This window comes from Pistacia vera, unplaced genomic scaffold, assembly GCF_008641045.1.
Source record: "Pistacia vera cultivar Batoury unplaced genomic scaffold, PisVer_v2 Contig846, whole genome shotgun sequence".
Lineage (NCBI taxonomy): Eukaryota > Viridiplantae > Streptophyta > Magnoliopsida > Sapindales > Anacardiaceae > Pistacia > Pistacia vera.
Genome location: NW_022196719.1, coordinates 233,593 through 304,769, shown reverse-complemented (window position 1 = coordinate 304,769; position 71,177 = coordinate 233,593). Strand labels below are relative to the sequence as shown.

General features: G+C 36.0%; 7 protein-coding genes and 1 pseudogene across 7 annotated transcripts; 4 read left to right on the top strand and 4 right to left on the bottom strand.

The window, feature by feature from the left end:
- The first annotated feature begins 10,325 nt into the window (after positions 1-10,325).
- LOC116118479 (calmodulin-like protein 1) lies at positions 10,326-11,270 on the top strand. The gene has a single exon (XM_031404462.1). The coding sequence runs from the start codon at positions 10,662-10,664 to the stop codon at positions 11,268-11,270; it is 609 nt and encodes a 202-aa protein (XP_031260322.1). The 5' UTR covers positions 10,326-10,661.
- A 7,378-nt stretch (positions 11,271-18,648) lies between these two features.
- LOC116118478 lies at positions 18,649-19,959 on the bottom strand (annotated as a pseudogene).
- An 8,787-nt stretch (positions 19,960-28,746) lies between these two features.
- Positions 28,747-31,849, bottom strand: LOC116118486 (protein CYPRO4). Its single transcript, XM_031404471.1, has 2 exons — positions 30,137-31,849; positions 28,747-29,157 (listed from the first exon to the last, which is right to left on the bottom strand). Exons 1-2 carry the CDS (start codon positions 31,757-31,759, stop codon positions 28,870-28,872), a joined length of 1,911 nt encoding a protein of 636 aa, XP_031260331.1. The 5' UTR covers positions 31,760-31,849; the 3' UTR covers positions 28,747-28,869.
- Positions 31,850-35,486: 3,637 nt separating this feature from the next.
- LOC116118492 lies at positions 35,487-36,219 on the bottom strand. Its single transcript, XM_031404476.1, has 2 exons — positions 35,818-36,219; positions 35,487-35,728 (listed from the first exon to the last, which is right to left on the bottom strand). Exons 1-2 carry the CDS (start codon positions 36,170-36,172, stop codon positions 35,568-35,570), a joined length of 516 nt encoding a protein of 171 aa, XP_031260336.1. The 5' UTR covers positions 36,173-36,219; the 3' UTR covers positions 35,487-35,567.
- A 1,710-nt stretch (positions 36,220-37,929) lies between these two features.
- On the bottom strand, positions 37,930-39,791 carry LOC116118491 (EKC/KEOPS complex subunit Tprkb-like). The gene is made up of 6 exons (XM_031404475.1): positions 39,602-39,791; positions 39,047-39,113; positions 38,816-38,938; positions 38,644-38,727; positions 38,469-38,555; positions 37,930-38,366 (listed from the first exon to the last, which is right to left on the bottom strand). Exons 1-6 carry the CDS (start codon positions 39,670-39,672, stop codon positions 38,280-38,282), a joined length of 519 nt encoding a protein of 172 aa, XP_031260335.1. The 5' UTR covers positions 39,673-39,791; the 3' UTR covers positions 37,930-38,279.
- Positions 39,792-40,791: 1,000 nt separating this feature from the next.
- LOC116118477 (putative leucine-rich repeat receptor-like serine/threonine-protein kinase At2g14440) lies at positions 40,792-43,095 on the top strand. Its single transcript, XM_031404461.1, has 9 exons — positions 40,792-40,870; positions 40,992-41,535; positions 41,651-42,111; positions 42,211-42,346; positions 42,442-42,513; positions 42,599-42,667; positions 42,758-42,829; positions 42,911-42,982; positions 43,062-43,095. The coding sequence occupies exons 1-9, from the start codon at positions 40,792-40,794 to the stop codon at positions 43,093-43,095; spliced, it is 1,539 nt and encodes a 512-aa protein (XP_031260321.1).
- A 1,035-nt stretch (positions 43,096-44,130) lies between these two features.
- On the top strand, positions 44,131-48,588 carry LOC116118487 (protein disulfide-isomerase SCO2). The gene is made up of 3 exons (XM_031404472.1): positions 44,131-44,618; positions 45,556-45,682; positions 48,461-48,588. The coding sequence occupies exons 1-3, from the start codon at positions 44,250-44,252 to the stop codon at positions 48,532-48,534; spliced, it is 570 nt and encodes a 189-aa protein (XP_031260332.1). The 5' UTR covers positions 44,131-44,249; the 3' UTR covers positions 48,535-48,588.
- Positions 48,589-48,970: 382 nt separating this feature from the next.
- On the top strand, positions 48,971-49,698 carry LOC116118488 (calmodulin-like protein 1). The gene has a single exon (XM_031404473.1). It carries the CDS (start codon positions 48,971-48,973, stop codon positions 49,523-49,525), a length of 555 nt encoding a protein of 184 aa, XP_031260333.1. The 3' UTR covers positions 49,526-49,698.
- Positions 49,699-71,177: the final 21,479 nt, after the last annotated feature.

The window sequence follows — 71,177 nt, the reverse complement described above, 5'->3', positions numbered from 1 at the left end:
GAAAGTTCCTTACCGATGTGGGACCTGGAGAGGATCATAAAAAGGTCACGCAGACACTGGACCGAGTAATACTATTTCTAAAAGTAGATGATGATTTCATTTTAAGAATGACACGTGTACAACCACTAAATCTTACTAGAGCTTGCATTACAACATGTGACCTTTCTTAAAGTAGTGTTGTAATAATTAAATATTTTCATCATATTTAACATGTGCTTCAATTCAACTCATTTCTCATGTGTGTACACAAATAAAGTGAAAAACAATTGGGCAAAGAAAATCAATTAAAGTTTAAAGCAATTATAATTATTTTAATTTAAAATCATAATTAATTGAAATTTATTTATTTTTTAAAAATAAAATTATAATGTCAACGCATATAAATGATTTATTTATTGATATTATTATTAAAATTTTAAATATGTTATAATTTTTAATTAATTAAGTTAATTAATAATTAGTAGTTAATCTTTATAAGCTTTTGAAGTAGGATCAAGAGAGACAACAGGACTTTTGGCTTTATTCGTCAACGAGAGAAGCGCGTGGGATTATAAAGTTGAATAATAATTAATGCAAGTGGCAATTAACACATGCTTAATACAAAACTAACTTTAATTATTTGATTTAAGTCAAGACATCCACCAATCTCATCTGGAAAACCCACACGTGACTATAAGACTTTTCTAGCGATGGATAAGGCTTTTTTTTTTGTTGATTAGAATGGAATAGGGAAGCATTTAGGTCCCCCATATTTTTTTTTTTTTTTTTTTTAATGTTCAACCGACGCAATGTGATTTGTTATAATTGATCATATTGATAGTACAAAGAATGGGTCTGTTATCTTGACAGAGATGGTTTTACCTTTTTCGGATATTTATTCTAATATCTGCAGCACGAAGTACATAAAATCATAGATTACGAAGTATTCGAACTATGATTCATACTTAATATTTAGGTCTCGCAGTCAGATTCCAAAGTTAGAAATTGAATGAAGAATAATCTTTCAAATTCTCATTTCTGCTTTCATTTGGGTATTTGTAAAAAATTTTAATGATATTAAAGATAATTCTTAAGGCTGTCACTGTATATATCACATGTAAAATCATATTTAATAAAAAAAATAGAATTTCATTTTTTTTTAATATATGGTAATTGTTTCTTTATAACTGAGATGTTTAGACTAGTTTATGTGTACTTTAACTGATCTCAAAATTCATTGAACACTTTACAAACCTAGTGAATTAGATAACACAAGACCTCTGAGTAATCTATCCAGATGACTAAAATTTTACTATCTGACTGTAAAACTAGTAGTTAATACATGATAATTTGGTAATAAATATATGAGATAATTGATCTTGAGCAAGAAAACAATAAAGCACTAGGGCATATCCGTAATCCTTGTACAATTACAAGCGTAACAAAGTAAAATAATTAGATAATTAAGATTAAAAAGTGACATTTAAGTATAAAAAAAAGGGGAACGTGAAACGCCGTTAAGAAGATAAATTTATTATTAAAAAAGAAATAGTAAACGAATGCTTGAAACATGACGTTGCACCATGACATCAAAATATTGACTTCATGAGGAGGTAATTATACACATACACTTTTTCATTTAATATATAAAGAATTTTGTACGCAAGACTTCTTGCTTGTGTTGGTGTCAAATCATAAAATATGATGACACCCATATGGGATTCTGTATTGGTTGGCTGACAGCTTCTATTTTCCTGCTAAAAAATCACTATTAAATAACTCTTTTACGTGTGTATATTGATATAACAGTTTGTAATTGGTTAAACGAAACATATTATTGGATAGGTGAAATTTATTGTAAACTGATCAATTGTGAGTTATTACATCACATTTGTGAGAGGTAGTTAATGAGAATAGTTTATCAGCATAATATTACTCCTGTTTGTATTGTGCTCCACCTTCAGGAGACAATACAATCCACAATTGAGAATCCTGTTTGCTCATTTCTTTGTGGGTGGAAGATGATCATATGTATCAAATTATTTATATGGTTTTGTTGAAATAATAATACAAAAATGTAAAGTTGGGATCCCAACTTAACTTTTTATTCTAGTTTATGTGAAAAATGATTTGATGGCATCTTCTCAATTATAGGATGATGAAGCAGATGTGTCGAAACACAAAATTATGATCCTAACCTTATACGTGTAACATTACCCTTTTGGGAGAAATATGCAGCTACAATATGATTACTTATGAACAGTGTTTTAAAACTCGGCTCGGCCCGATTTGTTGAACCGGTTCAACATGTACTTAGGGCTTTCAACGAGCCGGGTTACCCATTTTCCTATTCACCAAAAACCCTAGAAATTGGGATGATGATCAACGAACAATTAAAGGTCAGGATGTTGGGGCTTTTGAAGAGAAAGTATCGATGAGTGCAATGGTGGCGATAAAGGTGATTTTTGGTGAGTGATTCGACCAGAAATCCAAAAAAAACTGACGATGGCAACAATCGGTGATTAGTGAGGCGAACGGGGGTGGGGTAAGATGGGTTTTGGCCAAAAGGCTGAGGGGAGTTATTTTCGTGGTGATGGCCTAGAATGTCGACGCTGGTGGTGGTGAGATCTGGCCTAGAATGTTGACGCCGACGTCAATGATATCTGCCCAAAATTAAACCGATTTCGGCTAGATCTTGGATATATTTTCTGGGGAATGGGCTCAAGAATGATTGGGATTGCATTTGGTGTGTTGTAACTGCCAACCAGTCGATCACCGATTTGTATTTGGTATATATTTGCTAAATTTCAAACATTTAAGGACTTAACTATAGTTTTTAGGGATGTATTTGCTGAATTTTAAACTTTTTGTCACCCGGTTTGACCAGCCAATCAAATTGGTTAATCAGTCAACCCAAGACCTAACAACTTTGTTGGGTTTTACCCTAGGTTGGTTATTAAAACACTGCTTATGAAGTTTTATTGTGACTCAGCATAAAATTTCACGCCAAAACTAAACTATGCCTTCAATAAGAACTATTCGGCTTTTGTTGTGTTAATAATATTAGCCTACAGTATTTGCATGCTACTTCTTACAAATCTCATGGGACTAATTATATCATGATTTTGAACTGGAAACCTCTCTCTATTGATCTTGAGGCAAATGTTACAGCAATAAGATTCTTTCACTTTGGCAATGGTTCACAATATTCTGAATCTCCTTAAAGCTTAAAATACAACAAACCAAACTCATTTACCTAGGAAAGTGTTTCAATCGTGTTTACAACAAGATGAATGAAAAAAATTCATAGAATATACAAGCAGACGAGAGAGAAAGGAGTAATACTACACCATCAACTCTTTCTCATAAACTTTATCTCGTAATCTTGATGTGACAACTCGTAATTAATTAGTGCGATCTGTTATGAACTGACTAATTGTAAGTTGTTACGTCAGAGTTGTGACAGAAAGTTTGTAAGAGAAGTTATATGATGATGATGGTTCTTCACAGTCATCGCTTGCCCTGGCCAGCAAGGCCGATAGATAATACTCTCTCTGTTTCGAAATAAAAGTCGCTTTAGCCTTATAATTTTTTTCCAAAATAAGTGTCGTTTGGCCAAATGTAACCCTCTCTCTCTTTCTCGAAGTATGCCCCTATCTCCTCTCTCTTTTTCCCTCACCCCTCATCTCCTTTCTCTCTCTCTCTCTTTCAAGAGCCATTTAACACAACTTTTTCATCAATCATCATTGCTTTTTCTACGTTCTATTTTCCACGCACTTTTAGAGGAAAGAGCAAAGAGACAAAATTTTTACATTAAAAAATTAGTTTATTAAAAAACGTGTAATAACTTAAAACGATTTTTATTTCGAAACGGAAGGAGTATGAGCTTTTGAAGTGGGGTCAAGAAAGACAAGAGGACTTTTGGCTTTATGCGTCAACGAGAGAAGAAGCGCGTGGGATTAATACTTAATGTTAGTGACAATTAACACGTGCTTAATTTCTTAATAACAAAACTAACTTTAATTATTAATTAGATCAAGACATCCACTAATCTCATCTCTAGAAAACCCACATGTGACTATAAGCCTTTTCTCGTACTAGATAAGGTTTTTTTTTTGTTGATTAGAATGGAATAAGAAAGCACTTAGGTCCCCCATTTTTATATATATATATGTATAATTTTAGTTCGACTTGGTGGTTCGATCGCACAATTTTCTTGTTTTTGTATTTCCGAAATATGAGTGTGTGACTTGTTATAATTGATCCAATTGATAGTAAAGAGAATAGGTATGTCATCCTGATAGAGATGGTTTTACCATATTGAACATTTATTCTAGTATCTGGAGTACGAAATACATGAAATAGATCACGAAAGTACTCGAACTATGATTCATACTTCATACTTAATACTTAGATTTAGTTGTCGGATTCCAAAATTAGAAAAGTTAGAAATCGAAAGAAGAAAAATCTTTCAAATTCCCATTTCTACTTTGATTTTGCTCATTTGGGTATTTGTAAAAGTTTTTGATGATACTAAAGATATTCTTAGGGTTTGTCACTACATATATCATGTGTAAAATCATATTTAAGAGATATTTTAATAAAAAAATAGAATTTCATTTTTTTAATATATGACAATTTTTTTTTTGATAATCGGGGTATTCGGGTCAGTTTGTACGTACCTAAACTAATCCCGAGGTCTATTTAACACCTTACAAACCCAATGAGTCAAGTAACATAAGATCTTTGGAATCCATCTAGATAGTTAAAGTATTGTCGTCTGGTCACAAGACTAGTGGTTAATATATGATATATATTTTTTTTTTTTTTTATAATTGGGATGTCCGAGACAGCTTGCACCAATCTCAACTAATCCAAGAGTCCATTGAGCATCATACAAATCTACTGAATCAGATAATACAAACCTCTAGATAGTTAACCTATATGATTAAAGTCTTGTTATCTGACCATATATGATAATTTGGTAATAAATATATGAGAACAGTTTTTCTAGAACAAAAAATAGTAAAGCAAGGGGGGATATCCATAATCCTTATCCGATTACAAGTGTAACCAAGTAAAATAATTAGATAATTAAGATTGAAAAGTGACAGCTAATTAAAAAATAAAAAAGGGAACGTGAAACTTGGTGGTGATGGTGGAGGTTAACAGTTAATAGTTGAGATGATAAGATAATTTTATTATTAAAATCCTCAAAAGTAATAATAAAAAGAAAAAAAGGTAAAAGAATGCATGAAACATGACGTTGCACCAAAGACATCAAAATATTGACCAATAATGCCATGGACCCTGGACTTTTACACCAAAATTTTTGACTGAATTATGTGGCACCCAGTCAAACGTGGACACGTTAGATAGAAAACATATCTCCCGTGAATGGATGACTATCCAATAATCATGGATAACAATCCATACTTTATAGATGATCGTTTATCACGAATGGACGGACGCCCACAAAAATATTAATGGACCCCGTTCATATTATATGGGTGGGCGCCCATATAAGATGGACGTTTGTCTAGAAAATTTTTAAAACAAAATGATTGATGCCCGTCCATCTAATACGGATGGGCGTCCATATACAATGGACGACCATCCATTGTTATTCGGGTTTAATAAAAAGACTTTCAAAAGTTCAATTTTCGTAGGTATTGGGGTTCAATTTACCAAACTCTTTGTGAAGCCCCCTAAAGTTGATGTGAAACTTCCTCCAAATTACTGATTTTGGAATTTGGAAATAGCAAAAGTAATACTTTAAAGAATTATTAATTAATAGTTGCATGCAAGATAGTATTCCAAATACTCTTTTCAAAAGTCCATTTACTATCAGTAGAGGATCCAGAAATTTCTTTTAGGGTGGGCTAAAATAAAAATTTATTATACATTACTATTTTTATCTATTAATAATTTTGTTAGGGTGGGCCAAAATATATAAATTATACATATTAATATTAAAAAAAAAAAAAATTGAGGGTGGGCCAAAAAGTGGCTGGATCCGCCACTGTTTACAATGGACAATTGTCTATTGTATATGGATGTCTGTCTGTATTAGATGGACGAACGTCACTCATTTTGGTTTAAAAATCTTTTGGATGGACGTCCATCTTATTTGGACACTTGTCTATAGTAAATGGATAATATGGATGTAGTCCGTTGATATTTTTGTAGACGCTCGTCCGTTCGTATTGAACGGTCGTCTATAAAGTATGAACGGTTGTTTGTGATTGTTGGACAACCGTCTATTCATGGGAGATGTATTTTTTGTCCAATATGTTCGTATCTAACTAAGTGTCACATCATTCAATAAAAAAATTCGGGGTAAAAATTTAGGGTGCGTTTGGTTTATTATTTTGGAGAGGATTTTAGGAATAATATTGGATAGTTGGATAGGGGAGTATTACGAGGTAAAATGTAAAAATTTATGAAAAAGCCCATAGGTTTGCTAATTTAATTAAACGCCTAATGTATAAAATGATAAAAACACCCCCACCACCTACAGTGCCAGATTCCGGCCACCATCGTCGGAATCTGGCCGAAAAATCACGTTACGACACAGACCGGTCGGATCTCTGTCGTAACACGTCGTTATGGCTTTTTCCGGCCAGATCCACAGCCTGCCGTGGCCACGACGACCGGAAAAGGCCAAAACGACGGCCGTCAGCTACGGCCAAAGATATGGCCGTAGTTTTCGATCAACGATGGCCAAGATTTGGCCGTCGTTACGGCCAGATCTGGCCTTTTCCGGCTAAATCCGTGGTGGATCTGGCCAAAAAAGGTAGATCGATGAACTTTCGGCCATTTCTGGTCGGCAGGTAGGCCGTTGTATAGATTCCGGCTACCACCAATGATGGTTGCCGGAATCTGGCAAGTGGCAAGTATGGGTCATAGGGGTGATTTTGCTAATTTTTAAACTTTTTTTCAGGGGGCATTTAATGAAATTAATAACCTTATGGGGTCTAAAAGTAATTAAAAAAATAGGGTAATATTTCTGGAATAATGTGCCAAACATTATTTGAAGAATAGGATTGAGAATATGGGTAAAAATAATAAGTCAAACATACCCTTAGTGTCCCTAGCATTATTGAAATATTGACTGGATGATGAGGTAATAACCAGGGCAGTCTCTAGAATATTTGTGACCCTAGGCAGGAGTTACTTTGGGGCCCTCTAATAATATAAGCATATATTAAAAAAATTATTATTATTATTATTATTATTATTATTATTTTGCCTTTTGAGATGAAAAATCACTAGGAGATGTGGGCAGCAATCGGCAGGCTAACAAGGTTAGGTTGGTGGGGGGTTTTGGAGAGTAGATGTTGGAGAAGTGATGGGTGGTGAAATGGGTGATTTCCAATACCAAGATTGATAAGAAAAGGCTTGAAAAGTCACGGCCCAAAAGGTATCGATGGCCGGCAATTGGCAGAGTAAATGGATAAGATATAATAGGGGTTTTGGTGAGAGGACTGGGGGGAGGAAGATGGTGGTGTCGGGGAAGGCCAACAATGTCGGGTACATGCCAAAAAGGCTGGAAATGGCCGTCGTGTGGTGGAGTTGGGTTGCGAAATTCATAAAAAATTAGTCAAATCGAGGGCTAAAATTGATCGAAATCAACTCTAAACCACTGGCGGCAGAAGAGGGCTGGAGATGATTTATGTGAATGTCAAATTTTGGGATTAAATTGGGGGTGAGTAATTTGAGATATGTAAATGACTATTTTAGTCTTCTATTGTTAAAAGAGATTTAATGTGTTAATTTAGGGGTATAAACTAGAATATATAAAACTAGAGGTACAAACTTGCTATTTTGTTAAATTTTGGTGGGAATATTGTAAAAAGTTTATAATAAATTTGAGCTTTTTTGGCTTTTTTTGGGGGCCCTTTGGCTTGGATAAGAAATTATAAACCATTTTTATTTTTGTAAGATATTAAAAAAAAAAAATTATAAAAAATTTGGACCCCCATTTTTTTGGGGCCCTAGACAAGTGTCTCACCTGTCTACCCCTTAAGCCGACCCTGCCCATATGACTAAAGTCTTGTTGTCCGACCATATATGATAATTTGGTAACAAATATATGAGAACAGTTTTTCCAGAACAAAAAATAGTAAAGCACGAGGGGATATCCATAATCCTTATCCGATTACAAGTGTAACCAAGTAAAATAATTAGATAATTATTATTAATTAGATAATTAAGATCGAAAAGTGACAGCTAATTAAAAAAATAAAAAAGGGAACGTGAAACTTGGTGGTGATGATGGTGGTTAACAGTTAATAGTTGAGATGATAAGATAATTTTATTATTAAAATCCTCAAAAGTAATAATAAAAAGAAAAAAAAGTAAAAGAATGCATGAAACATGACGTTGCACCAAAGACATCAAAATATTGACCAATAATGCTATGCACATTGAACTTTTGCACCAAATTTTTTTAATCGAATGGCGTGACATTTAGTCAAACGTAAACACGTTAGATAGAAAATACATCTTTCATGAATAAACAGTCATCCAATAATTATGGACGATTATTCATTACGAATGGACGAGCGTCCACAAAAATATCAATGGACCCTCGTTCATATTACATGGACAGACGTTCATATAAGATAAACGCCTTTCTAGAAAATTTTAAAAACAAAATGATTGACGCCTGTCCATATACAATAGATTCGAGTTTAATAAAAAAGCTCTTTCAAAAGTTCAATTTTCGTAGTTATTGGGGTTCAATTTACCAAACTCTTTGTGAAGCCCCATAAAGTTGATGTGAAACTTCATCCAAATTACTGATTTTGGAATTTGCAAATTCCAGTCTCAGATAACAAAAGTAATACTTCAAAGAATTATTAATTAATAGTTGCATACATGGTAGTATTAAGATGATAGTATTCCAAATAAACTCTTTCAAAAGTATATTTACTATAGATGGTCGTTATGCATATCAACATATAGATAGTTATCCATTATATATGAACGCCCGTTCGTATTAAATGATCAGGCATCACTCATTTTAGTTTTAATTTTTTTTGGACGGAAGTCCAGTGCATGATGAGGTAATAACACACACAGAGCTTCATTTAATAAAAGAATTTTGTACACAAGACTCTTGTTTGTTGGTGTTAAAGTCATAAATTTTATGACAGCCGCTTAGGATTCTGTATTGGATGGCTGCCTGCCTGCGGCCTGCCTGTCTGCCAGCTTCTATAAATCACTGTTACAATGGTCCTTTACTCGTGTATCTGTTGTACTGTCCTCCACCTTAAGGAGACAACACATTCCACGATTCAGAATCCCATTATCTCGTGTCTTTGTCGGTGTTTTTGTTGGCAGAAATGTTGTTATCCAACTAAATCTCACAATTTTCTCTCATAACCCTGGATGTCATAGTTTATAATTGATCAACTTACAAATAAACAATGAGACATATACAAGCAGATGAGACCTATTTCAAGAACTGACTAATAATGAGCTATCACATCGAGGATTATGAGAAAAGGTTGTGAGATTAGATTGTGAATCTAACATTCCATTTTTAAGAATATGAGGTATTTGAACCCATACAAGCTCAATGGACCAAGATAATTATATAAATGTTGTAGGTATCTATCCTAATACTCGAATTCAAATGAAACTAGCCGTAACTAAGCCTAAACAAAGACGGGAAACGAAGGAATTGATGGGGTTAAGACTAAGGAAGCTAATGACTTTGGGGTAGAAATCAACATAAAGTGAAGTCGCCTCTATCGCTACATAAAGAAGAATAATTCACTCGTGTGCAAGTCTTTTGGAATGAGGGTAGGACTAGAAAGAATCTCTTCTCATGTTGCCACTGTTGTTTTCTCTTTAAACTATTCCCTTGAATGAATGGGCTTAGCTACATTACCTTAGCTAGGCTTTCTTTCACGATAAAAGACGGTTTCCTTTCATCAAATGCTTTCCTTCCAAGGTAATTGTACAAATGTGGTAGATATCTATCATGGTATTCGAATACAAGACTCTTGGATATAGCTAACCTAAGTGATTAAAAGGTTTGTCATCCGACCACAAGAGGAGAGGTGCAAAATATAAAGTCAAGATCCTAACTTTCTATTCTAGTTTATGTGAAAATTGATTGGACGACATCTTATAAATTATGGGATATGATGAGGCATATGAGTCGGAACACAAAATTATGATCCTAACCTTGTACGTGTAACATTATCTTTTTGGGAATAAATGTTGTTAAGATAGGACAAAATTACGATCTTGAATTTGTATGTGTAACATTACCTTTTTGAAGAAATATATAGTTACAATATGATTACTTACGAAGTTTTACAATNCGGAAGGACATTGAAGTAATGGAGGATTTAGATAATGGAAAGCCGCCTTGACCTGAAACTTTTTTTTAAACTTTAACTCGGGAATATGATTTGTTATAACGGAAGAGTTGTATTTTTTCACCACCTCACTTAATATTCCTGTTTTACATTTGTAGACTCTAAAAGCCAAACTCCTTAATTGGAGAAAATGAAAACACACACAGGTAGTAGGTTGTAACCTCAGCAAGGAATGTATTCTTTTCTTAAAGTTCTTTTCTACAACCATCTTTGTTCTTTATGTATTCTATTTGTTACTTCGGAATCCTTCCAGAATGGTTGCTTTTCAACTTTGAGGAATAAAAGATGACCTCCAATTTGCTTTCTCCTGACGCTATAAAGATTATAAATGCATGCATGCCATCTCTGTGGTTCTGCAATTCAGAAGACCTGGTACATCTTATTGTACTCTTGACACAGATTTTCGTGGTTGCGAAAACACAAGTAGACATGGCAAACGTAAGCTTTCTCGATTTCCATTACAAGATTTCGAAGAATAAGTTTCTGCGGAAGCCATCTCGGCTATTTTCTCGAGACAGGCAAAATTCTGGCTTGTTACCCACATTCATGCCAAACAGAAATGAGATGAAAAAAGTGTTTGATAAAATTGATTCCAACAAAGATGGGAAAATATCCCAGTCGGAGTACAAGGCAATTCTGAGAGCTCTAGGACAGGGAAACATAACTGCAGAAGTTCCGAAAATCTTCCAGGCGGTTGATCAGGATGGAGATGGTTATATTGACTTTAAAGAGTTTACGGAAATACACAAGAAGGGAGGAGGGGTTAGAACAATGGACATACAGAGTGCATTTCGGGCATTTGATATGAACCACGATGGGAAAGCGTTAACAAGAAAACTGTTATCCAATGCACCTAAAGTCAAACTCTGCACTCCTCCATTAGTAAACTCCTAAACTCCTCCAACGTATCTCGACTGCCCTTCACAGGTGTCACGTATTCAGGGTTTTCCCTGAACCATCATCAGCATCCTCCCACATCGAATCATCAGCAGCCTCAGGCATCACCCACCCAAGAAATTCCTTCCATAAATTTTCATCTTGTTCTCTCGGTGGCTTTAAGCCCATATACATTCTCAAACAAGCAGTCTTGAAACTCAGTCACAAACTTCCTATACTCGAACACCAAAAAACTTCAATGCCCAGACACTTTGTTAACAAAATAACTCCTTTGATCTCCAAACATTCAATTGAATTTCAGTCGAAACCTTAGCCCTAACTTTGGACCCAACTTTCAAAACCCAAAACCCATCTCCACCATCACCCTCATCATCATCATCATCAGAGGCGTTCCGCCGTCAACTTTTAGGGTCTTGATGAAACTATAAGAAGTAAGCTTATCAGAGACGATCCACTTGGCTTGGGGTTTGCCACCGATATGGAGATAAAGTTAACAGGGTTTTTAAGATTAGGGTTTAGGGGATTGCGCGTATTTCAGTTTAAGCGATTTGAGTCTGGAATCAACTTCGTCAGAGAATTTAGGGTTGTTTCATCTAGATGAAGAAGAGAGCTAGTTTCTTGAGGTCTCGTATTGAGATGATTCCCTGATTCTGATTCTTCTCATAATCAGAGTCTGATATGTAATCCTCGCGACTTTGAGAGGTACCCATGATTGATTGAATTTGAGAAAAACAAAGTACTATGTTGTTCCCAAAATTTCAAAATAAAAAAACTCTTTGCTTTTGCTTTGCTTTTGACGAAGAACATTTCAGAAAACGTTGGACATGCGGGTATTTATAGAAGGTTTTGTCACCGGATATTCCATGTGTTTAAGGTTATCACAAACCCCTGTTTTAGATGATACCATAACCCTCTGAGGTTTAGATAATAGCTCAACTGTTATTGAGCCGTTATATTTTCTCGTAAATTTTAACATAAAGAGATTAAAAATATAAATAATTTTAACATTTTAATATAGTAATATTAAATCAAAATGTTGAATAAAATTAAAATATTAACTAGAGTAAGAGAATTATAAGGGTCACTCATTAAGAGGAACATGTTTTCGTTAACTTCAAATAACAGACGGGTTATTAATATCAATAAAACCTTAGGGGGTTGTGTTAACCCTATTTTTTATTTTCTTTAATGAGAGATGATTTTTTTTTTTTAAAATATTTTATACTAAAAATAGGTCAAACTTCAATAAATTCTAATTTCTTCTACTCATTCATTAGGAATTTCGAACATAATTATATGTTAAAATAAATAAAGTATGAAGGATATATTTAATAATTCAAAACTTAAATATTTGAATAATAATTAATTAGAATTGAACTTATACGTAAACTTTTTTCATTGTATTTCTATTAGTACATCTCATGTCATCCTTAAAAGATAATAGGAAAAAAATATAGGTACTAAAGGATAAATTTTAGGCCACGGGCTATCACCAGTTAGGTTAATCTAACGCCCTGCTTTGCTTCACACCGAAGAAAGATCTCCGTGCAAGATATTCCGTGTGCTTTCATGTTTGGATCCGCGTCTATAAGGTTCCACCGTTAAACGCGGTTAAGTATCCAATCTCCTTCCATGTGTGAAACAGCATGTATCTCTGAATAGTTAAAGCGATCATAAAATTTGGAAAGTACTTTGAAACATTTTATAAGAAGCCGACAATTTAGCACTGTTAAAATTGATTAGACGGCCGGTTGAGCCGATCAACCAGACCTAGAACCTCTTCGATTGGTTTACCATTTTTCACTATTCATAAAATCCCTGATTTGATCGGTGAATGAGGGTACAACAGTGTGGGTTAAAGGCTTTTGTAGAGTGGAGACCAATGGTTCAAGAGATGGTGTCGAATTGAATTTTGGACTGGATAAACCAGAATTTGGCTAAAAGTTCAACAATTTGTGTCACAGTGGCGAATGGGGGGCTACAAGTGTCGGGTTAGAGGGGTTTTGTAATGGAAGTAGTGGGTTAGATTTAACGGATTTTGGCGAAAAAACAACCCAATCACACGGTATACACAGTTATGACCAACGAACGGGGCTACCAAGTTTCGAGTTAGAGGGGTTTTGTAGAGCGGAGGACGATGGTTTAGGTGGTAGTGTCGAGAAATTTGGCTTCGAATATGCGAATTGGATGGAAAATCAAAACCCAAATAGTGCAAGGGTGTATTTTGCTAGATTTCAAACTTGGAGAGACTAATTGTATTTTTCAAGGGCGTTTACAAGATTTAAACTTTTTGGATCACCATCAAACCACCCGGTTTAACCGGTCAGATGGTCAACCCGAGACCGATGGCCTTACCAGGTCCCTAATGGGCGGGTTTAAAACAATGCAATTTAGTTGCAAAATATTATATAGGACATAATATTTTTTACATTAAGCTCAAAGAATAGCTGACTCAAAATTACATACAAAGTGTTATAAATTTATGCAATAATAATCTGATTATAATTCAGGTGCTACTACACACATCTTCAATAGAGTTCTTCCTCAATACCTTACCGGCACTATGATAAAAAAGCCAAGACTACATCAGAACCCAAGATTATGACTTCAATTTGTAGAATGATTAATGATGGAGAAAGAGCTAAGCGATGATGGGCATAATAAGGAAAGAAAAAACGATGGAAAAAGGAGGACCTGTCATTTCTCACAAGTATAACGAATTCCACATCTGAAGCATATGGGGGAGGTCTTTGGACTTATAATAGGGGGAGTATTGCACCTAATAGGTTAGTTTTGTGGCGTGTGAAAACCTCCTAACCCGTGACAAGTGGTATCAGAGCAGATCTGATCTGTCTTTCGAGTCAGTCAAGCGCCCATACGAGGGGTCACAGTGATTGTGGGTCCACACGAGAGGTGAGGTAGACGGGTAGGCAGGGCCCCACTGTGCGAGGGAGTCATAGATGCGTGGGGGGAGAATATAACGAATCCATATCGGAAGGTATTGGGGAGGTCTTAGGGTAAATGAGGGGCAGTCCCTCATGTAATAGGTTAGCTTTTTGGTTATGAAATCTCAGCCCGTGACAAAGGCATGGAGCGTGAGCGTATAAACGTAATGGCATCTGCGAGTGAGGATATATCCAGTTTCGGCTGGATTTTTGTAGAAACTGAAACAGATTCAAATATTGTTATGAAACAAGATTAGATAATTACTAGTTAATGATTACTTAATTAATTAATTATAGTTTATAACATACATTATAAACATTAGTAATTTACTACATTAGTAGTTTTATATATTATTAATTAAACGATTAAAAATTTATAATTATAACATTATATTATAGATTTATAGTAGATACTTAATTAATTATAATATACATTACAAATAGTAATTTACTGCATTAGTGATTAGTACATTACTTAATTAAATGATTAAATATTAATTACAAAGTTGCCTAGACATTAGAGGATCTATGTCACATTGGACACAAATGAATAGTAATCAAAAGTTAAAAACTACTAAATGCTGGTTTCTTAATTTGTTCGAGGTTGCATTGTAAACTTTTAAGGTGTTTTTTCATTTTTTAAATAATAGGGGGTAATTATTTTTTAAGGGTACCAGGTAAGGAACTGAAACTACATTTCAGGTTCCGTTGCTCCAAAAATTATAGGGTACGCCGAAACCGCTCAACCCTACAATACTTTTCAATTTTATATTCCTTAATCCTAATGTCCTTTTTTTTCCCAGTTTCTCTTCTTCTCTTCTCTTTCTACCCCCTTTTTTCTTCTTCCCCACTTTAACTCCTTTTCCCTGGCAGACCTGCCATGAGAGGAGCTCACTTGGTCACCATGAGCTCCTCCTTTGGCCACCACAACTCTCCCTTTGCCACCAACCTAATCTTGTGGTGGTGAGTTGTGAAGATGGGTTTGTTTTGGTTATTGAATATGAGTTTTGTAATAGATTTAGGGTCATTATACATATTTAGTTGATCAATGAGTTTGTGGTGGTTGATGGTGATTTGGGTTGGCTTGTGGTGAGGGAATGGGTTTGTTTACGTAGTTATTGAAGATAGAGTTATTGTTGGGTTTTTAGTGGTGGTTTAAAAATTGGAAAGAACCCGGTCAACTTAGTGCATATCTGACTTAGGGGTGGATCCAGAGTATGTTGAGGGGGATGGCCATGAAATTTAAAAAAGAAAATATTAATATGTAAATTTTTTTTTTTTGTGACAATTTACTAAAAAAACAAAATAGATTATATGCAAATAGTTTTTATTTTGCCCATCAAAAGAAATTTTGGATGATACTTGTCTCGACTAGTCCCGACCCTGAAACAAGGCTTCGAAAAAGGTAAACCCTAAGTCCGGGCATAGTATTAACAACTGTCTTGTGATTCAATCAAACCACAGGGAAAACAAACCCGTTGGCCCCAAACTTTACCAACTCGGAACCCCATTATTAGTTAGTTACTATAGTTATTATTTACTAACAAACCTAATTGATCAAATTAAGTGTGGACGGGGTTAAATGTTAATTTCAAAATTATAAAAAATATTTAAAAGCATACATACTAGCTTATCGCAATCACATGAGTTTTAGTAATAGGATACAAGTTAGAGTCTGAAGATCACTAACTAAATCTATCTAGCTACAGCAAGAAATCCATGAATTTTGTCAAGGAAATGTGAGTTGATTGACATTTTTGCTTGCTCCGACCAAAATAATTTGACAGAGCTGGAATAAGGCTTTGAACACATAAAGAAATTTCTTGACCCCAAATTACTCAGCTTCTCATCTGCCTTTAAACTGGAAACACCATAAATCTCAGTTTATAGACACATGATTTCAAGAGAAAGTACACAAAACGAGAGTAAAGAACTTACTCTCCAAACAGAACTGGGAGTAAATGAAGGGCAGAAAAACTGAGGATGGGTGTGCTTCAACAGCGGCCTGCTCTTCTCCTTTAAGTAATATCAATGGCTGCCTTAATCAAATCGCTCACTGTTTCTCTGGCGAAGTCACCACGTGGACAGGCCCCAAACTTTTTCTATATAAACATTGAGCAATAGCTTTGTTAACTTCGGGTCACACCATTCTTCCACGGTGGAAGTTAACTCCCGGCGCTGAGATAAGCACCTCTCCTTCCAACCAGCTGGTCAGAGTATCTTTCTGTGGGAAAGATGTGTGGGTTCCAGAGTGCTGCTCGCCTAAGTTCGAATAGAATTCATTTGTTCAACTATGAACTGAAGAGAAAAGGTTGAGATGAAGAGGAGGAGATATAATTTGTAGTGGATTGGATCTGTTCAACGAATAAAGATTATAGACAGGACGTGCGAAGTTCGAGGAAAGAGCTTAAAGATATATCGCCCTTGGACATAGACTTTGCATAAAAAACAACATATCATTTCATTATATTATTGTTGTTGGTAGTAAGGTTTTAAAACTCGGTCCGGATGAGACCTGACAAAGTGGTTAGATACCGGTTGATATGGAACCTTGATTAGTGGGTCAAATCATGCGAGTAAGTATACTTATATCATCGTTATAAGTTAATTATGATGTGATATATGTCACAATACACAAATTTTATTATTTAAATTTTTAATATTATAATAAATTTTTGTGGTGTAGCAAGCTCATATGATGTTTACAATGGGTAAAAAAATGATGTAAGTGAACATTACTGAACCAGTGACATCAACATATCTAAAGGCTGAAATCAACAAAAACACCTCTAAAAATTACATATAAGTCTTACAGGTTTAAACCATGTAAAACACCTCAAACACTACGTGCGTTGACAAAACCACCAAACAGGCTGTTTCTGGGGATGACGACACTCGCATCACCACTAAAACAATCCTAGCCTTCAGACCAAAACCATCTCCCTCTCCCTCGTTCGCTCCGTCAATTGCGACAATAGCCCTATTTGGTTGACCGATTTTTGTCTTTTTTGGTGATTCACTCATAAAAATCACTCTTCATACCTTTGGACTCATTAGCACTCCCTCTCGAAAAAGCCAACATAATTGTTGCGATGCTCGCAATTGTCACCATAATTCTAGAGTTAGGGTGAATAGTGAAAGTGATAACCGGTTCGAAGAAAAGCCCCAGTCCTGGTTGATGGTTGAACCGACGGGCTGGGCCGGGTTTTAAAACCATGATTATAGTTTCCTAGTTATGGAATACAAAAGGGGTTACTATTCAAAACTATGTCTTCACAACATATTGAAAAATGGAGCATATCAGAACGATTACATGGGGAAAATTATTTGGAAAACTAGAATACTTTATGGGAATACATGTGAGGAAGATTCTTGATAAAAATCCAAAGAGCTTTAAATTAGTTTCACAGGAAACGGTCATTTAATAAGGTTTATCAAAAATCATATTATAAACAATAATTTTCAAATGGTAAGGTGAGTATATTTTGGATTCAAAAACATTATCTAAAATGAGTATGAGAATGTACTTCAAAACTATTCAAGAGATTCATTTACTTTACAAACCTATCTAAGGAAGTCAACACATTTGTATGGATTTTCAAGTTCAAAGAGTTTGTATAAAAAGGAGAGCAATATAAACGATCCATATACGTTAACAAGATCACACTCTAAAACTAATTAAAGTAATTTTCATATTTGCAATTCATTTTGGTGATGAAAAATCTACATCACCTAATATCAAGGCAAAATCCTATCAACTAAAGATACTTGGTTGACGTGGGGAACCGAGCAGTAGTGCGTGACTTGGGGTCAATGAGGATAGGCTCGAGTAGTTCGGACAGATCGAGTGTATTACGATATAACCAATGCAATAATGAAAGAGAGGTGAGATTTTAAAATTACGGCCAAATAATAGACAAAGCCTACATCCCCTGTTTATTGAGATGAGTGAATACAAGGAATCGTGAGAACAAGTGAGATTGATTACTCCCTTTCTCTCTTCCTCAGTTTTCCCCTCTCTTCTTTCTGAAAAGTGAGAATAATGAAGTGAAACACTTATATCTCTAACAGTAAAAGCAATATAAAATTTGGGAAAGTACTTTGAAACATTTTATAAGAAGCCACAATATATATTAATGTCATACATCATGTTCACATAAGCTCAAGGATAGGGACTCAAAATACATACAAATGTTTCAATTTTATGCTATGAATACTGATTATAATTCAGGTGCTACTACACACATCTTCACTAGAGTTTCTTCCCTGATAACCTTATTGGACTATGATAAAAATGCCAAGACTAAATCAGAACCCCAAGATTTGACTTCAATTTGTAGAATGATTAATGATGGAGAAAGCACGAAGCGATGATGGGCATAATAAGGAAAGCAAAAAAAAAAATGGAAATAGGAGGATGCCTGTCCTTTTCACAAGGCATCGCGAGCAGCAATCCGGCATGTAATAGCATCTGAGTGAGGATATCTCCAGTTCTGGGCAGATATTTGTAGTGCTGAAAACAGATTCAGATATAGTTTATGAATGGCTGAAGGCAACATTGAGAGAAGATAATAAATTGAATGAAGCTCAAGATCACCGCACTGACAAACTTTTTTATCTGGCTTGATCGCTTTCCTTCTAGCTCTTCCAAACCAATTTCCTTCCCAATTGCAGTTTCTCCACAGCTTTCATCTGAGGAATGTCAAGATTACATGACAGAACGTCGAATGTCTTAGAGATACTAATTAACCACATATTCATGATACAACCTTACTCATCAGGAGAAGCATTAAAACGAGCAGCAAGGACGTAAGTTGAGCTGTCAGAGATGCCACATCTTTTCAAGGATTCTGTAATCTAATAAGAATTGAAGCTTGCAGTAGTCAAAACAACAGAAAACTTAAATCAAAAGAAGGCAGTCATACAGCAGTGAAAGATAATACATGCTTAGATCCTGAGTAATTGTAAACAAGCTCGGAATGAAGAGTGCGTGTTGTCAAGGATTCCCGCGACTTGGCAATAAGTGTCTTATGTGCAGCTGGAAAGGGGGAAACATCTGGGATTGTCTCCAATTTTGAGAAAAAAAAAATTACAGAAACGTCAAAAAAGCCATTACGAAAGTTGAATGGCGGCAAAAGATAAGGTCCATTTCTATAGGAAACATACAAGCAAGCATTGAGAAATGCAACTTTGGTTCCAGTGTCCCAGCTTGCATAGATCTAAGAGTTCCCTGCAGGAAAATCGTTTTCTATAAAACTTTCAATCCAACATAAATTCAACCCAATTTTACTTAATGTCATTTATAAGCGAACACGAACTTGTTGCAGGCTTGCCTCCTTACAAAAGCAAAAAATCCAATAAACATTTCCAAGTCCACTAATTCCAAATTTCCTAATATGTCCCAATGAAACTCAGCAAACCCACAAGAAGCATACCAACTAAACAAAGAAAAATAATTAAAACCACAAATAAAACAACAAACCAAAGCACACAGAACTTTGCAGATAAATGTCAAAGAAAACTTTTTCGTACTATAAGCTTAAACACGTATAACCCACATAAACCCACTACTAAAACAAACAAAAAGAACATTGAGCTAGTGGGTAATTTTTCTCCTTGAAAAAGAGTTAAAGTAAAATGATCAAATTCCTTTCTTTTCTTTCCAACAATTTGAGTTAGAGAAAGAGACAGTACTTGGTGTTGGTGACTTCAGTGAAGAGTGAAACAGAGAGAGTGTTCATTACTAATGTTGAACACACTTCATGGCTGGCTGCAACCAAAGGTAACGAATGGCTTCTACTCAGCGAGGAAAAATGACAAAACTCTGAAGGGAAAGTTAGGGTTTTGAATAAAGCCCGCTTCAATTGAGTTGCAAATGGGAGCAAGTCGTTGACTTGTAAAAAACGCAGCGTTTACAACAAGAAATAAAATAGATAAAATATTACGAAAATAACAAAAGGGATTTATTCTGTTTTAATTTTAATTGAAATAATTACATTTATATGAAACAATTACAATTAATCCCTCACAAGAAATTTTATACTTTAAATCAGAGTAACGACATATTCCACATGAGGTTTTGTGAAAACTCAAGTTTTACCTTAGTTGCATTTATTTTAGATTAATACCCTAAACTAAACTGTTAGTGACTTGGAGGTGTTGGAAAAGGTGAATGAGATGGCAAGTGAACATATGGTTTTGTGAGGAGGTTGTGGGAGTACACGGTGGTTTCAGAATGATTTTGACTTGAAATAGTTGAAAAAAACAAAATCTGTCGACTTTGACGTTCTAATGTGAGCGCGTTTTTACTAACATGAGCCAACTTCGATCGAAAGAAGCTCGCAATCTTTAGCTATAACATGCACCGTGTACAGTGAAAAGTTGAAACCTATTAAAATAAAGAAAACGGCGTTACTTTAAGGGTTTGAATCTAGAATAAATGCAATCAAGATATAACTTGAGATTTTGCTAAACCTCGGGTGGGAATTCGTTGTTTCTCTTAGTCATTGATTAAAACTATGGTGTATTGAATTTTCAGTTTAATTTGGTGGAGACATTTGTTTGAAACATTTGAAGTTAACAGAAACAAATAGTGTTTGTTTTTTTGATGAGTTTGTGACCTGGTCAAGCTTGTTTCCATGGATCTCCTATGTTTCTACTTCAAGCTCTGCCTTCGACGTGTCAAATTCCAAAACTCTGAACCAGGCAATATCCATCTTGCCTTCTCTCTTTAAAAGAAAAACAAAAAGGAAAAAGAAACATCATACACACCAAACTCTAGAGAAAACTTCACATTTCCTTCCCTTGGGAAGGTTTTGTTTTCCTTAACAATGTCTTTCGCCATCTTCCTTTTATGCTGTTACCGTTTGTGTCCATTCTCACCAAACTGAACCGCCTAAAGGTAAAATGAACCGCCTCAAATTATGATATTTCTCAGATAGAATTGAAGATTCTTATCTATATCTTAGTTACACCAAAATCTGTTTTATATGCATTGCCACAAAATGAGGCTTCACCTTAAGCTGCGGCGATGCAGATGACCGTATGTTAGGGGTACGAAATTTGTCCCAGATACACGATTTCATCTCGTTGGTAATGCACACGGCTCTCAAAACACCAGATTTAGTCAATATTATCACATTGCGATTCTTTCCGGAAAAGTCAGCTAGGAAAATTGTTATACTTTTCCTGTGATTAAAGGGAGAAATATTTAGTAAAAAATATATACTATTATGGAGAGTTTGATGGAGGGGAGAAGCCACCTGTTTTGATCAGATTATTGTGGGACTAAATGGCACTGTTAATACCACTGAGGATTATGCAAGGGACTAAGCTCCTACTATGAGATTTTGGCAGCTGCACGGACACTGCCTTAGTGTTGCTTGCTAGGACTCAAAACACTATTTGCATCCGTTTATATCAGCGATTGAAGTGCAGCCCCTGATCATCTGTGTATAATGCCACTGACTTCACCAAGTATGCACTTAGTACTGTTGAAAGGAGTAACTTTGGAGATAAAACTGGAAACATGATTGGGTATGGAAACGTGCTTTATTGATTAAATGTTCAACTTACTTTCAGTTTCCTGTAATGTGATGTGAATTGTTTTTAATGCAAATTCTTGATTATGGAAACATCGAACCTAGCTTTCCGATGATAAATTGACCGACTGTGGCATCATTTGAGGACAACAATCATATGTAGATAGCCACCACAATGTGAGCTCAGAAGATTTTTGGAACATGCCACCATGAAAGCATTCATCATCAATTACAACAAGCCTGCCAAGAAAGTCACTTGAAATCATGTGGCCACCGGTGTCACTTCCCAGTAGAAATACTACATTGCCCATTTCCAGGACGACCGGAGCCCAGGCCTCCATAGCTGGAGAGTGTTTGATGTTGTTGTAAATGGGAGGCCTTTTACAAGGCCTTACCGTCACCACCAAAGGTGTGACTGTTTATGGATGCGAACAGCATGTTGGACAGACTAATATCACCTTGATTCCCAAAGGTGATTGTTGGACCGGAATCAGTGCTGGTGAAATCCTGCAGGTTCTGCCTCTAGGAGGATACTCTTCCTGCAGATGTATGCAATTTCTTTTCAATCATGCCAATTTCAACCTACTGAAGCTTTTATCAGAAAAAACATTCTGAACTCATTTATTTGTTCTGTAATACATAGTGGTGGCATTGGAAAATTTGGCAAAAGCGTTTAACAATACACCTTCTGATTGGAGGGAGATCCATGCTTGCCTTCCCAGAACCATGGACTGGGGTTGCATGTTCTAATGATAACCCAGCTAGAGTTGTTAACCTGTAAAGTTCCTTATATCATATTAAACATACATCTTTCTATAAGCTTTGAATGGTTTAATTTTGGGCGGTTTGTTGTTCTATTATGTGAAGGAATCTTACATGCATGGAGCTGTCAGGGACTCTATCCGAACAGCGTAGCCAATTTAAAGCACTTCAGAATCTGTAAGTAACTTCCCTTTGTAAAGTCTGCAGGTTGACATTAATGGCCATTTGTTAATCTTTGAAGAGAATACCCGCTTGCAGTTGGCTTGGAGGGAACAAAATCTACGGTGTCAATTCCAAATATGAGATCACTGAGAAGCTACAAACATTGTAGTTCTTTAAAAAATGACATTTCCTTCTCCTTCATAAGTTTAGAGTAATATGTGAAGAGTTTTTTGGTTTGTACTTCAATGAAGGCATTTGGAGAACAACCAGTTGACAGGAAAAATCCCACGATGGCTAAGCCAACTTGGGGAGCTTCGTGAGTGTAAGTTTCTCAAACATATTTTAGATATGCCGTTTTGCTCTAACAAAGCTAGATTGATGATGGACCTGACTTGATTAACAGATTCCTTCAAAACAACATCTGATGGACGAGTTCCTGACGCTTTAAAGAAAAAGAATGGATTATACATTCAGTAAGAACACCCCCGGCCCTTCTTTCTTTCGATTACTTAAATAAAAAGATTAACATAAGTTTCCTCTTTTTCAGGGTGTCCTGGAAATCGTTTGCAGAATCATATAATGCTAGAGCTGTTTCTGGACTGCACGATAGAATACAAGTTTGATGGTGGAATAGAAGGAATATTATTGAAGGGACTAACAGACAAGATGGGATTTGTGCCATTTCAGTACTTTGGTTCTGGAGTGGAATATCTGCTTTGTTTCTGTGGCTCAATGTCGGTAACTCCAACACGTGCAGCAAATGAAGAACTGAGTCATCGACACACACAACACAAGATGAACAGAAATAAAGCGGATACTTTAGTAAAGCTATCTTCAATAGTTAACAACGAATTGTATTTTTACTTCTATTTATTAATTTACATTCTTTTATTCAGTGACGGTGACTGTGTCTGTGTCCCCAAATGGTGGCTTGATGTGCCTTAAGAAGCATAGAGAAAGGGAATTTTTGGCAATTCTTTCATATCAAATAGAAAATAAAAACAAATTAGAATGATGGAATCCCATTTCTTCATCCATTTGTTTGAGCATAAATTCTGAGTAGAAAAACAAGGCTAAAAGAAAATAATGCTAGTCGTCCAATCTCACAACCTTCTTTATAACTTTCACGACATGCGTCAGTTTTGAAATGAGTAGACGGAGCCCATAAAACAGGGGAAGAAATTTTGCAAACTAACATTGACGAGCTGTCATGTCAGAGGTTGTGAGAAAGATTGTGAGATTGGGTTGTGAACTTATATACTTAGGATAGAAAAACCTACTTCTTGTTTATTGAGTTTTTACTGGGTTTGCTCTTTTTCTCTCTCATTGAATACTACTATCACATTTAGAATTATCTTAGAATATTGGATTTAGAGTATTCAATGAGTTTGAGAATAGTCGAGAATACAAAAATGACTCGAAACCAGAAAAAAAGTTCTCTACTTCAAAATTTACATATTATGCAATTTAATTCCCCCAAGTCCCCTGGAATATCAATGAAGTAACTAGGATTTGGGACAATACACAAGTGAAGACACGAACAACATGTGATTTGGGACAAAAGAAAAGAGAAAGGAGAAGGTGGGTCCCTACCAAATCCGGATAGTAAAAATCAGTCCAAACTTCAAAAGCTAAAACCTCAGACAGATAGAAGACTGTTCTGATTTAACAAGAAGAAGAAGAAGTTTTTCAATTTAATGTTCCCAATTACCACCACTTCCTCGCTCTTTCCCTTAACTCCCTCCTTTCGCTGCTACGCCGCCTCCGACCTACCCTCCAGCCAGGGCCCACTTTCTCAGGTGGCCTCACTTCCCCTTGGCTGCTGATATTAGCATCCGGGTCGGTCCGGAATATCCGATGGACCCGTTACTGGTGCTGCTGGAATTGAAACGGCGGCGTTAAAGTTAATGCGAAGGAGAAGAATTGGTCGAGAAATAGAGAGAGTACTTGACTGATGACAGTGATCCTCTTCCTTTCCCATGACTTATCCTGATTCTTCTCTGTTTCCCAGGAGATTGAGAAGCGCTTGCAATGTGACCCAGTATTTCAGGTTAATTAATTATTATTTTTTAAACTGTGACTACTTTGTTCTGTGTTGTGGATGAGCGCTTGTGTTCTTTAGCTTTATGGGAGTTATTTTTGGTGGGTAAATTGTGATGATGTTTTAGAAATTGTAGGAAATAAACCTTTTTGATTGGAGTAATGATAATAAGTTAGAGAGAAATCCAGGATTTAGATTTTTTCTGTGTTTGTTTCTAAGTTATGGATGAATATTAACTTAATATTGGCTGTTAGGAATTGAATTTAAGAGACGAATTACTTAAGGAAAGTATTCTTCTTCACTTATTTTGGGGGCTTTCTTCTATGTGTTGAAATTTGGGAACTTCGGCATGAAAACCTTTTATTGAACTGGTCTCCATCTAGAACCTAAGCGCTGAGTTGATGGAGTGTCAACCTATCCATCCAATGCAGGATTCTTATCCTTATAAGTGGAATCCAACAGCTCCGAGGAGAGAGAAATGATTGTAACAAATGACATTTTATTTACAGTACAACTTTCCTCCATCTGAGCAAAATTAGTTCAGGCATGCAGTGGCTGCAAACACTTCTTCCTGGGCAACTAATAGGTTCTATGTAAAAGTACAATAATATTCTCGGTAAAGCAAAAATTGGCTAAGAAATGTATTTATCTAGGTGACTGTTTGTATTAATGGTGGGGTTACACATCAATTGAAACAATTCAACTTCATCGACCAAGACAATTATTTAGTTTGTTAGGCCAGAGCTATGCTTAGTATCAGGCCAGAAGGTTCAGTTTAGACTGCTTGTAACATGTTGGGCCAGCATAATCTAAATACATGGGCATTTGGACTGTATATCGTTATAAAATTTTGTCACTATTGTGGAGTGTCTTGTTTGTTATGATGGAGTTTGGTTTTTGATTTATTTCTGCATATGTAGGATTGTAAGGAAGGTAGTTGTGTATGAATGGACTGGAAAGTGTCGAAGTTGTCAAGGGTCAGGATATGTCAGCTACTATAAAAAGAGGGAAAAGACGTCTGCAAATGCATCACTTGCCTTGGAATTGGTATTTTCTTCCTCTTCATCACTGGAACCACCTGCTATTTCGATTGAGTGTAATGGAATAAGAAATTGAGTAGTTTATTCTATGTGGGCTGAGTTTTAAAACATTAAGAGATTCCTGAGAGTATATAGTTTCTAATACATCTATTTTACTATTGAAATGGGAATAAAACATGAGGATTAATGTATCCTCATTAGATTTTCTTTCTAAACACCTTTATTATTATTTATATCTTTTAATCAATATTGATGTTATGGAGATAACTTTCATTGAGAAAAGTAGAATATAATGTTACATAGGAAGTAATCATGATTATCATATTCCATAGGAGAGCATTTGCCCTATGTTCTATGGGAAACTAGTAAGCATGACACCCACTATCTGTGTTTGCTAGGTATAGAAGCTAGCAGAAGATCCACCTTAGTACTTAGAAATGCAGAAGAATGTGTTTGTCCCTGCATGCATCTTATTAGAATTCAATTAAGACTTTTCTGCTTTGTTATGGTAATTTGTTTGATGATTGCTCTATAAATGTGTGTGATATTCAACTTGACTTGGTTTATCCTCATTCTGAATACAAATTAAAGTGGATAAGCAACTTGTCTTGGTCTATCTACATTTCGATTGACAAATTAAAATGGATGAGCAAGTATATCTTGGTAGAAAATCATCTCATTCTTGTCAGGAAGACTCTTTTCTGTCCTCTTCGTTGTAATTTTAGTATGTGATGTGGTTACTTGCTCCCAAAGATATGATCTAGTGCATATATGGACAGATAATCAATATATACACTTATCTTACTGAAGGTCATTTTAGTTTTTTCTAAAGGGACTTTGAGTAGATGGTTACTACAGCTAGTTTTGCCTTGAAGTGATTATATGTTTACTCACCATAATTTTTCATGATATTTAAATATGTTGAAGTACCGTGACAACTGGTTTTCCTCTCCAATAGTTAGCTTTCAACCTTGACAAGAGAAGGCGGTGATATGAGAGTTATTTGTAACCTTCTAGTGAATAAGGTTTTGAAAACTCCTGGTCCCTGCCCTTTCTTTGGTAGGAGCTCAGTATTGTCAGATAATCTTGGTTTGAAGATCTCCCATGCAGTGAGCTATTGGGCACTGTTCAATTCTAAGTGTTCCTTTTGCACCTTAAAATACTCATTTTGTGGCAATCTTGCTTATTTTAATGCTTCAAAATTCTCATTTAGGAATTTAGTTACTAATTATGGCAGCCGTGCAACTTGACCTGCTTGAAGCAGAATAACAATGATTGGTGATCAAATTTGTTCTATATGGAAGAGTTCCAAAAGTCTGAAGCTTGCAGTTTAAGAAACCTTCATCAAATTGGAATCCTTTAATCTTTGTGGAGAAATTAAGGAGGGTTATATTGTGTTTGCTTGTTAGCTTGTCATCTCCACAAATTGAAGCTTAGATATTTGTGGTAATTGTTAATTTTTATAGAACATGCTATAGTGGGATCCATATAGGAACTCGAATTAGATTGAGGTAAAAGAAAACTTGTGATTTGATTTTTACGTTGTATATGCATTTTGAAATAACTGGAGTGAAAAAATGGAAAACTAAAAGTAAACGTCTAGCTAAGATCATGGAAGTTTAATGGCCCATCATGACTGAGTTTGGGCTGCATCGAAGTTTGTAAGTTTAATATTCTGAGTAGTGCAATTGCTGGTTGTTACCCTATATCAAAGGAGAAGATAATCAGTACTGTATATGATTTCATTCTCATTGAACTTAGGTGAGAGTGCTTTTGAATTTGAGCCCTCTCAATATGATGATATTATCTTTTTCCATTAGCTGACTTTGAATTCTTGAAGTCTAGGATCAAAGTTGGTTCCTATTAGGATTCAGTCTAATAAATGAATTTAGGTAACAGAAATGTTGAGATATGTAATTGCTACATACTCAATTCATTTGACGGCGTCTGTACAAATTATTAAAGTTTAGTCGAGGGTAATAAATGTCTGTTTTTTCTGAAAATCTTTGTTTGTTTGGGGGGGCTCTGGTAAGTTTGATTTTCAGCATTGTTCTACTAATCGTTAGGAGGTTGAATTGGATCTTTTTGATGGTCTATTCGGAATCTTCTATGTGTTTCAAATTGTTGGATAGACCAGTATGGTTCATCTCCCTTTAGAGATAAGATCAATTGGAATTTAACTTTTACTGTGAATATTATCTCATAAATTTGCATCATGGGAGGTGTTGTAATGCACTTTCTTTTGCTGTATGGTGGAGAGAAATACGAGAATATTGATGATGTGGAGGTTCTTTACAAGTTGGATTTATCTATCTAGAACTTAATTTGTAGGGTCTCAGAATACTTAATTGGGTGATTATTGTCCAGTCTCAGGATTCCCTTAGAGTGTGCTGTTATTCTTTGTGCCTTTTTGGTAAATTCCGTGTGCATAACGCTATTGTTAATACCATCTACTCTTTCAATATGCCATGGTACTCCGTTGCACTTGTATAGGGACGATGCTTCGTTTTTATTGATAAACTATCAGATTCTATGCAAGCAATCTGTTAATTCTAGAATATGTAAATCTACATTCTTCCTGTTGCTTTTTTATGGTTCAAATACCTGAATTATACTCAATGTTGTACATCATGGCAGGTTTAGTGCAGAAGATAACAGCTCGAAAGGACTTGAAGTAAAGCCAATTCTTATTGTTACCGTTTTGGGAGAAATATGCAGTTACAATATGATTACTTACAAATCTCATGGGGCTAATTATCATGATTTTAAACTGGAAATCTCTCTGTATTGATCCTGAGGCAAATGTTACAGCAATCAGACTCTTTCACTTTGGCAATGGTTCACAACACTCTGAATCTCCGATAAAGCTCAAAATGCAACAAACCAAACTCATTTACCTAGAAAAGCGTTTTAATTGTGTTTACAAGAAGATGAATGAAAAAATTCACAGAATATACAAGCAGAAGAGAGAAAGCCAACAACTCTAAGGAAGGATGAACAAATTTAAATATACTTCATAAAGTAGGAGCAAATGAAACAGCAGAAGCAATCCTGCTTCCTACACAAACACAAATGCTCGGTTATAATGACAATGGTTCCTCAAAGTCATCGCTTGCCCTTGCCAGAAAGGCTTATAGAACTAACTTTCATAGGTGTTGCCACCACCAGTGGTGCTTCTGGGGACTCTGTAACAGCATACTTGTCATGCATGAACCGACTTTCTATGATTGATTCATCCTTCAAAAGAATCTTGTAGCAATAACAGCTCTTGAGACCTTGCTGATTCCTGTAGCATTCGTGAGCACTGTTCTTCACCTGCTGGAAATCCCATATCACACTGAATTTGCCCACTGTTGCAACTAAGTGGCGTTCTTGTTTACCATTCTCAGTGATCTGAAAGGCAAAATTATTCAATAATGGTGAGACAAGTATAGAGCCTACAGTTGTGTACTGTGACATGGATCATGGAGACAACAAACAAAACAAGTACAGCGCAGAAGAAAACCAAACAAAAAGTCCATTGACAACCTATAAGCAGATCAAGACTCTCAATGTTCTTCAACTGGTAACAAATTATACAAGAAGCATGCATGAGGATGATAACAGTTATCATATAAGAATGGTTGACAACAAAAATCCATTAAAGTGTCCATACAACATTGAAGCAATTTGATGGTTACCTGAGAGTTTCAGCAAACAAAATTTTAATGACATAGCGTTAGATACATAATCACAATGTTTGTTATATTAGCAAACCATGAGAATCACTACAAAATAAGAAACCTACTGATATGCAGGATTGCACTAATAGAAAAGAGAGGGATTATTTCAGCAAAAGAAAGTAACAGAAATTCATAAATATGCAACAAACATAACAATGTATTGGCTGCCCCAAATGCCAGGGACACATACATTTCAAACTTTGAAAAGGTGACCAAGTAATATATTAGTATTTTCCTATTCAGGCAATATAAAACAATTAACAATTTGGTCAGTTAATTATTACAGCCATACTTCTTAAGTTTATAACTGAATTGAACTTCCGCATTAAATTTTTCATATTAGAATGGTGAGGCATCATTCCATAACAATAAACAGGCACACAAAACAACCAGATAATTCAATTTATTTAATATATTATATAGATGCTACTTCTGTTTAAATCTAGAAGGTTTAAGTAAACTGAACAGCAATACAAGGGGCACTCAGAAGGCTCTGATTGCAGACCCTTAAAAGAGATGCAGACTGTTAATAGAAGCTAATATTTACCAAGCATGCCAAAAGTATAGTTAAAATAACAATAAACACGACACAACAACAAAAATACTAAGTATATAACAAGCACAGTGCAACCAAGAAATGAAGAAATTACCCAAGAGAAATGTCCACCATGAAACTTATTATCATTCCCAGCCAGATGTGAATCCAAAGGAGTCAACTTCAACAATCTTGGAGCTGGTATCTTGTTTCCCATACGCCCACCAAAACCAGTTTTCGTCCTTCCATCTTTATCCGTATACAGCGTGCAAATAAGAATCAGATATGTATCGGTGGTGCCCAAGACCCACTTCCCATCATAAGTAACATCCACATGGGTAATCGGCGAGCCAAGCCCTGGAAATGCAGTCTTAGCCTGCCTCATCGATGTTTTGGAGTACAACCTTATCTTCCCATCAAGTGAACCAACGACAATTGATCCATCACCCGTACTCGCAAAGCATTGAAAATTTGTGCCCCTCGAAAACTGATGCCCCTGAGTCCAATGCAACACTGGTGAATCACCCTTCACAATGTCCCGCACAATTCCGCCCCTGTCTCTCATATCCCATTGACACAATCTACTATCATCAAGCCCAAGAAACGTAGACTCTGATGGATCCAACTGTGAACTCTTTGTATCATTAGTAATATCTCTCATCGTAATGTCAGCCCCATCCTTCTCAAACTTCCATTCAGTCACAATCTTCCCCGTCTCTATATCAAGTTGTTTAATAGCTGAGGCATGAGGTTTCCCTTCTTTCAATGGACTCATTAACATCATATTTGTCTCCCCCCTCATTAACAGAGCCTTCTTAGTAGCCGAGTTTGAACCAGTTCTAGAACTTCCACTATCAAATCTCACACTAACACCTTTGTTATGAATTCCATGATTAAAATTTTTATAAACCTGCACACCCAAATCGTTAACCAAGAAACTGTTATCCAATGCACCTAAAGTCAAACTCTGCACTCCTCCATTAGCTAACTCCTCAAACTCCTCCAACGTATCTCGACTGCCCTTCACAGGTGTCACGTATTCAGGTGTTTTCCCTGAACCATCATCAGCATCCTCCCACATCGAATCATCAGCAGCCTCAGGCATCACCCACCCAAGAAATTCCTTCCCATAAATTTTCATCTTGTTCTCTTCGGTGGCTTTAAGCCCATATACATTCTCAAACAAGCAGTCTTGAAACTCAGTCACAAACTTCCTATACTCCGAATCACCAAAAAACTTCAATGCCCAGACACCTTTGTTAACAAAATCAACTCTCCTTTGATCTCCAAACATTTTCAATTGAATTTCAGTCGAAACCTTAGCCCTAACTTTGGACCCAACTTTCAAAACCCAAAACCCATCTCCACCATCACCCTCATCATCATCATCATCATCAGAGGCGTTGCCGCCGTCAACTTTTAGGGTCTTGATGAAACTATAAGAAGTAAGCTTATCAGAGACGATCCACTTGGCTTTAGGGGTGTTGCCACCGATATGGAGATAAAGCTTAACAGGGTTTTTAAGATTAGGGTTTAGGGGAGTCGGGTATTTCAGTTTAAGCGATTTGAGTCTGGAATCAACTTCGTCAAGAGAATTTAGGGTTGCTTTCGTACCTCTAGATGAAGAAGAAGAGCTAGTTTCTTGAGCGTCGTCGTATTGAGATGATTCTCCTGATTCTGATTCTTCTTCATAATCAGAGTCTGATATGTAATCCTCGCGACTTTGAGAGGTACCCATGATTGATTGAATTTGAGAAAAACAAAGTACTATGTTGTTCCCAAAATTTCAAAATAAAAATATCTTGCCTTTGCTTTTGCTTTTGCTTTAGACCGAAGAACATTTCAGAAACAGTTATGGACATGCGGGTTATTTATAGAAGGTTTTGTCACCGGTTATTTCCGGTTTATTGTGGTTTGCTCATCCGTGTTTTAAACCAATAACAACCCCTGAATTTTAGATGCTATCCATAAACCCTCTGAGGTTTAGATAATAGCTCAACTGTTATTGAGCCGTTAATATTTTCTCGTAAATTTTAACATAAAGAGATTAAAAATATAAATGAATTTTAACATTTTTAATTAATAGTAAATATTAAATCAAAATGTTGAATAAAATTAAAAATATTAACGTTGGAGTAAGTAGAATTATAAGGGTCACCTCATTAAGAGGGAACATGTTTTGTTAACTTCAAATAACAGTAACGGGTTTATTAATATCAATAAAACCTTAGGGGGTTGTGATTAACCCTATTTTTTATTTTCTTTAATGAGAGATGATTTTTTTTTTTATTTTAGAAATATTTGTATCTACTAATAAATAGGTCAAACTTCAATAAATTTGCAATTTTCTTTTCTACATTCATTAGGAATTTCCGAACATAATTATATGTTAAAATAAATTCAAATATGAGTATATATATTTAATAATTCAAAACTTAAGATATTTGAATTAATAATTAAGTTAGAATTGAACTTATACGTAAACTGTTTTTCATTGTATTTCTATTAGTATAATCTCATGTCATCCTTAAAAGATTAATAGTGTGTTGTAATAAGGCAAAATATAAGGTACTAAATGGATAATATTTTAGGCCACGGGCTATCACCAGTTAGCGTTAATCTAACGCCCTGCCTTTGCTTCACACCGAAGAAAACGATCTCGTGCAAGATATTCCGTGTGCTTTCCATGTTTGGATCCGCGTCTTAAAAGGTTCCACCGTTAAACGCGGTTAAGTATCCAAATCTCCTTCCAGTGTTGTGAAACAGCATTGTATCTCTGAATAGTTAAAGCGATCATAAAATTTGGATAAGTACTTTGAAACATTTTATAAGAAGCCGACAATTTAGCACTGTTTTAAAACTTTGATCAGACCGGCCGATTGGACGGATCCAACCGAGATCTGGTAGCCTCTTCGATTTGGTTTACCATTTTTCACTATTCATAAAATCCCTGATTTGATCGCCAGTGAATGAGGGGCTACCAAGTGTCGGAGTTAAAGGGCTTTTGTAGAGTGGAGACCAATGGTTCAAGAGATGGTATCGAATTGAATTTTGGACGCTGGAATAAACCAGAATTTGGCTGAAAAGTTCAACCCAATATGTGTGTCACAGTTGGCGAATGGGAGGCTACCAAGTGTCGAGGTTAGAGGAGTTTTGTAGAATGGAGGCCAGTGGTTTAGATTCAACCGGATTTTGGCCGAAAAAATCAACCCAATCACAACGGTATACACGAGTTATGACCAACGAACGAAGGGCTACAAAGTTTCGAGTTAGAGGGGTTTTGTAGAGCGGAGGACGATGGTTTAGTTGGTAGTGTCGGATTGAACTTTGGCTATCGGAATTAGCCGAAAAAGTCAAAACCCAAATAGCTCGCAAGGGTGTATTTGCTAGATTTTAAACTTGGAGAGACTAATTGTATTTTTCAAGGGCGTATTTACAAGATTCTAAACTTTTTGGATCACCGGTCAAACCGCCGGTTTAACCGGTCAGATCGGTCAACCCGAGACTCGGTGGCCTTACCAAGTCCCTTAATGGTCGGGTTTTAAAATTACTTACAAATTGTTTCTAATTTTATGCTATGAATAATCTGATTATAATTCAGGTGCTACTACACACATCTTCACTAGAGTTTCTTCCCTCAATAACCTTATCGGCACTATGATAAAAATGTCAAGACTAAACAGAACCCCAAGATTATGACTTCAATTTGTAGAATGATTAATGACGGAGAAAGAGTGAAGCGATGATGGGCATAATAAGGAAAGAAAAAAACATGGAAAAAGGAGGATTCCTATCATTTCTCACAAGGCATCGCGAGCGGCAATCCGGCATGTAATGGCATCTGCGAGTGAGGATATCTTCAGTTTTGAGCCGGATATTTTGTAGCGCTGAAAACAGATTCAAATATTGTTCATGAAACAAGATTTAGATACATTACTAGTTAAATGATTACTTAATTAATTATAATAGAATGTTTATAACATTACATTATAAACATTAGTAATTTATTACATTAGTAGTTTAATACATTATTTAATTAAATGATTATAAATTTAATTAATTATAATATTATATTATAGATTTATATTATGACTACTTAATTAATTATAACATTACATTATAAATATTAGTAATTTACCGCATTAGTTATTAGTACATTACTTAATTAAATGATTACAAATTTAATTTAATTCAAGTATTGCCTAGACATTAGAGGATCTATAAGTCACATTGGACACAAATGAATAAGTAATCAAAAGTTAAAAACTACTAAATGCTGGTTTTCTTAATTTGTTCGAGGTGTATTTGTAAACTTTTAAGGTGTTTTTATCATTTTTTAAATAATAGGGGGTAATTATTTTTTACAGGGTACCCAGGTAAGGAACTGAAACCTACATTTCAGGTTCCGGTTGCTCCAAAATTGCAGGGTACTTGGAACCACTCACCCCTGCAATAATCTTTTCAATTTTTATATTCCTTTAACCGTAATGTCCCTTTTTCCCAGTTTCTCTTCTTCTCTTCTCTTTCTACCCCCTTTCTTCTTCCCCACTTTAACTCCCTTTTCTCCCTCGGCATGTGACAACCCTGCCATGAGAGGAGCTCACTTGGTCACCATGAGCTCCTCCTTTGGCCACCACAAACTCCTCCCTTTGCCACCAACCTAATCTTGTGGTGGTGAGTTGTTGAAGATGGGTTTGTTTTGTGATTATTGAATATGAGTTTTCTAATGGATTTTAGGGTCATTATACATATTTAGTTGATAATGAGTTTTGTGGTGGTTGATGGTGATTTTGGGGTTGGCTTGTGGTGAGGGAATGGGTTTTGTTTACGTAGTTATTGAAGTTAGAGTTCTTGTTGGGTTTTTAGGTGGTTGTTAAAAAATTGGAACAATCACGGTCATCTTAAAGTTAATTTTTTTTTTTTTGTTACGGGGGCTGTTCGGGCCAGCTTATGCGTACCTCGACTCAGGGGTGGATCCAAAGTATGTTGAGGGTAGGCCATGAAATTTAAAAAAAGAAAATATTAATATGTAAATTTTTTCTTTTTGTGACAATTTCAACTAAAAAAACATAATATGAACGTTATATGCAATTAGTTTTTATTTTGGCCCAATCAAACAGAAATTTTTGGATCCGATACTGTCTCGACTAGTCCTCTGACCTTGAAACAAGGCTTCCGAAACAAGGTAAACCCTACAATCTGTGGCCAACAATATTAGCAACCGTTCTTGTGATTCGAATCTAAAACCACAGGGAAAACAAACCCGTTGGCCCCAAGCTTTTACCAATTGGCCAACCCATTGTTAGTTAGTTACTATAGTTCTATTTACTAATTGATCATCTTAAATTTGACTTTTTTCTTTTTCCAAAAATAGTTAAAACCTCTAAAATTGATCAAATTAAGTGTGGACTGGATTAAAATGTTAATTTCAAAATTATAAAAATAATTTAAAAGCCTATATGCATTAATTCACATTGAGTTTTAGTTAATGTAGGATATACAAGTTAAGAGTCTGAAGATGATCACTAACTGAAAAATCTATCTAGCTACAGCAAGAAATCCATGAATTTTGTCGATGGAAATGTTGAGTTGATTGACATTTTTGCTTGCTCCGACCAAAATAATTTGACAGAGCTGGAATAAGGCTTTGAACACATAAAGAAATTTCTTGACCCCAAATTACTCAGCTTCTCATCTGCCTTTAAACCTGGAACCACCATAAATCTCAGTTTATAGACACATGATTTCAAGAAAAAACAGAGTAAAGAACACCATGAACGAGAGTAAAGAACTTACTCTCCAAACAGAACTGGGAGTAATGAAGGGCAAAAAACTGAGGATGGGTGTGCTTCAACAGCGGCCTCCTCTTCTCCTTTAAGTAAATATCAATGGCTGCCTTAATCAAATCGCTCACTGTATTCTCTGGCGAAGTCACCACGTGGACAGGCCCCAAACTTCTTTCTATATGAACATTGAGCAATAGCTTTGTTAACTTCCGGGTCACACCATTCTTCCACGGTGAAGTTAACTTCCCGGCCGCTGAGATAAGCCCACCTCTCCTTCCAACCAGCTGGTCAGAGTATCTTTCTGTGGGAAAGATGTGTAGGTTTCCAGAGTGCTGCCTCCGCCTAAGTTGCGATATAGAATTCATTTGTATCAACTATGAACTGAAGAGACCAAAGGTTGAGATGATAGAGAGAGGAGATATTAATTTGTAGTGGATTTGAATTCTCTTTAACGAATAAAGATTATAGACAGTATTTGCGAAGGTTCGAGGAAAGAGCTTAAAGATATATCGCCCTTGGACATAGACTTTTGCATAAAAAACAAACATCATCGTCATTATTATTATTATTATTATTGTTGTTGATAGTAAGGTTTTAAAACTCGGTCCGGGGTGAGACCGGACAAAGTGGTCAGGTCTCGAGTTGATCGGTTGAATCGGTTTGACTGGCAGGTCAAACCAGTGACATCAGCATATCTAAAGGCTTGAAATCCAACAAAAACACTTCTAAAAATTACATATAAGTCTCTACAGGTTTTAAACCATGTAAAAACACCTCAAACATTACCGTCGACGTTGACAACCCAAACCAAACAGAGTCTGTTTCTGGGGATGACGACACTCGCTATCACCACTAAAACACTCCCTCAGCCTTCAGACCAAAACCCATCTCATCTCTCCCTCGTTCGCTCTGTCAATTGCCGACAATAGCCCCTATTTTGGTAGACCGATTTTTGTCTTTTTCGGTTGATTCACTCATCGGAAATCACTCCCTTCATACCTTTGGACTCATTAGCACTCCCTCTCGAAAAAGCCCAACATAATTGTTGCTGTATGCTCGTCAATCGTCATCCATAATTCTAGAGTTTAGGGTGAATAGTTGAAAGTGATAACCCGGTCCGAAGAAAGCCCCAAGTCCTGGTTCGATTGGTTGAACCGACCGGGCTGGGCCGGGTTTTAAAACCATGATTAGTAGTTTCCGTAGTTATGGAATACAAAAGGGGTTATAATTGTCATTCTCCCAAACTATGTCTTCACAACATATTGAAAAATGGAGCATATCATGAACGATCTTACATGGAGAAAATTCATTTTGAAAACTAGAATAACTTTATGGGAATACATGTGAGGAAGATTCTTGATAAAAATCCAAAGAGCTTTAAAATTAGTTTCACAGGAAACGGTCAATTTAATAAAGGTTTATCAAAAATCATTTATAAACAATAATTTTCAAATGGTAAGGTGAGTGTAATTTTTGGATTCAAAAACACTTATCTAAAATGAGTATGATGAATGTACTTCAAAACTATTCAAGAGATTCATTTACTTTACAAACCTACTCTAAGGAAGTCAACACATTTGATAATGGATTTTCAAGTTCAAAGAGTTTGTATTTAAAAAGGAGAGCATATAAAAACGATCCATATACGTTAACAAGATCACACCTTCTAAAACTAATTAAAAGTATATTTTCATATTTGCAATTCATTTTGTTGATGCAAAAATCTACATCTACCTTAATATCAAGGCAATAATCCATATCAACTATAGATACTTGGTTGACTGTTTGGGAACCGAGCAAGATTTGTGCGTGACTTTGGGTTGTCAATGAGGATAGTCTCGAGTAGTTCGGACTAGATCTGAGTGTATATCGATATTAACCAATGCAATAATTATAGAGAGGTGAGATTTTTAAAATTTTTCGGCCAAATAATAGACAAAGCCTACATCCCCTGATTTTGAGATGAGTGAATACAAGGAATCGTGAGAACAAGTGAGATTGATTACTCCCTTTCTCTCTTTCATCAGTTTCCTCCCTCTTCTTTCTGAACAAGTGAGATATAATGAAGTGAAACAACATTATATCTCTAACAGTAAAAGCAATGATAAAATTTGGGTAAGTACTTTGAAACATTTTATAAGAAGCCAACAATATTATATTAAATGTCATACATCATATTATGTTCACATTAAGCTCAAGGAATAGCTGACTCAAAATTACATACTAATTGTTTCTAATTTTATGCTATGAATAATCTGATTATAATTCAGGTGCTACTACACACATCTTCACTAGAGTTTCTTCCCTCGATAACCTTATTGGCACTATGATAAAAATGCCAAGACTAAATCAGAACCCCAAGATTATGACTTCAATTTGTAGAATGATTAATGATGGAGAAAGCACGAAGCGATGATGGGCATAATAAGGAAAGCAAAAAAAACATGGAAATAGGAGGATGCCTGTCCTTTATCACAAGGCATCGCGAGCGGCAATCCGGCATGTAATAGCATCTGTGAGTGAGGATATCTCCAGTTCTGGGCCAGATATTTTGTAGTGCTGAAAACAGATTCAGATATAGTTTATGAATGGCTGAAGGCAACATTGAGAGAAAGAGTAATATAATATTGAATGAAGCTCAAGATCACCGCACTGACAAACCTTTTTTATCTGGGCTTGATCTGCTTTCCCTTCTAGCTCTTCCAAACCAATTTCCTTCCCATTGACTAGTTTCTCCACAGCTTTCATCTGATGGAATGTCAAATGATTACTATGACAGAATGTCGAATGTCTTAGGAGATACTAATTAACCACAATATTCATGATACAACCTTACCTCATCAGGAGAAGCATTAAAACGAGCAGCAAGGACGTAAGTTGAGCTGTCAGAGATGCCACATCTTTTCAAGGATTCTGTAATCTACTAAGAATTGAAGCTTGCAGTAGTCAAAACAACAGAAAACTTAAATCAAATAGAAGGCAGTCATACAGCAGTGAAAGATAATTACATGCTTAGATCCTGAGTAATTGTAAACAAGCTCGGAATGAAGAGTGCGTGTTGTCAAGGATTCCCGCGACTTGGCAATAAGTGTCTTATGTGCAGCTGCCAGAAGGGGGAAAACATCTGGGATCTGTCTCCAATTTTGAGAAAAACAAAATTACAGAAACGTCAAAAAAGCGCATTACGGAAAGTTGAATGGCGGCAAAAGATAAGGTCCATTTCTTATAAGGAAACATACAAGCAATGCATTGAGAAATGCAACTTCTGGTTCCAGTGTCCCAGCTTGCATAGAATCTAAGAGTTCCCTGCAGGAAAATCGTCTTTCTATTAAAACTTTCAATCCACACATAAATTCAACTCCAATTTTACTTATAATGTTCATTATTAATGCGACAACAGAACTTGTTGCAGGCTTGTCTCCCTTACAAAAGCAAAAATATTCCAAATAAAACATTTCCAAGTCCACTAATTCCAAATTTCCCTAATATGTCCCAATGAAACTTCAGCAAACCCACAAGAAGCATACCAACATAACAAAGACAATAATTAAAACCACAAATACAATAACAAAACCAAAGCACACAGAATCCTTATGCAGATAAATTGTCAAAGTACAAACTTGTTCGTACTATAAGCTTAAACACGTATAACCCAATAACCCACTACTAAAACAAACACAAAAGAACAAATTGAGCTAGTGGGTAATTTTTTCTCCTTGAAAAAGAGTTAAAGTAAAATGATCAAATTCCTTTCTTTTCTTTCCAACAATTTGAGTTAGAGAAAGAGACAGTACTTGGTGTTGGTGACTTCAGTGAAGAGTGAAACAGAGAGAGTGTTTCCATTACTAATGTTGAACACCTTCATGGCTGGCTGCAACCCAAAGTTAACGAATGGCTTCTACTCAGCGAGGAAAAATGACAAAACTCTGAAGGGAAAGTTAGGGTTTTGAAATTAAAGCCCGCTTCAATTGAGTTGCAAATGGGAGCCAAGTCGTTGACTTGTATAAAAACGCAGCGTTTTACACAAGAAATAAAATAGATAAAATATTACGAAAATAACAAAAGGGATTTATTCTGTTTTAATTTTAGTTTGAAATAATTACAATTAATATGAAACAATTACAATTAATCCCCTGACAAGAAATTTTAGTTTACTTTTAAATCATGAGTAAACGACATATTCCCACCTGAGGTTTAGTGAAATCTCAAGTTATTATCCTTAGTTGCATTTATTTCAGATTAATACCCTTAAACTAACACTGTTAGTGACTATTAGAGGTGGTTGGAAACGGTGAATGAGATCGGCAAGTGAACATATGGGTTTTGTAGAGGAGGTTGTGGGGAGTCCGACGGTGGTTTCAGAAATGATTTTAGACTTTGAAATTAGTTGAAAAAACCAAAATCTGTCGACTTTGACGTTACTAATGTGAGCCGTTTTTTTACTAACATGAGCCAATCTTCGGTCGAAGAAAGCATCGGCATACTTTAGCATATTAACATGCACCGTGTTACAGTGAAAAGTTGAAAACCTATTAACATAAAGAAAACGGCGTTACTTTAAGGGTTGGAATCTAGAATAAATGCAATCAAGAATATCAGTTTGAGATTTTGCTAAACCTCGGGTGGGAATTCGTCGTTTTCTCTTAGATCATTGATTAAAACTATGGTGTTATTGAATTTTCAGTTTAATTTGGTGGAGACATTTGTTTGAAACATTTGAAGTTAACAGAAACATAATAGTGTTTGTTTTGATGAGTTTGTGACCTGGTCAAGCTTGTTTCCATGGATTCTCCTATGTTTTCTATCTTCAAGCTCTGCCTTCGACGTGTCAAATTCCAAAACTCTGAACCAGGCAATATCCATCTTTGCCTTCTCTCTTTAAAAAGAAAACAAAGAGGAAAAAGAAACATCATACACACACAAACTCTCAGAGAAAACTTTACATTTCCTTCCCTTCTGGGAAGGTTTTGTTTCTCCTTCAACAATGTCTTTCGCCATCTTCCTTTTATGCCTTGTTACCGTCCCTTTCTGTGTCCATTCTCACCAAACTGAACCGCCTAAAGGTAAAATCTGAACCGCCTCAAATTATATGACTTTATTTCTCAGATAGAATTGAATGATTCTTCTATATCATATTAGTTTACACCAAAATCTGTTCTTATATGCATTGCCACAAAAATGCAGGCTTCACCTTAAGCTGCGGCGATGCAGATGACCGTATGTTAGGTGTACAGAAATTTGTCCCAGATACAGATTTCATCTCTGTTGGTAATGCAACGGCTCTCAAAACACCAGATTTACTGTCAATATTATCCACATTGCGATTCTTTCCGGAAAAGTCAGCTAGGAAATATTGTTATACTTTTCCTGTGATTAAAGGGAAGAAATATTTAGTAAAAACTATATACTATTATGGAGAGTTTGATGGAGGGGAGAAGCCACCTGTTTTTGATCAGATTATTGATGGGACTAAATGGTGCACTGTTAATACCACTGAGGATTATGCCAAGGGACTAAGCTCCTACTATGAGATTTTTGTTGCAGCTGCAGGACACTGCCTTAGTGTTTGCTTTGCTAGGACTCAAAACACTATTTCGCATCCGTTTATATCAGCGATTGAAGTGCAGCCCCTTGATCATTCTGTGTATAATGCCACTGACTTCACCAAGTATGCACTTAGTACTGTTGAAAGGAGTAACTTTGGAGATAAAACTGGAAACATGATTGGGTATGGAAACTTGTTGCTTATTGATTAAATGTTCAACTTACTTTCAGTTTCCTGTAATGTGATGTGAATTGTATTTCTAATGCAAATTCTTGATTATGGAAACATCTGAACCTAGCTTTCCAGATGATAAATTTGACCGACTGTGGCATCCATTTGAGGACAACAATCATATTGTAGATAGCCACCACAATGTGAGCTCAGAAGATTTTTGGAACATGCCACCATTGAAAGCATTTACATCATCAATTACAACAAGCCTGCCAAGAAAGTCACTTGAAATCATGTGGCCACCGGTGTCACTTCCCAGTAGCAAATACTACATTGCACTCTATTTCCAGGACGACCGGAGCCCAGGCCCTCATAGCTGGAGAGTGTTTGATGTTGTTGTAAATGGGGAGGCTTTCTACAAGGGCCTTACCGTCACCACCAAAGGTGTGACTGTTTATGGATGCGAACAGTCATTGTTTGGACAGACTAATATCACCTTGATTCCCAAAGGTGATGTTGGACCGGTAATCAGTGCTGGTGAAATCCTGCAGGTTCTGCCTCTAGGAGGAATTACTCTTCCTGCAGATGGTATGCAATTTCTTTTCACTTCATTGCCAATTTTCAACCATACTGAAGCTTTTATCAGAAAAACATTCTGAACTCATTTATTTGTTCTGTAATACATAGTGGTGGCATTGGAAAATTTGGCAAAAGCGTTTAACAATACACCTTCTGATTGGAGGGGAGATCCATGCTTGCCTTCCCAGAACTCATGGACTGGGGTTGCATGTTCTAATGATAACCCAGCTAGAGTTGTTAACCTGTAAAGTTCCTTTATATTCATTACTTAAAACTACATCTTTCTATAAGCTTTGATATGGTTTAATTTTGGGCGGTTTTGTTTCTTATTATGTGAAGGAATCTTACATGCATGGAGCTGTCAGGGACTCTATCCGAAAGCGTAGCCAATTTAACTGCACTTCAGAATCTGTAAGTAACTTGCCCTTTGTAAAGTTCCTGCAGGTTGACATTAATGGCCATTTTGTTAATCTTTGAAGAGAATACCCGCTTGCAGTTGGCTTGGAGGGAACAAAATCTACGGTTCAATTCCAAATATGAGATCACTGAAGAAGCTACAAACATTGTATGTTCTTTAAAAAATGACATTTCCTTCTTCCTTCATAAGTTTAGAGTAATATGTGAAGAGTTTTTTGGTATTTGTACTTCAATGAAGGCATTTGGAGAACAACCAGTTGACAGGAAAAATCCCACGATGGCTAAGCCAACTTGGGGAGCTTCGTGAGCTGTAAGTTTCTCAAACATTGTTTAGATATTCCAGTTTTGCTCTAACAAGCTAGATTGATGATGACCTGACTTTGATTAACAGATTCCTTCAAAACAACAATCTTGATGGACGAGTTCCTGACGCTTTAAAGAAAAAGAATGGATTATACATTCAGTAAGAACCACCCTCGGCCCTTCTTTTCTTTCGATTACTTAAATAAACAGATTAACTATAAGTTTTCCTCTTCTTTCAGGGTGTCTCCTGGAAATCGTTTCGCAGAATCATAATAATGCTAGAGCTGTTTCTGGAGTTGCACGATAGAATACAAGTTTTGATGGTGGAATAGAAGGAATATTATTGAAGGGACAAACAAGACAGATGGGATTTGTGCCATTTCAGTACTTGGTTGGTTCTGGAGTGGAATATCTGCTTTGTTTCTGTGGCCTCAATGACGGTAACTCCAACCAAGTGCAGCAAATGAAGAACTGAGTCATCGACACACAACACAAGATGACAAGAACATAAAGCGGATACTTTTAGTAAAGCTATCTTCCAATAGTTGTAACAACCGAAGATTGTATTTTATACTTTCTATTTATTAATTTTACATTCTTTTATTCAGTGACGGTGACTGTGTCTGTGTCCCCTAAATTTGGTGCTTGATGTGCCTTTAAGAAGCCATTAGAGAAAGGGAATTTTGTTGGCAATCTTTTCATTATCCAAATAGAGCATAAACACAATTAGAATGATGGAATCCCATTTCTTCATCCATTTGTTTGAGCATAAATTCTGAGTAGAAAAACAAGGCTAAAAGAAATAGTAATGCTAGGTCCAATCTCACAACCTTCTTTTATAACTTTCACGTGACAGTTCGTCTTTGCAAATGAGTAGACGAGACCCATATAAATAGGCGGAAGACATTTTGCAAACTAACCATTGACGAGCTGTCATGTCGGAGGTTGTGAGAAAAGATTGTGAAATTGGGTTGTGAACTTAATATTACTTAGGATAGAAAATCTACTTCTTGTTTATTGAAGTTTTCACTGGGTTTGCTCTCTTTCTCCCTTCATTGAATACTACCTATCAAATTTATGAATTATCTTAGAATATTGGATTTATAGAGTATTCAATGAGTTTTGAGAATTAGTCGAGATATATACAAACTGACTCGAACACCGAAAAAAGTTCTCACTTCAAAATTTACATATTATGCAATTTAATTCCCTCCAAGTCCCCTGGAAATATCAATGAAGTTAACTAGTGATTTGGGACAATACAACAAGTGAAGAACAACATGTGATTTGGGACAAAAGAGAAAGGAGAAGGTGGGTCCCTACCAAATCCGGATAGTAAAAATCCACGTCCAAACTTCAAAAGCTAAAACCTCAGACAGATAGAAGACTGTTCTGATTTTAACAAGAAGAAGAAGTTTTTCAATTTAATGTTCCCAATTACCACCACTTCCTCGCTTTCTTTCCCTTCAACTCCCACTTCCTTTCGCTGCTACGCCGCCTCCGACCTACCCTCCAGCCAGGGTCCCACTTTCCTCAGGTGGCCTCACTTCCCCTTGGCTGCTGATATTAGCATCCGGGTCGGTCCGGAATCATCCGATGGACCCGTTACTGGTGCTGCTGGAATTGGAAACGGCGGCGTTAAAGTTAATGCGAAGGAGAAGAATTGGTCGAGAAATAGAGAGAGTTACTTGACTGATGACAGTGATCCTCTTCCTCTTCCCATGACTTATCCTGATTCTTCTCCTGTTTCTCCTCAGGAGATTGAGAAGCGCTTGCAATGTGACCCAGTATTTCAGGTCTTTAATTAATTTATTTATTTTTTAAACTCTGATTACTTTGTTCTGTTTGTGTATGAGCGCTTGTGTTCTTTAGCTTTATGTTGAGTTATTTTTGGTGGGTAACTTGTGACTGATGTTTTAGAAATTGATAGGAATAAACCTTTTTTATTGGAGTAATTGATAATAAGTAGAGGAAATTCTAGGATTTAGATTTTCTGTTGTTTAGTTTCTAAGTTATGGATGAATATTAACTTCAATATTGGCTGTTAGGAATTGAATTTAAGAGACGAATTACTTAAGGAAAGTTATTCTATCTTCATTATTTTGGGGGCTTTCTTCTATGTGTTGAAATTTGGGAACTTCGGCATGAAAACCTTATTTATTTGAACTGGTCTCCATCTAGAACCTAAGCGCTTGAGTTGATGGAGTGTCAACCTATCCATCCAATGCAGGATTCTTATCCTTCATAAGTGGAATCCAACAGCTCCGGAGGGAGAAATGATTGTAACAAATGACATTCTTATTTACAGTTACAACTTTCCTCCAGTTCCTGAGCAAAATTAGTGCAGGCATGCAGTGGCTGCAAACACTTCTTCCTGTGCAACTAATAGGTTCCTATGTAAAAGTCACATAATAAATTCTCGGTAAAGCAAAAATTGGCTAAGAAATGTATTTATCTAGGTGACTGTTTTGTATCTAATGGTTGGGGTTACACATCAATTGAAACAATTCAACTTCATCGACCTAAGACAATTATTTAGTCTGTTAGGCAGAGCTAATGCTTAGTATCAGGCCAGAAGTTCAGTTTAGACTGCTTGTAACATGTTGGACCAGCATAATCTAAAATACATGGGCATTTGGGACTGTATATCGCTTATAACTATTTTGTCACTATTGTGAGTGTCTTGTTTGTTATTGATGGAGTTTTGGTTTTGATTTATTTCTGCATATGTAGGATTGTAAGGAAGTTGTGTATGAATGGACTGGAAAGTGTCGAAGTTGTCAAGGGTCAGGATATGTCAGCTACTATAATAAAAGAGGGAAAGAGACTGTCTGCAAATGCATACCTTGCCTTGGAATTGGTATTTTCTTCCTCTTCATCACTGGAACCACCATGCTATTTCGATTGAGTGTAATGGAATAAGAAATTGAGTAGTTTTATTCTATGTGGGCTTGAGTTTTAAAACATTAAGAGATTCATGAAGAGTATAGTTTTCTAATACATCTTATTTTACTTTATTGAAATGGGAATAAAACATGAGGATTTAAATGTATCCTCATTAGGATTTTCTTTCAAACTACCTTTATTATTTATTTTATATCTTCTTAATCAATATTGAATGTTATGGAGATAACTTTGTCCATTGAGAAAAGTAGAATATAATGTTACATAGGAAGTTAATCATGATTATCATATTCCATAAGGAGAGCATTTGCCCTATTGTTCTATGGGAAACTAGTCAAGCATGACACCCTAGTCTATCTGTGTTTGCTAGGTATATGAATGCTAGCAGAAGATCCACCTTTATGTACTTAGAAATGCAGAAGAATGTGTTTTGTCCCTGTCATGCACTCTTATTATGAATTCAATTTAAGACTTCTTTCTGCTTTGTTATGGTAATTTTGTTTGATGATTGCTCATATAAATGTGTGTGATATTCTAACTTGACTTGGTTTATCCTCATTCTGAAATACAAATTAAAGTGGATAAGCAACTTGTCTTGGTCTATCTACATTTCGATTGACAAATTAAAATGGATGAGCAAGTATATATCTGGTAGAAAATCATCTCATTCTTGTCAGGAGACTCTTTTCTGTCCTCTTTCGTTGTATTTTTTAGTATGTGATGTGTTTACTTGCTCCCAAATGATATGATCTAGTGCATATATGGACAGATAATCAATATACTAACCTTTATCTTACTGAAAGGTCATTTTAGTTTTTTCTAAAGGCGACTTTGATGTAGCATGGTCCACTACAGCATAGTTTTGCCTTGAAGTGATTATATGTTTACTCACCATAATTTTTCATGATATTTAAATATGTTGAAGTACGTGGACAACTGGTTTTCCATCTCCAATAGTTAGCTTCTCAACCTTGACAAGAGAAGGCTGTGAGTATGAGTATGTTATTTTGTTAACCTTCTAGTGAATAAGGTTTTGAAAACTCCCTGGTCCCCTGCCCTTTCTTTTGGTATGGAGCTCAGTATTGTCAGATAATCTTGGTTTTGAAGATCTCCCATGCAATGAGCTATTGGGCACTGCTTCAAATCTAAGTGTTCCTTTTGCACCTTAAAATACTCATTTTGTTGGCAATCTTGCTTATTTTAATGCTTTCAAAATTCTCTCATTTAGAGAATTTAGTTACTAATCTATGGCAGCCGTGCAACTTGACCTGCTTGAAGCAGAATAACTAATGATTGGTTGATCAAATTTGTTCTACTTATTGGAAGAGTTCCAAAATGTCTGGAAGCTTGCAGTTTAAGAAATCCTTCATCAAATTGGAATCCTTTTTAATCTTTGTGGAGAAATTAAAGGAGGGTTAATATTGTGTTTGCTTGTTAGCTTGTCATCTCCACAAATTGAAGCTTAGACATTTTGTGGTAATCATTGTTAATTTTTTTATAGAACATGCTGTATAGTGGGATCCATATAGGACTCAGAATTAGATTGAGGTAAAAGAAAACTTGTGATTTGATTTTTACGTTGTCATATGCATTTTGAAATAACTGGATTGAAAAACATGGAAAACTAAAAGTAAACCGTCTAGCTAAGATCCATGGAAGTTTAATGGCCCATCATGACTGAGTTTGGTCTGCATCGAAGTTTTGTTAAGGTTTAATATTCTGAGTAGTGCAATTGCTTGGTTGTTGCCCTATATCAAAGGCAGAAGATAATCAGTACCCTATATATGATTTCATTCTCATTGAACTTAGGTGAGAGTGCTGTTTTGAATTTGAGCCCTCTCCAATATGACTGATCATTATCTTTTTCCATTTAGCTGAATCTTTGAATTCCTTGAAGTCTAGGATCAAAGTTGGTATCCTATTTAGGATTCAGTCTATATAATGAATTTAGTTAACAGAAATGCTTGAGATTATGGTAATTGCTACATACTCAATTCAATTTGACTGCTTCTAGTACAGACATTTATTAAAGTTATAGTCTGAGGGTAATAAATGTCTGTTTTTTTCTGAAAACTCTTTGTTTGTTTGGGGGGGCTCTTGGTAAGTTTGATTTCAGCATTGTTCACTAAATCGTTATGGAGGTTGAATTGGATCTTTTTGATGGTCTATTCAAGGAATCTTCTATGTGTTTCAACTTGTTGGATAGACCAGTATGGATTCCATCTCCCTTTAGAGATAAGATCAATTGGAATTTAACTTTTACTTGTGAATATTATCTCCATAAATTTTTGCATCATGGGAGGTGTTGTAATGCACTTTCTTTTATGCTGTATGGTGGAGAGAAATACGAGAATATTTGATGATGTGGAGGTTCTTTTACAAGTTGGATTTATCTTATCTAGAACTTTAATTTGTAGGGTCTTCAGATACTTAATTGGGTGATTATTGTCCAGTCTCAGGATTCCCTTAAGTTGTGCTGTTATTCTTTGTGCCTTTTTGTGTAAATTCCGTGTGCATAACGCTATTGTTAATACCATCTACTTCCTTTCAATATGCATGCGGACTCCGTACACTTGTTAAGGGATCGATGCTTCGTTTTTATTGATAACATATCAGATTCTATGCAAGCAAATCTGTAAATTCTAGAATATGTAAATCTCTACATTCTTCCTGTTGCTTTTTTATGGTTCAAATTACCTTGAATCTATACTCAATGTTGTCATCATCATGGCAGGTTATGTGCAGAAGATAACAGCTCGAAAGGACATTGAAGTAATGGAGGATTTAGATAATGGAAAGCCGCCTTGACCTGAAACTTTTTTTTAAACTTTAACTCGGGAATATGATTCGTTATAACGGAAGAGTTGTATTTTTTCAGCACCTCACTTAATATTCCTATTTTACATTTGTAGACTGTAAAAGGCAAACTCCTTAATTGGAGAAAATGAAAACACACACAAGTAGTAGGTTGTTACCTCAGCAAGGAATGTATTCTTTTCTTAAAGTTCTTTTCTGCAACCATCTTTTTTCTTTATGTATTCTATTTGTTACTTCGGAATCCTTCCAGAATGGTTGCTTTTCAACTTTGAGGAATAAAAGATGACCTCCAATTTGCTTTCTCCTGACGCTATAGAGATTATAAATGCATGCATGCCATCTCTGTCGTTCTGCAATTCAGAAGACCTGGTACATCTTATTGTACTCTTGACACAGATTTTTTGTCGTTGCGAAAACAAAAGTAGACATGGCAAAGGTAAGCTTTCTCGATTTCCAGTACAAGATTTCGAAGAATAAGTTTCTGCGGAAGCCATCTCGGCTACTTTCTCGAGACAGGCAAAATTCTGGCTTGTTACCCACATTCATGCCAAACAGAAATGAGATGAAAAAAGTGTTTGATAAATTTGATTCCAACAAAGATGGGAAAATATCCCAGTCGGAGTACAAGGTGATTCTGAGAGCTCTAGGACAGGGAAACATAATTGCAGAAGTTCCGAAAATCTTCCAGGCGGTTGATCAGGATGGAGATGGTTATATTGACTTTAAAGAGTTTATGGAAATACACAAGAAGGGAGGAGGGGTTAGAACAATGGACATACAGAGTGCATTTCGGGCATTTGATATGAACCACGATGGGAAGATAAGTGCAGAAGAAATCATGGAAATTTTAAGGAGACTTGGAGAGAGTTGCAGCCTGGAGGATTGCAGGAAAATGGTTAGAGCAGTAGACACTGATGGCGATGGTATGGTTAATATGGATGAGTTCATGACCATGATGACTCGCACCACGAACGATGGCTAGACAAGCTTTTCTTGTTTGTGATTCTTTACCAGAAAAGAAATTGCTGCCATGATTAAGAATACTTTTATTATATATTCCCCATTACAAAAAATATTGTAAAGCAATAGCAAAAAAAATGGTGGGCATTCTGTAAACTGATGCATATTCGTTTGGCACTCAATCTTCAACTTCCTGTCCTGTAATAAATAATAAAGTTGTTTAAATTTGACCTCTTTTCACTTGATGACGCACTTTCTCATTTTCCCATTTGTTGCTGAGAACTTGGGCACAACATAATGGGAATCAAATATACTAGAAGTATATTCACCGAAAAAGGTGGGATTAACTATCTTTAAGTAGTTTGACGGTTTATTTGAGACTGTTAGGTGTATTATTTAAAAAGTTATGAGTTTGAATCTATACGATTACTAATAAGAGATAGTCACTGGAGGCTTACCTAACCGTTAACTTCAGGGCTCCAGGGTAATTTTCTTTGAGTTACCCATGAGAAAATAAGCAATACGAGATCTGTGCCTGTTTCACCAAGCCAGTGTCTAACTGACCACAATTGGGTCTACGAGGTGAAAACATAACCTTCATTTACACTACTATGGTTTATGAAAATAGACAATACATAATTTAAATGAAGAATATTCGTCAACGGCAATTCACTTTTACAATTGAAGGCAGTTTAAATACGTTCAACCTGATACATAGATCTATGATTCTGAAAATTTGAACACAGAATGACAGAAATACAATTACAGGAAACACACAAAGTTGATCCTGTACTAAGTATCTAGCATAGAATCAGTAGTTATAGCAATGCGTAAATTCCTTTGAATATGCATGCGGACTCCATACACTTGTTAAAGGATCGATGCTTCGTTTTTACTGATAACATATCAGATTCTATGCAAGCAAATCTGTAAATTCTAGAATATGAAAATCTCTACTTTCTTCCTGTTGCGTTTTTATGGTTCAAATTACCTTGAATCTATACTCAATGTTGTCATCATCATCGCAGGTTATGTGCAGAAGATAACAGCTCGGAAGGACATTGAAGTAATGGAGGATTTAGATAGTGGAAAGCCGCCTTGACCTGAAACTTTTATTTTAACTTTAACTCGGGAATATGATCTATTATAACAAAAGAGTTGTATTTTTTCACCACCTCACTCAATATTCTTGTTTTACATTTATAGACTGTAAAAGGCAAAGTCCTTAATTGGAGAAAATGATAACACACACAAGTAATAGGTGTATGGGCAAAAAATCGTCTTGGCCTGACGAGACCCAATAACAAAATAAACATGTCACGGCCCAAGGTCTTAGCCTAATCTCAGTTGGGTCTACGCTTAAATTCACCTTGTGAACTGTTCACTCTATGAGTTGGGCTATCCTATAAATCAAGCTAAAACCGGGTTTCAGCCAATTAGGCTACAACAGTCCATAAATAGGAAATCAGAATCTCATTCTATTTCCTCTTCTGCTAAGATCCTGAATCTTATTGAAACTAGTAAACCCAATATGATAAGGACAAGAAATATCTTTCTTTCCTGGGGATTATCTCCTAAAGTAGGACTTAATGTCCCACTAGGATTCCAACCTCTTGGGTTTAATATATAAACAGAGGTCTGACCTCTCATAATTCATTCAATATCAATATTCAATACTCAAAACCACCTACTTGCACCTAAGTTTTTGCTCTCGATTAAGGTTTGATAAAAATGCAGCACACTCGTCAGTGTATACTTTGACTTTTCCAGTGGCGGAGTCTTTGATGTGCTGGTCATTTGAATGCTCTTTAAACTTGGGTTTTGCTTCTTCTACTTCGTTTTCTTCAGCTAAGTTCTGTGCTCGTCCCTTTTCTTTCCCATGCACTTTGTTTGGGTTTTGGAGTAATACCTTCTTTCTAGCTAATATACTTGGGAAATATAATACGATAAAAACACATAAGCATACAAGAAAAGTCTCATGTACATAAGCTCAAAAATAGTAGATAGTGGTGCCATTCCCCTCCGCTTCTCGACGTCCATCTGACCACTTCTCACCTATTTCTAGCAAAAACAAAGAAATCAACGGAGTGAGCACTAATTGCTCAGTAAGTAAATCCCCTACACTAATCTTCTATCTCTGTTGCTCATATTCTAAATTCTTTCCTTACTCAGCTCTTTTTCTTCTTCTTCATTCTCTCTTTGTTCATTCTCTTTTCTTTCACTATTTCTAGTTCTCACTGTTCTAACTTTCTTTGTTCTTTCTTTCTAGTTCTTTATGTTCTTTCTTTCTTCTATTTCTCACTATCCACGATAGGAATCATGGTATCATGCATGGATGAGATGCAAATGCCCAAATGCAAAGAGATGCATTCTCTATCTTCTTTTCTGTTTCTTATTCTGTTTTCTTTTTGTTTTCTATATTTCTATATTTCTTTCTATTCTTTTCTTTCTTCTTCTTCTTCTTCTTCTTCTTTTCTTTCTTGCTTGCTTATTCTTTCTTCTTCTTTCTTATTCTTATTCTTTGCTGATCGGACTCAGTTGATGCATGGATTCAGAATCCTGTCTGTGTGAGCGAGTACAGTCCTCATCTACATGCACTCTTACAGACTGTACAAATTATTTTCTTCTTAGGCCACTCATTTAAGGTGGCGTATATGTAGGTATTTCTTCTGGGTACAGCCCTCATCCACATGCGCTCTTACGGGCCGTACAAATTCTTTTTCTTATTCTTAGGCCGCTCACTAAAGGCGGCATGCATGTGGGAATCTTCTTCTTCTTGTCACTCACGGGTTCCCCATCGCAACAACCTGTTCTTTTCTTCTTTTAAAGCATTCTAGCTTTTTCTTTCTTTCTTTTTATCCTTTAAATTCTTTAGTCTTTAAATTCTCATACATATGCATATGTTTGCATGTAAATGATTCATGCTATATTTAATGCAAGAATGCCATGTAGCATAAAAATAAGTCTTCCTCTATCATCTACATGCTCATAACAAGTTCATGAATAAATACTCTCATGCATACACATCTCTTGGACATTTCATCAAACATAATGCATGCATACGCAAATTTTATTTTAGCTATATTTCTACTACTTTCTCAAGCCACCAATATTTGGAGTAAAACTCCTTTAAATCAACACTAAACCTGGCTAGAAAAAAAATACACTTCATAATTCTTCTCAAACTCTCTCTAACTTCAACCCAACTTCTATCAATCACCACATAACAACTTCCACTTCTCATGGCTAAATTCTACTCATCCACAACCATCAATCTCATCAACAATTCTCAAAAACATAAACACATACATACATATAAAAATTCTTTACTCACTTGATGCCTCAAATCATAACTTGAGTTGGATTTACTTACCTTGAACTTGAATAACTTCACTAGAATCTCTCCCTCCTTGGTAGACCTTCACTTTCTCCAAAATCCTAAGCATATAAACTATAAGAATTCAACACTCTAATAATTAATCTCACATCTATTTGCAAGAATTCTTACCTTTGGATGCTCAGGATTGAATCTCTACCAAAAATCTAACCAAAAGTCCCCTAAAATACCTTGAAAATGGATGAAGAAATTGAGAGAATTGAGAGTGAAGGTGGCGTGTGAGGGAGTAGAGAATGATAGGGTTTTTGTGCTTGAACCCTTAATATCTCATATTAATAGGCATACTTTCCCATTTTGCCCTTACACTTTCTTAAAAATTCCATCTTTGCCTTGTAGTCAATTACAAAATTGCCCTTACCATCATTACATTCTCCATAAAATTTCCTTATTTTTCACTCCCCACATTTACAACTAATTAGGGGTAGAATGGTCACTTTGCCCCTAAGGAAATTTCTCTAGAATTTTGTCAAGAATTCCAGCTAGCTCTTTGCCCCGATGAAGGTTTTTCTTTGCCTCGGCGAAAAATTCCAGAGCATACGTCGCCGCGGTGAACTTTCTTCTTTGCCGCAGCGAAGTCTGCAATTCCCAACTTCGCCAATCCTCCACCTTAAAACAAGCAATACCACGGGCAAACAGGCAACACTAAGAGCATAGAAGCTTAACTAAGGGCGAACAAGCATAAAATAGGTTACGTACCTCAATATGGGAGTTACAATGCTTCCCCCCCTTAAAAGAATTTCGTCCCCGAAATTCAAACGAACAATTTCGGGCAACAGTTCTGCATATCTTGCTCTTCCTCCCATGTAGCCTCTTCGACTTTATGGTTTCTCTATAGGACTTTCACTAAAGGGATACTTTTATTTCAGAGTTCTTTAACTTTTCTGTCCAATATCTGAACTGGATGCTCCTCATAAATGAGATTCTCTTCTAAGTACACTTCCTCTACTTTCAGTATATGGGAGGGATCGCTGACATACTTTCGAAGCATCGAGACATGGAACACATTATGAACCCTATCCATACTCGGTGGTAACACCAACTTATAAGCTACCTTTCCCACTCGTTGTAACACTTAAATGGACCAACGTATCTGTAATGACTTCTTTCTACTAGTATACTTTAGAACATATACAATAAAATATACATACTTAGCATATGAAAAATAGTTGGGCCCAAATTTTTCTTTACTTATAAATTGTAATTCTTTACATATACCAAAATAACAAGTACAAAAACTTTAGCAATGGTGGACAGTAATGCCAATTCTCTCCGCTAGACGACTCCTTTCCAACCGCTGCTCACCTATTTCCTGCAAAACATGGAAAAACAACGGGGTGAGCATAAAAATGCTCAGTAAGTAAATCCCTTAACTCTTCTCCTTCTTTGATTCTTTCTTTACTTAATTCTCTTCTTCTTTCTTTCTTTCTTAGTTCTTTTTCTTTTCTTTCTCTGTTTCTAATTCTTACTGTTCTTTCTTTCTTCCTAATTCTCGCTGTTCTTTCCTTCTCTTTGTTCTTTCTTTCTATTCTTTCTATTTTTCATATTCTTTATAACCATGATGGAATTCATGGTAATATGCATGAATGAAATGCATATGCAATAATGCATAAAAATGCATTTTCTTTCTTCTTTCTATTTCTTTTCATTTCTTTCTATTCTTTTCTTTTCTTTCTTGTCTTGCTTGCTCAAGCTTCTCTTTTCTTTCTTGTTTTTCTTTTCTTTCTTTTCTTTGCTTGTTCAAGTTTTCTCATTCTTTCTTATTCTTGTTCTTTCTTTTCTTATTCTTATTCTTTCTTTTTCTTTCTTTTCTTATTCTTTGCCGATCGAACTCGGTTGATGCATGGATTTGGAACCTTGGCCGTGTGAGTGAGTACAGTCCTCATCTACATGCACTCTTGCGAACCGTACAAATTCTTGCTTTCTTCTTAGGCCACTCAATTAAGGTGGCGTGCATGTAGGAATTCTTCTTGGTACAACCCTCATCCACATACACTCTTACGGGTCATACAATTCTTCTTCTTCTTATGCCACTCAATTAAGGTGGCGTGTATGTGGGAACTTCTTCTTAGCACTCACGGTTCCCCATCGCACAACCTATTCTTTTCCCTTCCTTAATACTTTTCTTTTTTTAATTCTTTAGTGCTTATTCTTTCTTTCTCTTTATTCTTAGAGTGTTTATTCTTAAAAGTCTTTATTCTTTCTTAAGTTATTACACATATACAAATATATGCATATGGATGGCTCATACTTAGAATTCTTACTTAAATGCACTCATGAAATGCAAATATACAATGTTGCATAAAATTAAGGTTTCTACTCATACTCATACTTCTCTTAGGCATTTCATCAAACAATAAATGTGCATATACAAACTCTACTTTAATTATAATTCTATTTGTTTCTTAAACCATCCAAAATGAGAGAAAACTCCCATGTATTATCACAATCCCTACATGGCAAAACACTCCCAAATTTTTTCTTAAACTCTTCCAATTTCAACCTAACTTCAACAATCAAAAACACTTCTCATACTCAAATATATCCAAAAACAAGCATAAATAATCATCAATCTCATCTCAATTTCTCAACAATCATAACATATACATGCTTAAAGAAATCTCTACTCAATTGATTTCTTAAACCTTAAATTGAGTTGGAGTTTGAGTAGACTTTACTTACCTTATACTTGAGTAGTCTCCACTAAAGCTCTCTACTCTTGTTGGATTCAAACCTTCTCTTAACCCTAAGCATAAACTTAATAAGAATTCAACTTCTACACAAATAAATCTTATATATAGAGCAAGAATTCTTACCTCTTGTTGCCTAGATTCAAAACCTTATTAAAATCCACTCAAAAGCCCTCAAAATCCTTGGAAAAATGAGTGAAAATTTGAGAGAAAATGGAGAAGGAAAGTGGCGGTGGAAGAAGAGAAATAAGGTTTACAAACCCTTAATATCTTATTTTATAAACATACTTTCCCATTTTGCCCTTACACTTTCTTAGAAATTCCATCTATGTCCCTTAGTCAATTACCATAATGCCCTCATTTTTATTGCATTTTACATAAAATTCTCTCTTTTTTCACTCCCTACTTTTTCAACTAATTTTGAGTGAAAAGACCATTTTACCCTTAATGCAAGTTGAAGGCATTTTCTTCATATTCTCTTAAAATAACTTTAACAAAAATTAACTAAGGGCTATAAAAACATAAATTAAATTACATACCTCCGTGTGGGCATTACAATTCTCCCCCCTTAAAAGAATTTTGTCCCCGAAATTCAAATGAACAACTCCGGGTAACGGTTCTGCATGTCTTGCTCTATCTCCCATGTAGCTTCTTCAACTTTATGATTTCTCCAGAGGACTTTCACTAAAGGGATACTCTTGTTCCGGAGCTCTTTAATTTTTCTGTCCAAAATCTGCACTGGATGCTCCTCATACACAAGATTCTCTTCCAAATCTACGTCCTCTATGCTCAGAATATGGGAGAGATCATTTATATACTTTCGAAGCATCAAGACATGAAATACATTGTGAACTTTGTCCATACTGGGTGGAAGTGCTAATCTGTAAGCCACTTTTCCTACTCGCTGTAGCAACTCAAATGGACCAATGAATCTCGGTGCTAACTTTCCTTTATTACCAAGACGCATCACCCGTTTGTAGGGGGAAACTTTCAGGAAAACTTTGTCACCCACTTCAAGCTCAACTTCTTTTCTTTTCAGATCAGCATAACTTTTCTGCCTATCTTGGGCTTGTTTCATTCTACTTCTGATCAGCTTTACATCTTCTATCATTTTCTGAGTCATTTCTGGTCCAAGAGCTATATTCAACTCATCTCTCTCGCCCATCTCATCCCAATGCAGTAGAGATCTACACCGTCTACCATACAAAGCCTCGTAAGGAGCCATCTTAATTGTAGACTGGTAGCTATTATTATAAGCAAACTCTACCAAGGGTAATATCTCATGCTAGGATACTTTATAAGCCATATAGCATACTCTCAACATGTCCTCAAGCACTTGATTTGTTCTCTCTGTCTGGCCATCTGTCTGAGGATGATAGGCAGTACTAAAAGCCAACCTGGTACCCAAGTTCCTTTGTAAACTCATCCAGAAAACTGAGACAAATCTGGAATCTCTGTCTGATACTATTGCCTTGGGTACACCATGACGTCTCACTATCTCTTTAATATACATCTGGGCCAATTGATCCAAAGTGGTAATCTCCTTTACTGGAAGAAAATGGGCTGATTTAGTCAATCTGTCTACAATCACCCATATAGCATTGTATCCTTTCTGCACTCTAGGGAGACCTATAATAAAATCCATCAAGATACTCTCCCATTTCCATTCAGGAATACTAAGTGGCTGAAGCAACCCTGATGGCCTTTGGTGTTCTGCTTTCACTTGCTGACAAACCAGGCATTTAGCTACAAACTATGCAATAGCATTCTTCATACCTGGCCACCAATAACCTTTCTTTAAATCTTGATACATCTTGGTTGCTCTAGGATGAGCAGTGTATGGTGTGTCATGAGCCTCTGTAAGGATTCTCTTCTTTAACTCAACATCTTGGGGAATGCATAAGCAATTCCTAAACCAGAGGATACCATCTACTAGGTAGAATTCTGGTATCTTACCCTCAAGCACTTGCTGACTTATTTTCTGACACCATTCATGGCAACTTTCTTTTCTTTAATCTCTTCCAGTAAGGTAGACTGAATTTCTAATCTAGCAATCCTTCCCGGCATCACCTCAATATGCTCTCTGCACCATTCTTCTAATAATTCTTTCTGCCTTGTGAGTCGGGACAAATAGGCTTTTCTACTCAAAGTATCAGCCACTACATTGGCTTTCCCTGGCTGATACTTAATCTCACAATCATAATCTTTAACCAGTTCTAACCATCTCTTCTGTCTCGTGTTTAGCTCCCTTTGAGTGAAAAAGTACTTTAAACTCTTGTGATCGGTGTAGATATTACTCTTTGCACCATATAGGTAATGCCTCCAAATCTTTAATGCAAAGACTACAGTTGCCAACTCTAAATCATGTGTAGGGTATCTCATCTCGTACTCTTTTAACTGTCGAGAAGCATAAGCTATTATCCAACCTAATTACATCAGCACAGCACCCAGTCCTTGCAGTGAGGCATCTGTATAAATATCATAATCCATACCCTCCTGTGGTAACACCAAAAGGGGAGCAGTGGTTAATCTTTTCTTCAACTCTTGGAAACTCTTTTCACAAGCATCTGACCATATAGAAGGAGTTCTCTATGTGGTAAGAGCTGTAAGCAGCTTAGCCAGCTAAGCAAATCATACTACAAACCGCCAATAATAGCCTGCTAGTCCCAAGAAACTTCTAACCTCCTTTATAGTCTTTGGCTTTTGCCATTCAAGAATCGCATTCACTTTGCTAGGATCCACTGATATACCTTCTTTGGAAACAATATGGCCCAAAAAGATAACTTGTTCCAGCCAAAACTCACACTTAGAAAACTTGGCAAACAACTTCTTATCTCTTAATCGTTTTAGCACAAATCTTAAGTGTTCCTCATGCTTTTCTCTTGACTTAGAATAAACCAGGATATCATCAATAAACACCACTATAAATTGGTCAAGGCAATCATGAAACACCCTGTTCATTAAGTCAATAAAGATTGCTAGGGCATTGGTTAATCCAAACGGCATCACCACAAACTCATAATGCCCATATCTAGTCCGAAAAGTAGTCTTAGCAATATCTTGTTTTGCCACTCTTACTTGATGATAACCCGACCTCAAATCAATCTTAGAAGACACTGCTGCACCTTTCAGCTGATCAAATAAGTCATCTATACGAGGTAGCGGGTACTTATTCTTCACTGTCACTTTATTCAACTCTCTGTAATCTATACACATTCGTAGTGACCTGTCTTTCTTCTTCCCAAACAAAATTGGAGCTTCCCAGGGAGAATGACTAGGTCAGATAAAACCCTTATCTAGGAGTTCTTGAAGTCACTTCTTTAATTCCTGAAGCTCGGTTGGAGCCATTTGATAAGGTGCTTTAAAAATCGGTGTTGTCCCTGGTGCCAATTCAATACTGAACTCTACTTCGCTTTCCGGAGGTAAACCCGACAAATCTTCCAGAAATACATCGAAAAATTCCTGGACTACTAGCACATTCTGAATCTCTAGTTGTGGGACCTCACTACTTTGCACCACATGGGCAATGTACCCAGAACACCTTTTTCTTAACATCTTTCTAGCCTTTATACTACGGATTAACATACTTAGTTGATGGCCCTCTCCAAAACTAAACTTATCTTCGTCATCAAGATTAAATCTTGCTTTCTTCTTCCGACAATCAATTTCTACTCCATACCTCCCTAGGAAATCCATGCCCAAAATAGCATCAAAGTCAGGCATGTCAAATACTATCGAATCAACTGATAACTCCTTTCCATGGATCACTACGAACTCCCTTGGTAACATCTTATGGGTTACCACATTAACACCAAACCTAATTTTTCTATCATCCCATGAGAAATAAAAGAGGGAGTAGCTCCATAATCAATCAATGCATAAAGAGAAACTGCATGAAATAATAATTGACCAGTAATTATAGACGGACTGGCCTCAGCTTCACCCTGTGCCACTGTAAACACCCTAGCATTTGTACCTCGGGGAGTCAGTGCTGCGGGTGGAAAAGGGGCTTTACAATCTTTCATCAAATGCCCTGGCTGTCGACACCTATAACATACATTTCGGCCTAATTGTCTTAAACATTCCCCTGGATGAGTTCTCCCACACTTTGGACATGGGGGAAACTCAGTAGTTCTTGGCCGTTATTTGCCAGTCTCTTCTATTCTTCTTGGGCTAAAATTTTTTATTATTCCTCACTTCCCTATTTTTGAAAACATCACTTCTCTCTCTCTGTGGAGCGGGAGATGACTCACTCGATCCTGTTGTTGATAGACTGGCTAGGGTGAGTTTGTTCACAAAGATCTCAGCCCGTAAGGCTCTCTCCAAAGCCTCACTATAGGTCCGAAGGGGCTCGGCACCTGCCATTACATCATAGGCTATTTCTGGCTTCAGCCCATGCAAAAACTTATCTCTTCTCAGTTCTGGGGTACTCACTACACTTGGCGCAAACCTTGCCAGGGAATTAAATTTCACTGAGTATTCCTTCACTGTACCGGTGCCCTGTTGCAAACCGATAAACTCTTGGATCTTTTCATGAACCCGATCAACTATTCTGTACTCAGCCTTAAATAATCGCTTGAACTCTCTCTAGGTCATAACTGCTATCTCATGAGTATCTTCCATTAACTCCCACCAAATCCGGGCATCACCCCGAAATAGAAAACTAGCATACCGGATCTTTTCCTGGTCTGTCATGGGAAACAGGGCCGTCGTACGCTTTACAGACCTAAATCACTCTTCTACCACTAATGGGTCCGTTGTATCTCTAAATTCTGACAGCTAGTGTTGGCTTAGGAGCCCATATATAGGCTTGATACGGTTCTATACTGTTGGGGGTACTGGCTTTTCTCTTTCTTCCCTGGTGGTCGGTACTCGAGCGGGCGTTTCAACTCTTTCTGGTACAACTCTCCCCTGACTTTCTACTAACACTTGCTATATAATATTTCGGATTCTCGCCTTATCGAGGGTAGGGGGTTGGAAGTTTCCCCCGCACTCATTATCTTCTTACTACTTGCTCGGGTTCTACATCTTACTTACAAGACAACCACACTTGAATCAACTCAAATAACTCATTTGCTACTATAAGTAAGGAAAAAATTAACTTACAACGGTCAGCTACGGAATGTCAAAGCAGCGAGAATGGAACACTGTCAAATCCCAAAACCTTTGCTCTGATATCAAAAATGTAATACCTTCTTTCTAGCTAATATACTTGGGAAATATAATATGATAAAAACACATAAGCATATAAGTAAAAGATAATGGGCCAAAAAATTTCTTTACTTTATATATAAAATTCTTTACATTAATAAAAGTATCATGTACATAAGCTCAAAAATAGTAGACAGTGGTGCCATTCCCCTCCGCTTCTCAACGTCCATCCGACCGCTTCTCACCTGTTTCCTGCAAAAACAAAGAAATCAACGGAGTGAGCACTAATTGCTTAGTAAGTAAATCTACTACACTAATCTTCTATCTCCGTGGCTCATATTCTGAATTCTTTCCTTACTCTGCTCTTTTTCTTCTTCTTCATTCTCTCTTTGTTCTTTCACTATTTCTAGTTCTCACTGTTCTTTTGTTCTAACTTTCTTTGTTCTTTCTTTTTAGTTCTTTCTATTCTTTCTTTCTTCTATTTCTCACTATCCATGATAGGAATCATGGTATCATGCATGGATGAGATGCAAATGCCCAAATGCATAGAGACACATTCTCTATCTTCTTTTCTGTTTCTTATTCTGTTTTCTATATTTCTTTCTTTTCTTTCTTCTTCTTCTCTTTTCTTTTCTTTCTTGCTTGCTTATTCTTTCTTCTTCTTTCTTCTTCTTATTCTCTGCTGATCGGACTCAGTTGATGCATAGATTCAGAATCCTGGCCGTGTGAGTGAGTACAGTCCTCATCTACATGCACTCTTACGGACTGTATAAATTATTTTCTTCTTAGGCCACTCATTTAAGGTGGCGTGCATGTAGGTATTTCTTCTAGGTATAGCCCTCATCCACATGCGCTCTTACGAGCCGTACAAATTCTTTTTCTTATTTTTAGGCCGCTAACTAAAGGCGCCATGCATGTGGGAATCTTCTTCTTCTTGTCACTCATGGGTTCCCCATCGCAACAACCTGTTCTTTTCTTCTTTTAAAGCATTCTAGCTTTTTCTTTCTTTCTTTTTATCCTTTAAATTCTTTAGTCTTTAAATTCTCATACATATGCATATGTTTGCATGTAGATGATTCATGCTATATTTAATGCAAGAATGCCATGTAGCATAAAAATAAGTCTTCCTCTATCATCTACATGCTCATAACAAGGTCATGAATAAATACTCTCATGCATACACATCTCTTGGACATTTCATCAAACATAATGCATGCATACGCAAATTTTATTTTAGCTATACTTCTACTACTTTCTCAAGCCACCAATATTTGGAGTAAAACTCCCTTAAATCAACACTAAACCTGGCCAGGAAAAAAATACACTTCATAATTCTTCTCAAACTCTCTCTAACTTCAATCCCAACTTCTATCAATCACCACATAACAACTTCCACTTCTCATGGCTAAATTCTACTCATCCACAACCATCAATCTCATCAACAATTCTCAAAAACATAAACACATACATACATATAAAAATTCTTTACTCACTTGATGTCTCAAATCATAACTTGAGTTGGATTTACTTACCTTGAACTTGAATAACTTCACTAGAATCTCTCCCTCCTTGGTAGACTTCCACTTTCTCCAAAATCCAAAGCATATAAACTATAAGAATTCAACACTCTAATAATTAATCTCACATCTATTTGCAAGAATTCTTACCTTTGGATGCTCAGGATTGAATCTCTACCAAAAATCTAACCAAAAGTCCCCTAAAATACCTTGAAAATGGATGAAGAAATTGAGAGAATTGAGAGTGAAGGTGGCGTGTGAGGGAGTAGAGAATGATAGGGTTTTTGTGCTTGAACCCTTAATATCTCATATTAATAGGCATACTTTCCCATTTTGCCCTTACACTTTCTTAAAAATTCCATCTTTGCCTTGTAGTCAATTACAAAATTGCCCTTACCATCATTACATTCTCCATAAAATTTCCTTATTTTTCACTCCCCACATTTACAACTAATTAGGGGTAGAATGGTCACTTTGCCCCTAAGGAAATTTCTCTAGAATTTTTGCAAGAATTCTAGCTAGCTCTTTGCCCCGGCGAAGCTTTTTCTTCACCTCAGTGAAAAATTCTAGAGCATACGTCACCGCGGCGAACTTTCTTCTTTGCCGCGACGAAGTCTGCAATTCCCAACTTTGCCAATCCTCCACCTTAAAACAAGCAATACCATGGGCAAACATGCAACACTAAGAGCGTATAAGCTTAACTAAGGGTGAAAAAGCATAAAATAGGTTACGTACCTCAATGTGGGCGTTACATTTGGGCAGTTATTTTCTGCCACTTAGTTGGAGACTGTTCATCAGTCATGTTTGAATCTGTTTTACTCTTTCCACTAACACTTTTCTTGTGCGACTTCTCTTTCTGATCTATTAGTTTAGGAACAGATTTGGCTTCCTGCTGTAACCTAAATAGTTGTAGATTTTCCAAGCAGGGTGTCATATGAGAAAGGGAACGAAGACAAACATCTTTATGCATTGAGTTAAACTAGCAAGGATTGCATACATTCAATAAATACCAAGCATATGTATCATAATTCAGTAACATCTTTAACAATGTTACGTAACAACTTGACTTAAAAGCTTAAATCGATAGTTAAGCGTTCAACAACGATACTTAAAATTTAACACAATCTCGTGAGCTGAATAGCCACAATCACAACCATAAATATAACATAAATACATATAAAAGTTGATAATCTAAATAAGAGCTTATTTGTTATAAATTTTAAATAGTGTTTTATTTTCAAAAACAAGGAATATAAGGAATTTTATAAAAATAGTTTTTATTAAAATAAGTTAAATGTTTTAAAAAAACAACGTTTTTGCATATAATCCTAAAAATTAGTGTAAAATTAGAAAACGAGAACAATATCATTTCTCAGTCTTTATATGGTTTTTAACTTCAAAAACAATTTTTAATACCAGATATATTTTCAAATATTTAAAATATTGAGATAAAGCTTTTAAAATTTTTAATTGTAACCTAGTTATTTAAAATAATTTTTGAATCACAAACCAAACTGGCTCAAATCTCATAAATGATTTAAAATACAAAATATATTTTCAAATATTTAAAATTTAGAGATAAAACTTTAAAATTTTTAATTGTAACTTAGTTTTTCAGAATTATTTTTGAATTACAAACCAAACTGGCCCAAATCTCATATAGAGAGATTTAAACATGAAATCAGGAGAAAACAAATCCTGATAATATTTTCATTTCAATCTCTTAAACTAGATAAGACTTAGATAATCTTAAATCGATCATATTCTAATCTAGAAATCCTACACTCCTCCTCAAGCCGGTGAATAGATATTTATCATTCCTAGCTTGGAAACTAGATTAACAAACAACTATCTAGGCAGTCCTTTTGTAAGAATCTATGATGTCTGTTGACTTGTAGGCAAGTAGGTAACACACAACAACTTATCTTCTATCTTCTATCTTCTCTTTGATGAAATGTCTATCTATTTCAACGTGCTTAGTCCTATCATGATGCACTGAATTGTGTGCTATCCCAATCGCAACCTTGTTGTCACAGTACAACCTCATAGGCTCCGTACTTTTGATTTCAAGCTCTCCTGAGATTCTTCTTAGCCATATTAGTTCACAAATCCCATGAGCCATAGCACGAAACTATGCCTTAGCACTACTTCTAGCTACCACGTTTTGCTTCTTACTTCTCCAGGTTACTAAATTTCCCCAAACAAAAGTGGAATAACCTAAGGTTGATCTTCTATAATCCACAGAACTAGCCCAGTCCGCATCTGTAAATGCTTCTACTTTCCTTTCATTCTTTTTACCAAAAAACTGCCCCTTCCTAGGGGTCATTTTAAGGTACCTTAGAATCCTACTCACAGCCTCAAAATGCTTCTCTTGTGGGTTATGCATATGTTGGCTCACTGCGCTCACAGGAAAGGCTATGTCAGGTCTAGTATGAGATAGGTATATCAACTTCTCAACCAGCCTTTGATACCTACCTTTATCAACCAGAGCATCACAACTCATTTTCTCAAATTTCAGATTTGGTTCAATGGGAATCTCAATTGGCTTGCAACCTAGCATACCTATCTCCTTCAGTAAATCCAGCACATATTTTCTTTGTGAAACTGAAATTCCCTTTTTACTCCTAACAATCTCCATACCAAGAAAATACCTCAATTGCCCCAAGTCTTTCAATTCAAAATCTCGAGCAAGAACCTTCTTAACAGCCTCCATTTCTTCAAAACTATCTCCAGTAATAATAATATTGTCTACATAAACAATTAGAATAGTAATCTTACCTACAAAGGTTTTACGGAATAATGTATGATCAGTTTGCCCCTGAGTAAAACCATACCTCTTAACAGCCTTTGTGAATTTTTCAAACCAGGCCCGTGGAGACTGTTTTAGGCCATATAATGATTTCTTCAATTTGCACACTTTTCCGTCCTTTCCACTCCCTTCAAACCTTGGTGGCATTTCCATGTATACCTCTTTTGCAAGTTCACCATTCAAAAATGCGTTTTTCACATCTAGTTGTTGTAGAGGCCAGTCTAGATTTGTTACAAGAGACGAGCACCCTAATAGTGCTCAACTTAGCCACCGAAGGAAAGGTCACCTCATAGTCTACTCCATAGGTTTGCATAAATCCCCTTGCCGCCAGCCTTGCCTTATACCTTTCAATTGTTCCATCTGCCTTATACTTAATAGTAAACACCCACTTGCAGCTCACAGTTGTTTTCCCTTCAGGTAAACTCACCAGCTCCCAAGTCTGGTTTTTCCTCAAGAGCCTCCATCTCCTCTATCACAGTCTTCCCCCACTTTTCATCCCCTAATGCCTCATGTACCGGTGCTGGAACCTTCACAATTGAGAGGTTAGTGGTGAATGCGAAAAAAATCATCTGCCAACTTATCGTATGCCGCATACTTAGCAATAGGATGCAATGTACAGGATCTAACACCCTTCCTTAGTGCAATAGGTAAATGTAAATCATCATGCCATGATTTAGACTCATTAGAAGATAGTTCTTCCTTACCTTGTGATTGTGAATAACTGGTTTCTTCCAGTCGAGATGATTGCTCATGCAGATCATTTGGTTTCCTTCCACTTTGATAGTCAGTTCTTCGAGAATAACATTGGAGACCCGACTGATTTAATCTCTCCAGACCTCCCCCTGGGTCTAATCTTTCCTGAGAGTTTGGTTTATCAAGAGTGGGCTATATAGTTAGAGTAGGACCTAAATTGGTAGGCTAAATATGAGACTGACTCATCCTTATGGGATTAGGCTGACCTATAGGAATCTAACCTGAATTAGGCTAACTAGGAGACTGACTAATTCTTATAGGACTAGGCTGACTTATAGGAAACTTGGTGACTTTGAACTTTGACCTGGACTAGGAGACTACTGAGACTGACTTAAGTGTGGTTGTAAGGGTAACACTACTTCCCACGAATGACCTTCACAATCTCTCAAATTCTCCCCTGAAGGGAATTGGGAAAGAATGGATGTGACTCAAAAAAGCAAACATCACTAGAGACATATAATTTTCTCTTTACAGGACAATAGCACTAATAGTCTTTCTGTGTGGGAGAATATCCAAGGAAGATACATTTAATGGCCCTAGAGTCTAGCTTTCCTTTATTAGGAGACATAACATGTACAAAAGCAGTACATCCAAACACCTTTAAGGGTAAAGTATTTAGGATCCTACAACTAGGAAAGATCTTTAGCAAAGTCTCAAGGGGTGTATGAAAATCCAGAATTCTATAAGTAATCTATTTATCAAATATGCAGCCGTTAAAATTGCATGACTCCAAAAATACTTAGGTACATTCATGGTAAACATTAAGACTCTAGCTACCTCTAATAGGTGCCTATTCTTTCTTTCAGCTATCCCATTTTGTTGATAGGTATTAACATAAGAGCTTTGATGTACAACCCTGTGATGTAACAGGTAGTTTCCTAGGATAGAGTGAAAATATTCCTTACCATTATCAGTCCATAAAACCTGGATTTTTTCTTGAAACTGAGTTTCAACCATTGAATGAAAGTTTTTGAACAATTGACCTGCTTCAAACTTGTTTTTCATCAAGTATACCCAACATACTCTAGTGTGATCATCAATAAACGTAATGAACCACTTAGACCCTACAATATTTGTAACTCTAGATGGCCCCTAAATATCACTATGAATTATTAAAAAAGCCTAGAACTTTTATATTGATGCGCTAGATAAATAGACTTGGTGTATTTTGCAAGTTGACAAGTTTCACACTTAAAAGAAAATAAACTTTTATTTCTGAATAACAACGGGTACAATTTTCGTAAATAAGAAAAGCTAGGGTGTCCTAGTCTACTCTTATATCAGCCTATTGGGTTTCAAAAAGTACTCCACTACCTATGGTTTAAATGTGATTGCTTCATGTATGCCATAATTTCATCACGGTATCAGTAACTCCAAAGTTCAAAGTTAAAAACATAAATGTCATGGATTTTCGACTAGCATGACCCCTAGAGATACTATCATAAATCATTTACGTATGATTTGGAAAAATTATTCAAAATGACATATTAAACCATTGTGATTCTGGTGCCTGAGTAACAGGTTGACCTATTGCAAGGCTTCTCTCTAAAAATATTCTCAATTGCAGAGCATGATTCTATAATAAGAGTTCAAAAGATCTCCATAAATTGCCCTACTTGATTAACAACATTTTAACAACCTTGACTTAAGCCATTTGTCTGGTTTCAACTTCCATCAGCTGCAAAAAGAGAATAAAGAAAGAAATGTTTGCATTGCAAATGACAAATATCAATTGATTAAATAAAGCTGCATCGTATACTACTAAAAGCAACAATTTTCAAAAAAAAAAAAATTAGGAAAAAACTAGTTTAGAAACATTCAAGTTCAAATTCTGTCCATAAATCAATCTGGTATAATTGAAAGCAAGTAATGTAAAAGAATTATACCTCTAAAGCTGTCCCACTAAATCTTTTACTGTAGCATCTCCTGTAGATGGAGCTAGCTTCATTTAAATGTCCCAATTCAATTTCCATAGCTATATAACCTTGCCAGGCTTCCAACATTGACCTGCTGCACAGACAAAAAGCAAGTTATATAGAAAAAATACAAAGATGAATCATAAATCAATCATATTGAACTATACAGGATAAGAAAGAGAAAAGGATGAATGGGCCAAACAAGATCTTAACCAAGCTCTCCCAAACACCTAGAACTGCAGCCAAATTTATCTCCAAACAAGCCCAAATGCAGCAAACCATCTGTATTTTTCACCTGTTGAGATAGTATTCTTCATCTACTGAGATAAGTAATCTGATGCGCGCTGAAAAGAAGAAACTACACAGTTAAGTATTCGAGTATATATAATACATCCAATCATACGGAGCCTGCAATTTCGATGGTACACTAAAGAGACATCATGCTAATTGTTCATAAACACAAATATTGAAGACAACCATTACAAAACAACGATGTAGCAGTTGAAAATGACATGCCAATTTTATAAATTCACAGATCCATAAAGATATCTTCCATGCATGTAACTCCAATGCTGAATGAGAATTTTTTTAGCAAAGGACGCTATTCCATGACAACATAATTAACAAAGGTAACGATCTAGCAATTAGCAAAAGCCATCTTGGAGTACCGAGTTATGCACTGTAATTTCTACATAAAGTGGTCATAATGGTACTATAATATCACAGTAAATGATGTAAATTAATAACTTTTCTTCATAATAAGGGTAGAAGCACTTGATACACATTCGTAAGAGATCTATGCCTGGACCCTGAAAGAGTAGACTAGCTACAAGGTCTACATTTTCTTCATCCAAAATTCACCATGAATAAAGCATCTACAAATGTCTTGAGAAGCTTCAAGTTCTTGACATCGAGTAAAAACAATTTTAACAAGGAAAAATGAACAGTATACATATGCAAACCTGAAAGGTTTCCCTTATCAATGGAAAATTCAGTTCATCCTCTTCTGCTCCAGGCAAAAGGATTCTTCGTCTCAAACCATCCACTCGAGTGAGGAATAAGTTTTAGGTACTAAAACAAAGAGGGCCCGATTAACAAAGATCTTTAATATATAAAATGTAGATGAAACAGTAACAAGTTACAAAGAGCAATAAGTCAAGCCTACAAATTACAAATACCTGAAACATAAAGAATTGAAAAGAGAAAACATGAGTGAAACCTTCAAGGTTTTATCCAAATAGCGAGTATAATCAAGCTAGAGATCACTTGATATAGGAAACTTGGTAATAGCACGTTCATAGAGAAGTTGAACACGGGTTGGATCTCCAGAAGATTGTTCAAACTTCAAGTAGATTTGCAAAAATTTCAAATTAAAATAATAGTATTAACACTTTAAAGAAGAAGAAAAAAAAGAAAAAAGGAGTAACCTATTGCCACATTGCAAGTTCTTATGCAACCCCCCACCCTCGGGAAAACAAGAAGAAGAAGAGAAGATCTGAAGTTTACATAAACTGATTACTTATATTAGAAGCAAGAAAGACCATATTTATAGATAAATGCTTTTCCCATTGTCTAGTCACTTGAGCAGAGACGACATTAATTTTAAAGTCCGATTTATGAGGATTCTGGATTCACCAAAGTTGTAACCAATGGTACATTTTTTGTATTGGAGAAATTGCTTTTTTCGGTGCATATTGGTGTTGTGATGTTTGTTTGTTTTTTGCTAGAACGGGGTTGACATTCATCAGGTTTGTTCATTCCAAGCAAGAGCCATTACTTTAATACAAGATTTGTTTGTTTAAAGGTTGAAGTTTCACCATGCAACATAAATCTGAGTGCCCTTTTGCCCCATCAAAGCCGATCTTGGTCGATTGCCCAAATCAAGTACAGCTCTTGTTGCCCAAATTTGTACATTTATTCTCTTAGATGGGCATACAAATGAAGTGATATGCTCTTCCATAAAATGATTGTATCATATTATTCATTCGCTCGTTTAACAGTATCATAAATGTTAGAGTAGATGCCCTAGAGCCAATCAATTATTGTAGAATTGACTCTTTGTAATAATGTTTATTAATCAATAAAAGGCATTTTATTCTATATCGCGTAAATCATTATTATTGCAATATGTATTGATATATGTCCTTAGAATGGTAGACCATGACGAGGGTATCAAGTGTTTCAGATCTTGATAGTAAGAACCCTATGAGCACATATGGTGGCCATTCTAGAAATGTCCGTAGCCCCAGTGTTATTCTGAAGTAAGGGCACAGATAATACGGTAATGCTATTATAGTGTTGAACGACCTTGTCGAAAGGCAATGACTGATCTCACTTGTCAAGGTTTTTTTGTGACAACCTGGTGCAACACATGGGTGCTTGCTGTAGGCGATTACATCGCAACAAGTTCACTAGACTGACCCACCAAAGGATTTCATATGGATGGTAACCCCAGTGTCTATGGAACAAATCCTCTAACGAATGGTGGTGCATGTGATCCTTAGACTTGAGATCACCGGAGCGCCTTGTGCACCGATTGATGTAGTTTGACACTAGCCTAACGCAGTTCTTTTCGGAGCTGTCAATACGGTGGTGATTGGCTGCATCAAGGAGTGTATCAAGACTATGGTGGATTGACAGAGGATTCATCACTCCCGGGTATGGGAGAAAGTTATCTCACGGCGCAATTCAGTATATGGCAATGACACTAAAACTGTGGCCACAGTGGGATTGAGTTGTTGCTTATCCAGTTTAAATACGGGTCATTGGTCCAGAACTGAATATAATATCGAGAGTAATCGAAGTTGACACTATTTCTATGCCTTCGTCTCGTCGAGATAACGTATGATGAGATCGAATTGCACGGTAACCATATCGTTCACAGGTACTACTTTGCTGAATCCGAATCTATCGGGTGGCCATGATGCCTTGCTAGGGGCCAATCTTGGTCTGTGTATTAGTGAGATGATTAATTGGTGTTAATCGGATACTATATACTGCCGATATGATAAGAGCCTATGGGTCACATACATAGAAGACAATTTAAGATCCAAGAAGAAAGAAGGTGTTTTTCGTCTTTAAGGCGAAAGGGTATTTTGGTAATTTCACAGTGCAATTAAATTTGCTAGGTCTAGCCTTTATTTAATTTGTTAAAAAAATTAAATAAGTGAAATTACGTTTAATGTGTGTTCGCACATATTAAATATATTACTTATTGTTAAATGTTAATATATATTTAAATATATATATTAATTGATTTTAATTGAGATGATGATGGAAATAAAATAAATCAAATGTGGAGTGTTTGGCAACATGGGGCGTTTGGGTTGAAGCCCAAGCCTATTCCGTATGGGATTAGGGCAAATTGTTTTTACTATAAAAAAAAAAAAAGTGTGTTAATTAAATTGATAGATTTTTTTAAAAAAAAAAAAAACACACAGCCCC

What these genes read in the sequence shown, in the direction of transcription:
- LOC116118479 (XM_031404462.1), top strand. Translation starts at nt 10,662, where the DNA reads ATGACCTCCAATTTGCTTTCTCCTGACGCTATAAAGATTATAAATGCA.
- LOC116118486 (XM_031404471.1), bottom strand. Translation starts at nt 31,759, where the DNA reads ATGGGTACCTCTCAAAGTCGCGAGGATTACATATCAGACTCTGATTAT. An exon ending in ATGGTGGACATTTCTCTTGG is followed by an intron (nt 29,158 to 30,136) that starts GTAATTTCTTCA and finishes TTTGCCTTTCAG; the next exon opens with ATCACTGAGAATGGTAAACA.
- LOC116118492 (XM_031404476.1), bottom strand. Translation starts at nt 36,172, where the DNA reads ATGAATTCTATATCGCAACTTAGGCGGAGGCAGCACTCTGGAAACCTA. An exon ending in CTCCCAGTTCTGTTTGGAGA is followed by an intron (nt 35,729 to 35,817) that starts GTAAGTTCTTTA and finishes TGGTGGTTCCAG; the next exon opens with GTTTAAAGGCAGATGAGAAG.
- LOC116118491 (XM_031404475.1), bottom strand. Translation starts at nt 39,672, where the DNA reads ATGAAGGTGTTCAACATTAGTAATGGAAACACTCTCTCTGTTTCACTC. An exon ending in CATTTCTCAATGCATTGCTT is followed by an intron (nt 38,939 to 39,046) that starts GTATGTTTCCTT and finishes AATTGGAGACAG; the next exon opens with ATCCCAGATGTTTTCCCCCT. An exon ending in ATTACTCAGGATCTAAGCAT is followed by an intron (nt 38,728 to 38,815) that starts GTAATTATCTTT and finishes AATTCTTAGTAG; the next exon opens with ATTACAGAATCCTTGAAAAG.
- LOC116118477 (XM_031404461.1), top strand. Translation starts at nt 40,792, where the DNA reads ATGTCTTTCGCCATCTTCCTTTTATGCCTTGTTACCGTCCCTTTCTGT. An exon ending in CTGAAGAAGCTACAAACATT is followed by an intron (nt 42,668 to 42,757) that starts GTATGTTCTTTA and finishes ACTTCAATGAAG; the next exon opens with GCATTTGGAGAACAACCAGT. An exon ending in CTTGGGGAGCTTCGTGAGCT is followed by an intron (nt 42,830 to 42,910) that starts GTAAGTTTCTCA and finishes TTTGATTAACAG; the next exon opens with ATTCCTTCAAAACAACAATC.
- LOC116118487 (XM_031404472.1), top strand. Translation starts at nt 44,250, where the DNA reads ATGTTCCCAATTACCACCACTTCCTCGCTTTCTTTCCCTTCAACTCCC. An exon ending in AATGTGACCCAGTATTTCAG is followed by an intron (nt 44,619 to 45,555) that starts GTCTTTAATTAA and finishes CTGCATATGTAG; the next exon opens with GATTGTAAGGAAGTTGTGTA. An exon ending in CATACCTTGCCTTGGAATTG is followed by an intron (nt 45,683 to 48,460) that starts GTATTTTCTTCC and finishes TCATCATGGCAG; the next exon opens with GTTATGTGCAGAAGATAACA.
- LOC116118488 (XM_031404473.1), top strand. Translation starts at nt 48,971, where the DNA reads ATGGCAAAGGTAAGCTTTCTCGATTTCCAGTACAAGATTTCGAAGAAT.